Genomic DNA, 72,089 nt, shown 5'->3' with positions numbered 1-72,089 from the left:
CATGATCACAATGCCATTGATGCGAGTGTCAGAGCAAGACAGCTTGAGCAGGGGTGGGGTGTCACAGTAGAAATGGTTGATCCTATTAGAGCCACAAAAGGACAATCTGAAAGTCATTCCTGTGTGTATGGCTGCATTCCCAAAGCCTGCTAGGAAAGACGTAGCTACTAGCAAGAAACATATTCTCCCAGACATGAGAACTGAGTACAGCAGAGGGTTCCAAATGGCTGCATAGCGATCATATGCCATCATAGCCAACAGAAAGCATTCAGTCCCCAAAAAGGAGCCAAAGAAGTAGAACTGGGCAGCGCATCCATTAAAAGATATGGCTTTGTTCTCAGCCACAAGGTTCACCAGCATCTTAGGAGTGACAGAAGAAGAGTAAGAGGCATCAACAAAAGAGAGGCTGCTGAGAAAGAGGTACATTGGAGTGTGGAGACAAGGATCCATCTTAATTAACACCATCATCCCTAAATTACCCACCATGGTTGCCATATAGATTAACAGAAACAATCCAAAGAGGACACCCTGTAGATCTGAATTGTCTGAGAGTCCTAAGAGGATAAATTCTGTCACTTCTGTTTGATTTCGTCCTTGGACCTCTTTCATATATCTTCTCATTTCAGCTGCAAGAAGATGAAGCATGGTATTTGGTCAGATATAAACATGAAAGAGCCATAAACATCTTTTTATTGACATGTATATACAGAAATTCCAAAAATGTGTTGGGCTTGATGTCAAGTCAAAAGACATCAAAAGACTCTGCTAAGTTCTACGTGTACTGCCTACTAACTAATGACCTTGAGATGAGTGACTTAATATATACGTTAACCTAGCTCACATCTAGCATTAACTGTTTATTGGATAATTATACGAACTTAACCTTAAGATGTATCTCTCTTCATTATTTATGACAAATAAATTAATTGATATATTAACACATAGTCTCTGGACACAACTTCTGGAGAAAGATGGCAAAATGAACTCAGACCACTTCCTACTTCTCAGTATTAATGGAATGAATTAAAAACAGTGAAAGCTAGTAAAATTAGTTAAAAGTACCAAATAAAAAGAAAAGAGTTGAATCTCCTGGGGATGGGAGGAACTTTAAAAATTGATAGCTAAGGGAGAAAAAAGAGGAAATCCCCATGCAACTAGCATGTTTGCAAACCTACTGGAATTTTCCAGTATCAGTCTCTACAGAGGGGAAAAAAAAGTATTTTCTAAGTACTGAGAACTTTGAATAATTCCCTCCAATATTTAGAGAATCAGATTGTAAGAATTAATAGACATCCCAGATGAAAGTAATAGAGCAAGCCACAGCAGTGAGACCCTCTACCTCACATTCAGATTCCCAGGATCACACCAGAACTGGAAAGCAGGAAAAGCAGCAACAAATGGAATGTTCCAGCTACAGTGTTGTATTGAGGGAATCATACACTGCCAAATAATTTAACTGGAAATAAAATTTGCTCCTGGAAAAGTGTAAAAAAAGCCAAATACAGGGCAAAAGAAATAAAGAAGGTAAGAAGGAAGGAAAAAGGAAGGGAAGGAGGGAAGGAAGGAAGAAAAAAAGGAAGGGAGGAAGGAGGGGAGAAAAAAAGGAGGAAAGAGAAAGAAAGAAAGAAAGAAAGAAAGAAAGAAAGAAAGAAAGAGAGGGAGGGAGGGAAGGAGGGGAGAAAGAAAGGAGGAAAGAGAAGAAAGAAAGAAGAAAGAAAGAAAGAAAGAAAGAAAAAAGAAAGAAAGAAGGAAGGAAGGAAGAAGGAAAGGAAGGAAGGAAAGAAGGAAGGGAGGAAGGAAGGGAGAAAGAAAGGAGGAAAGAGAAAGAAAGAAAGAAAGAAAGAAAGAAAGAAAGAAAGAAAGAAAGAAAGAGAGGGAAGGAGATGGGAAGGAAGGAAGAAAGAAAGAAAGGGAGAAAGGGAAAAGAGAAGGAAAAAGAAAACCCAGCCTGGAGATTCCAAGTAAAAGTTTAGGTAACAAACAGCTCCAGTGGAATTCTTCCCCACTCCCAGTCCAATCCCCTACCCCTTCCATGACCTCAGAGTATTAATAGATAAAACTGTGCTGGGTTGGCTGTAAAATCATAGTTCAAAGTGTTAAATCATTTCTCACTCACAGCAGGAAGTTATTTGATACTGTCTAAAATTAAAACATGGGACGAAAGTAACCCAGTATCTCTGCTAACACTGGAGATAATGGATCTCTTGAGCACAGCTGGGGAGAAGAGAGCACAGGAGCTGGTCCCATTCTCACAGACAGTGCGATACTCAGAAGTGCCTATCCATGCTCTGCTCCAGCTAGTTTCCATTGGAATAGGAATAGGGGTTCAATGATAAACCTGGCATTGTCTGTCAGACAGTATTGTAATGGTTTCTAACTGTGATAGTACCCATTATCTTATCCTTGCATCACTACAAATCAGTGGAGATAAGCAGATATTACCCTAAGAGTGTTAATAAGATTATCTTTTGTTGGATGAGGTAATGAACTCAGCTAACTGGTGGTGAATTTGGAGCTTAGAATGACCCTGGGTTGATGCCAAATTACTTGCTGTTTCTCAACACTGCGTTGCCCCCTCCCTATTTCATGGTACAGATGTCTAGCCCTGGTCCTCTTCCTTGAAATAATCTTACTATTTAAACTTCAAAGAATAGCATCTCCAGAAGGAATTAAAAAGGAGGAATGGGGGGCGCCTGGGCGGCTCAGTCGGTTGAGCGTCCGACTTTGGCTCAGGTCGTGATCTCGAGGTCCGTGAGTTTGGGCCCGCATCAGGCTCTGTGCTGACAGCTCAGAGCCTGGAGCCTGTTTCAGATTCTGTGTCTTCCTCTCTCTCTGACCCTCCCCCGTTCATGCTCTGTCTCTCTCTGTCTCAAAAATAAATAATCGTTAAAAAAATTTTTTTAAAAAAAGGAGGAATGGATCTTTTTCTCTTATCGCAATCAAAAAATTTCCCTGAGAGGATTATTATATCAGAAACAGTGAAAAATAAATAAATAAAATGTTATAGACATTGTGTGTGCATGCACATGGCAGAGACACAAAGAAAGGTAATGACAAGCAAAGTACTAAAATACTAAAATGTGTTGAGCATTCCCTATGCTTTACAGGCACTGTGTTAAGTATTTTTCCTGAAATATTTTATTTAAATCCTATGAGTAAGGCAGTATTATAATCTTCAGTTTACATGAGAAATGGGAGGTGCAAACGATCTGTGACTCTCCCAGATTCACAGATTTAAACCAATGGAGTCTAATTTATACCCAGCTAATGTGACTCTCATTCTCCTAACATTTGAGATCATTGAGAATGACCTCCTCAATAACAGATGTGAGCATTAATACACAGAGTAATTGATATTGTAATTATCAGAGCTTCAGTAATATGCTAGAATATGTTTAGTTACATATAGAAAAAAAGTCTGTGTATCTCCTGAAGAGAAAATATAATTGCCAAAAATATAGTTGCTAAAAATTGTCTTTCTTAAAATTTACATTCATTAATTTGCTTTATTGATTAGCAAAATACCATTTGAACAGAGAATTTATTTAACATACCTTCTTAGCTTCTCAGTGCTCCTGGAGATTTGGGTATATGGTTAATTGGAGAAATGTACAAAGTTGTGGATTTTTCTTCAGGTCAGTAAGTTAAGCAGGCAGAACCCTTGTATCTTTTCCTGACCTTTGTGGACTGCTTGACTTCTATTTGGTCCTTTTACTTGTTTCTAATGATTAAATTCTCCAAAAACAAAACAAAACAAAAACAAAAACAGAAACAAAAAAAGTAACATACATCAAACCTTCTCAGAGAAGACATTCATCAATGCTCCCAGGTTAAGCAGTAGGCACAGTTAGAATAGACTTTCGGCATCATTCATTACAGAGATAAGAAAAAAACCCTTTATAACCTTCCCTGTCAAAAGAGAGTTACTTTGCATTCTTTCCTACTTTCTCTTAGCAATAAGTACTGCAATTTGTTATATCAAGGTAAAATACATTTTAAAATATAAAATATATTGCTGCACTGAAGCTGTAATATTGTTTGCAATTATTTCCAATTGTAGAGTCTCTGGATAAGACTAGAGTAAGCATTCTGAATTATTTTCAATAGGATATATTTCTTGTTCTTCAGTCTCTGGGGACTGCATCCCTTGTGTCGTGTCATCTCATGTTAATCTACTTGTTTTTCCCTCTGAAGCTAAGGAAATCATATGTTCTCTTCACAGTTCTTTCCTTTGCCCTAGGGATACCTAAGCCTAGTGGAGAATGAATTTCCAGTTCTGCATTTCTAACCCCCACTAAACATTCTTCTTCTGTCTCCCCCTACAGCTGGTGGTCTGATTCCCTTAGGAGCATTGAAAGAATCCACAAAATAGTAGGTTAGCTCTACCTCTGTCTTCTGGAAGGATTTTGTGTACTTACAAGAATTTATGCTACCTGGATCATGGTGAGGGGCTGATTGGAGGAAACACACAGAGGTAACTATGGAGCAGGAAATCTCAAAAAGCTTCAGAATAAGAACAGAACTCATTTCTAATCCTCACTTGACTGTCATTCAAGGAGGTACCAGATGATGCTCTATCTCTCTTCCACCATGATGGGGACCATCAGAAATTAGGCTGCAAAGTGATCTCCATGGAGCACTCAGATTATTCTAACACTGGATACCAGAATGTGAAGTTGGTGCCATAAAAGATAACCCATTGATAAGGTTGCAATGAACTTTTTATGAAGAACCATGGGACTCTAAAGCCTAGTAAGCAGGCAACAAACATTTATTGATCAACTAACAGAGACCATACTAACCTGTAAAGATGTGACCTCCCCTTTAAAGGAGCTTACATATTAATATGGATTATGAACCAGCTGGTCATCTCCTGGGTCGTAATCAGAAGACAGTAGAGCCAAGCAATAATAGCAACTAATATTAACTGAGTGTGTATTATTTGCCAAGGGTCCTGCTAAACACGTGCATTTTTTTTTTATTTCTATTAAGCACCTCCATCACAGATAAGTAAACTGGGGCCTTGAGAAGTGACTTGTCCAAATAGTTAATACACACCAGAACTGGGACTCAAACATGTTTTTTTATTACTCCAGAATGAGCATTGCTAACCATTTTGTGTCATCGCAGCCCAAAAGTAGCAAAGAGTTGGTGAAAAATATCCTTCTGTGATAAATGTAAATAACATATAAACTACAATAATGATGACTGACTTATTTGATGTCCTCTGGACAAGATCGACTAATCGGGAATAATGCATACAATACTTCTGATGGCTAATTTGACGAGCCAACTTGACGGAGCTAAGGGATGCCCAAAGCTGATAAAACATTATTTCTGGATGTGTCCGTGGGGGGGTCTTGGGAAGAGATTAGCATGGGAATCAGTAGAGTGAGTAAGGAAGATCACTCTCGCCATTGTGGGTGGGCATCATCTGATCCTTTGAGGGCCTGAACAGAACAAAAAGGCAGAGGAAGAGGGAGTTTGTTCTCTCTGCTTGAGCTGAGACATCCATCTTCTCCTGCTGGAACATCAGCACTCCTGAATCTCAGGCTTTCAAGCTCAGACCAGAACCTTCAGCTTACCCCACACCCCCATACCATTTTCAAGCCTTGGGCCTCAGACTGAATTACACCACTGGCTTTCCTAGTTCTTCAGCTTGCAGACAACAGATCGTGGGACTTCTCAGCCTTCATATCCACATGAGCCTATTCCTACACTAAATCTCCTTTTATCTAGATTTACATATCCATCTCCTATTGGGTCTGCTTCTCTGGGGAACTCTGACCAGCACAGTAGTCTTGGCGATGTTGTTTGCCAAGAGAAAGAATGCATCAGTTATTAGGGGAAAAGTGGAAAGCTAGATGTCTAATGTAGTAAACTATATCACCCCTTAATTGAGAATTATTATTTAATATCAGATGCTTGGAATCAAGAAGGTCTCAATGGAGGTGGTGTTTTTCCTCTGGGGACTTTATGGGAATTTATGGTTGTCACATGAAGGGGATAGAATCTAGTAGGTAAGGGGCAAAAATGCTAAAAGCCTGCAAAGTGCAAAACAGTCCCTAACAACAAAGAACTCTCCATGTCCCAAGGTATTCAAGTTTATTTCAGGTATAAGATACTCAATACATAAATAAATACATGGCGAAAAAAATGCTAAATTATTTATTGTAAATTGCAAATTCTCTTCTTTTTATTTCTCCTCTTTAAATTATGAGTGTAGGTAAATTATTCATGAATGTCATTTCAGAAACATAGAGGGGGCAACATAAGCTACTTGCTATAAAAATATGTCATTGGGGTCTGAGAAAATATATATATCCATTGTTCCAGGGGATACCTACATACTACTCACAAGCCACCAAAAGTTTCATCTAAATAGATCTTATATCATCTGGCAAAACCAAGAATTCTCTTGTTAAGCTTTGGAGGCTCATTTCATTTTAACTAAATCTTTATTAGGACAGTGTTAGATGTAGCCACATTCTACCACACCATACACAAAAACTACTATTTCTACTCCTACTATCATATTATCAATTAAAAAAAAAACAGAGAGAGATAAAATTTAGTAAATTAGTAAAAGGTAAAATTAACCTAATAAGCTCATATAAACAAACAAACCTCCAGTTAGAAAGTTTATATGTAAGATAAGATACTCATTTTTTGATTGCTGAACCAAAGATCTAAGCATAAACCAAGTACAAAATCTTCATAGCAGGGTAATGGAAAGGTGCAGAGGTAGACTTGAACAAGTTATGAAGACATACACGCTATTTGATAATAAGACTTAATGGAATAAATGTGGCAATTCTCCCTAAGTTAATTTATTAATTTAATGTAGTCTCAAAAATATCCTCAGATTTTTCCCTAAGTAAGTTGACTATAAAGTTTATGTAGAAAATTTTTTAAAAATTCTATTATAGTCATGACCACCCTGGAAAAAAAAAACAAAAGAAAACAAGTGGAGGTGGGACTAGATCTGCTGTTGTAAAATATATAAGGGAGTGTATAATTTAAAAAGGAATTATTGAAGAATTAATTGTATAGAATGGTGAAGAAACAAGGGAATAGAACAGAAAAACACAAGTATAGACTCTATGAAATGAAAATTCAATTCACAAAATTGGGAAAAGATAATTTTTAAAATAAATGTTGGGGCACCTGGGTGGCTCTGTCAGTTGAGTGACAGGGTTCTGATTCCAGCTTAGGTCATGATCTCACAACTGTGAGATCTAACCCCACATCAGCCTCCACGCTGATCATGGGGTCTGCTTGGGATTCTCTCTATGTCTCTCTCTCTCTCCCTCTGGCCCTCTTCCCTGCTTGTGCTCTTTCACTTTCAAAATAAATAAATAAACATTTCAAAAATAAAATAAAATAAAATAAAACAAAATGAAATGAAGCAAAAGAAAAGAAAAGAAAAGAAAAGAAAAGAAAAGAAAAGAAAAGAAAAGAAAAGAAAAAAAAAAGAAATGTTATTGAGACAACTGGATATGCCCAAGGATATTGATTGCTGCATTTTTTTTCTTCTAATAGTAAAAGATCAGAACCAATGCAAATATCCTTCAACAGGATACTTTAAATAAGCAATGTTACATCCATATAATGGGTTATTATGCAGTTGGAGAAATGAGAGAATATTTATTTCAAATCAAGGTTTGACTTATCAACAAATCTTATAAAAAATGAACATGTCAATGTTATTAGGAATTAAATTTTAATCATAAAATGAGATTTAAGAATACAGGTACAAATCTGGATAAAACAACAATAACAATAACAACAACAAAAACAACAAAAACAAACCACACACACACACACACACACACACACACACACACACACACACAACATCCACTATCTCCTGACTATAAGAGCTCACTTCAGGTTTAAGGACATATATGGGCTGAAAGTCAAAAAATGGAAAAAGATATTACAAAGGGGTTTTTTTTTAATTCTTTTAAAAATTTTATTCTTGAATCTCTTCTTTTAGGATGAAACTTTATCTCAAGTCAAATAGCATTTCCAAATAAAAAGCAGATTTTTTGAAAATATCAGGTAGGCAGTGAGAATCTTCTAACTGTTCATTTTCTTTTTCTTTATATAAATGGAAAACTGAAACAATTTGTGTGTGAACTCTCATATGCATCTTATGTACTTGTATGCCACCCTTATGCCAGACTGGCTTCATGTCCAGTTTAAAGATGGCCCATCCATATCACATGGAAGCTATCATCCTCCGTGAAAAGACTTTTAGGCATCAACAAACAGACCTAAGTTAGCATCAAAATCATACCCAGTAGGCAGCTTTGGGCTGGAAAAATAGTGCATGCATTTCTGCTTGAATCAGTCACCACACTGGAGCGGCAGAAAAGAAGTCCCTTGTGTTTCCTTCTTTTTATCATTACGATGGAGAAGGAGTGAAATTCCTTAGGGGTGACGTTCATCAGACCTTCCAGTCTCCTGTGACTGCAGAAATCATGTCAGCTCTTTTCCTCTGAGGATAGTATGTGACTCTGAAACTTGATAAAACCTCCTGCACACAGGAGCAAAGGTGGCTGAGCTAGGAGTTCAGGGACCGCTGCCAGCGTGAGTCACCACCTTTGGATTCTTTTCAGAATATTTGCTCATCGTACCCATCAAATGAAGAGGAGACATTATCCCCAACTGGTAGAAAACAAATCAGGGCACAGGTCAGTATGGGGACAGATGGCGAAAGACATGACCATTAGGGATGTGGCATGACCCTGCCCGTGCTCCTCTGAGCATGGTTTTACTTGGCATTGGGGCCATGCCATTTTAAATGTTCAAAAGTAGACATAAACTATGGGTTTGGCTTTTAGATACTTCACAATAAGTACGCACTCAGAAAATACTAGAGTAGAAAAGTCATGTGGAGTTTGGATTCTTCACCCTATTCCTTTCACAGATAAGGAAGCTGCATCTAATGCAACAATTCATCAAGTTTGAACACCTAATTAGCGGAAAAAACAGGATAACAACCAGGATCCCAGACTCTTATTCTAGAATTCTTTTCATTTGAACATGCAAAAGGAGATGATACATAGAAATCTAAAATATATTTGACCTGTATTAGCTTGCATAAGACAATACTTTTGCTGGTCTTTTTTGTTAATAGAGTTTAACTATGGAATATTCTTATTTATTCAATATTCCACCATTTCTTCAAGGGTCAGATCAGTTGAAGTTTAGCTACATGAGACTATGTGAGACTATATATATACCAGTCTCACGTAGGCTATATATATATATATATATATATATATATATATATATAGACTGGTATATATATATATATATATATATATATATATATATACACACTGGTATATATATAGTCTCATGTAGTCTCATGAGAGTATACATATATACTTGTGTGTGTGTGTGTGTGTGTGTGTGTGTGTGTGTGTATAATGGTTTTCTTTGATCTTTACTCTGATTTTGAATTTATAGCCTCATCTGTCTCTGCTTGGTTTAGCACTTAATGGAAGAGCTGTGGAAAAATCACTCCTTCCCTAGAAGTTAAAGCAGTCCATGGTTCATCACCTGTATGGATAAGGATTGGAACTCTTTTTCTGGGAGTTGTGAGCACAAAATTATCTACTGAATTAAATCCTCTTACACAATTAACTTAATTAACACTGACATAATTGCCAAATGCATTAAGCATGTAGCATATGACAGATACTGATCTTAGCACTAGATAGGTGATAGATAGGTAAGTAGGTAGATACGTAGGTAGATGGATGATAGATGATAGATAGATAGATGATATAGACAGATGATAGAGAGAGAGAGAGATAGATGATAGATGATGGATAGATAATAGAATATACATACACTCTAACTGATGTGTTTTTCTTGCAGAAAGTTAGCATTAATAAGATATTAATATAGCATTAATCTCATCAAAAAATGAAAAAGTGAGACTCTAAAAAAGATAAGTAATGTGCTAGAAATTAAAAAAAAAAAAATGCAGGTAGCAAAGCCTGGACTTGTCTGTCCACTATAAGCAAGAACAGGCAGAGCACTTTATGATTGGTGAAACCCCTTCCCATACACTTCTCTTTTAACTGGAACCTTGACTCCGTAAGGGAGCAAAGAATGATTTTCTAATCCCATTCTTCAAGTGAGTGAAACGAATTGGTCTCCACATGCCCAGCTGAAGACCAGCCAGCCCTGCCCTACGTGCTGTGTTCTGAGCGGGCATCCCTCACCCCTGTAACTCCTGGTAACATCCTGCACTTTCAAGCTTGATTTGCGTCTGTTTCCTCTATAAAATTATGAGGTTAGACTGAATGAGTCATCCCAGTATCAATAATAGGAATATTTTCCCTTTTGCCAAAGTAAAAGACTACACTGAGAAATGGGAGCACTCAGAGACCTCTTATATTCTTTTCCTGATGGGTTATTTTCACCTTCCAGTGTGAAGCAGAGGGAAAAAATGAACATGGCAGTGTGTATGAAATTGGCAGTCCTAGACTCAATTGCCAGTTCTGCACCTAACTCACTGTGTGACTGCAGGTCCCTTCTGCCTGTTTTTGCTTCCTCATTAACAGAACCTGAAAAGTGACATACACATCCACAGGTAACGAGAATGAGTATAATTGAGGTAAGGACAAGTATTTTTTAACAGCTTTATTGAGTGATAGCTGGCATACAATGAATTGAATATATTTAAAGCCGAAATTTTAATGTTTTAGTATATGTATATAAGCCATGAAACATCATCATAATCAACATAGTCAACTAATCTGTCACCCCAAAACGTTTCTTTATGCCCCTTGGTAATCCTTCCCTCCTGTCTCTCCCCACGCACACCTGTACCCAGTTAACCATTGATTGGCTGTCATTATCGATTAGCTGGCAGTCTTTAGACTTTTAGAAGTGGAATCATATAAGGTATATTCTTTTATCAAGTATGTTCTCTCACCCTAGTTCTTTTGAGATTCATCCATCATGTTTAATGTATCAATAGTTTGTTTCTTTAATTGTTGAGTAGTATTCTGTTATGAACATACTAAAATGTGCTTATCCTTATTTCTTATTACTTATGGATGGGGCTTTGGGTTGCTCCCACGTGTTTTTTGGTTTTGTTTTGTTTTGTTTTGCAGGGGGAGGATGGCTGGATCATACAATAGATATGTGTATATTTAATTTTGTACTGCCATAGTGTTTTCCAAAGTGGTTGTACTATTTTTTGTTGTTGTTGTTCTATTTTACCTTCCTACTAACAGTAATGAAATTTCCAGTTCCTCTACTTTCTTGTTTACACTTCATATGGTTCATCTTCTTAAATTATAACCATTCTAATAGAGGTGTAGAAATATCTTATTGTGATTTTAATTTGTATATCCTTAATACAAGTGATTTGAGCATGTTCCATGCATTTATTTGCCCACCATGTATCTTGCTTGGTGAAGTGTCTATTCAAGTGTTTGGCCCATTACTTTGGGGTTGTTTTCTCATTAGTGAATTTTAAGTTTCCTTTTATATTATGGGAACAAGTTCGTTTTTAAGTTTATTTATTTATTTTGAGAGAAAGAGAGAGAGCACATGCATGAGTTGCGGGGGGAGTGCAGAGAGAGAGATAGAGAGAAAAAGAGAGAGAGAATCTCAAGCAGGTTCCGGGCTGTCAACATAGAGTCTAACGTGGGGCTCCATCTCAGGAACCATAAGATGCTGACCTGAGCCAAAATCAAGATTTGGGTGCTTAACTGACTGAGCCACCCAGGTGCCTTCTTAGGAAAAAGAAATTCTTTGTGAAAATATATTTTTCAAATAATTTCTCCAAGATTTATCTTTTCATTTTGTTTCCTAATTGGCTTAATGTATGAAACAATGCACACATTCAACGACATATTAAGAATGAATCAAAAAGTAATTTATAAACTATACACTTTTAGGAAAATATATGGTATTGATTATTCATTATTAGACCCCTTCTTTATTGTGACTGATTATATTCTATGCAGAAACTGAAAGGTGAAGGCACTACTTCCGACCACCGTAGGATTTAAGATAACCTGTTCTGAATTTCCATGTTCCAAAGAAAGACATTATACTATTCTGCTCTTGCCTTTCTTAAGCAGTAAACCAACTAAAGGAGATACACTCTGACTTCTCTCTCACATTTAGTAGAGAATCCTACTCATTTCTAAATTACCTCATGTTTTGGCTTGATTTGGTTTGGATTGGTATGGTTTTGCTCACTTCCTTCTCAGAATTCTTCAATGGGCCAGATATAAATCCAACTACATACATACACAGAAAGTTCATACATGCAGCTTTCTGACCACAGAGTTGGATAATGTTTTCTCCATTCCCCCTTAGTGAAGGATCCTTGAATCTTAACTCTGAACTGAGCTATGCAACAACCCGTTCATTAGTCAATAGAATTGTCCAAAGACACAGCTGTGTTTTCATCCTGATTACTCCCATGCCAAATCTCTGGATGCTTCTAAATATTAGGGAGACTAAAGGGCTAATTCTGTGTCTGTGCATGGTATGCAAGACAGGAAAAATAAATGCAGGTGCAAAAATAAAGAGATGTAACTTCATTATATCACATTATATCACATGTTCACAATAAAGTGAAGTGAACCCCAGAGTCAGACAGACCCAGCTCTGCTACTTATTGGCTGCTGACTTTGCTGAAGTTCCTTAATATACAGCCTTATTCTTTTCAGGTATAAGATAGAGATGACAGAGGTACTTACTTCACAGAGCTGTTGTGAGAATGAAATTTTGTAATGTGTGGAAACACTCAACGTTCTGGCATAGAGTTAACACTCAGTAACCCCTGGCTTTTTAAAAAATATTATCCACTGCTTTTTTTTAATATTGCTAACCTTCTGCTCCAAGTATTTTACTCTCTCTCTCTTTCTGTGTGTGTGTGTGTGTGTGTGTGTGTCTGTGTGTCTGTGTGTGTGATATGTTATACTTTGAGATCCCTCAGTTGTTCAGTTTCTTTTTGTGCCTATTTGTAATGAGTGTTAATGTTTATTCATTATCTGTGTCCATATTTGCTTTGTTTTAGGAAGAAGGAAGGGACATTCAAGACTTTTCTTCTTTATTAATTAAGAACGCAGATAACTGAACAGATTAGGTCAAACATTTGGTAGCATGTGATAAATGACCTCGGAACACCAAGGTCTTTGGAGAAGCAGAATTTTCCATCTTCTTTTTTCACTGGGTACCTGGAGAGAGCACATATCCATCAAGTTCATTAAAGTCATTTGGGTTACCCTATGGGTCATAGAACCTGATTACTGGGAAGATTTCTAAAAATCACTTCAAACAGTAAAGCAAATCCAGGCACACATAAAACATAAAAGATGGATAAAGAAAACCACTCAATGGTGACCGAGTTTATCTTTATGGGCATCACTCAAGACCCTCAGCTGCAGACCATCTTTTTTGTGGTCTTCCTCTTGATCTACCTGGTCAATGTTGTGGGGAACATTGGTATGATTATCTTGATCATAACGGACACTCAGCTTCACACCCCCATGTACTTTTTCCTGTGTAACCTCTCTTTCGTTGACCTGGGATACTCTTCAGCCATTGCCCCCAGGATGCTGGCTGACTTCTTAACAAAGCACAAAGTTATCTCCTTCTCCAGCTGTGCCACCCAGTTTGCTTTCTTCGTAGGTTTTGTGGATGCCGAGTGCTATGTCCTGGCCGCCATGGCCTACGACCGTTTCGTGGCCATCTGTCGACCCCTCCACTATAGCACTCTCATGTCCAAGAGAGTTTGTGTGGCTCTCATGCTGGGCTCTTACCTGGCTGGCTTGGTGAGTTTAGTAGCCCACACTTCCCTCACCTTCAGTTTGAGTTACTGTGGTTCCAATATTATCAACCACTTCTTCTGTGAAATCCCACCTCTCTTAGCCCTCTCTTGCTCAGACACTTACATCAGCGAGATCTTGCTCTTTAGTCTGTGTGGCTTCATTGAATTCAGCACCGTCCTCATCATCTTCATCTCTTATGCCTTCATCCTCGTAGCAATCATCAGAATGCACTCAGCTGAAGGCCGCCATAAGGCTTTCTCCACCTGTGGGTCTCACCTCACTGGCGTCACCCTTTTTTATGGCACGGTCATGTTTATGTACCTGAGGCCAACATCCAGCTACTCCCTGGACCAAGACAAGTGGGCCTCTGTGTTCTACACTATTATCATCCCCATGCTGAACCCCTTGATCTACAGTTTACGGAACAAGGACGTGAAAGCTGCTTTCAAAAAACTAACTGGAAGAAAACCTCAGTAGCGACAAAACATGGAAAGTTGTTATTACCACAGGTAAATGGCAGTAGTAAAAGGGTGGCGACAGTAGACAGAAAATGCAAATGCCATTCCAACAGACTCCACTCAAGCTTTCATCCACTCGCTGCATCAATCTTAAATTCTGTAGGGTTATCTGTAACCTTTAACACTCTGATATGAAGGAAATATAAATTAATATTTTTTAAAAGCGTGCTGAGCAAGATGTCTTTGTTTTTTTATTTAAAATTGTTTCACATGTTGCTTGGAAAGGGAGACGAAACTTGAAAGGGGAAATAAAGAGCCAATTGCACCAAAGCGTATTTTTTTCAAGGTCATGAGGAATGACAGGTCCAAATGTTGCAAGCTTCTCTACTCTGAAGACAAGTCAGAGAAAATGTAGTTAAATATATAGGGAATGGGACTGGTATAAGGGATGACTTAACTCAGCCCGGGATCCATCCCTTCATATATTCAGCAAAAACTTGTAAGTGCTAAATGTATGCCAGACTCTGGAGGACACAAATATAAGACAGGCATCTGCCAATGAGGAGTGCATCATACATCCAGTTACTATATTATCTCTCTGAAACTGCCGCCACCAATAACCAAATCAAGAGCTATGCAAAGCCCGAGAATAAGAGCTGTAGACCTAGGCTCTGCTGCTAACAGGGTATGTGAGTTTTGACAAGACCCCTCTCTTCAGTGTCTTCAGTTTGAAGACAATTTCCCCCCTTGTATACTTTCACTAAAACCAGTCCCATGCTTCCAAGGCCAGTAACCCACCTAGAAAACACTGTTTTATGTCACAAATCAATCATCACTTCTGTAGGTTTTTCCTGGACTCACTTTTTCCTCATCTGCAAAATGGTGCCAATTTTGTATCGGGTTGCAGTGAGAATTAAGAAAGATAGTGTTATGGGTGATGGGCATTAGGAGGGCACTTGTTGGGATGAGCACTGGCTGTTAATATGTAAGAGCTGAATCACTAAATTCTTCCCAGAAGTCATTATTACACTATATGTTAACCGACTCAGATTTAAATTTAAAAATATTTCAAAAAACAAACGAACGAACAAAAGGATAGCGTTCCTGTGGCCAGTTGTCCCTCTGGCACAAGGCAGTTTTGTTTTTATCTTGGAGTAAGTATCAGTACGGTTACTTCTCACTCTTAAAAATGCCCTTGTTCAGATATTAAAATATAAGAAAAATCTAAGTAGGGTATTTAAGCACTTTGGGGCTTAATAAATGATAGCTTTCCTCCGTGTTAGTGTGGTACTGTGTACGTAGTCCTTTAATATAAAGGCTTCCTAGGGAGCCTGTGAAACTTTAAGGTAGTCTCATTTTTTGTCCTCAAACGCTGGAATGTAATAAGTAAGTAACACATGCTCATTGAACAAATGAATGACCACGCCCTCCCGGACTAGAGAACTGCCAAAACTGAGCCCCAACTCTGGGTCTCAGGAAACCTACTGAAACTATCTATAAGATCTTGAAATTCACAGGACAACTTTACTGACCCCATATTTTAAGATAATGAAACTGGAGTTATAAACGTTTAAATGGCGTGCCGATGTGCTCCTAGCGTGGAAGTCGTGGCTTTGATTGGAATTTTTTGTTTTTTGTTTTTTTTTTATTCTTAGTCCAGGGTTTTATAAAATGGAGAAGTGTACAGCCCTGTAGAAAGTGACAGGCATAATTAGAACTGGAGAACCGGTATAAAGATCTGGTTTTTGGTTACATGCAGTCTGATGAGTTGGTGAGATTGATTAGTGGGAATTTAGACAAGATCGTGTTATGAGGCATTTGTTGAAAGACTCACATTCGCCTACGACCCCAGTGAGCTGAATCTTCACGAGGTCAGATGGGCCGGAGGAGTCGCTGTATCACAAATAAGCAAGGGAAAGAGGCGAAATAGGAAATGGTGTCAAAGAAATAGTTTAGCTTTCGGATGACACTGAGAGAATGGTATTAAGGAGGAAAAATCAGTTTCACTGTGACTTTCTTCCCTTCCAGTGTTTCCCTTCCAGACCTTTACCAACCAGAACACTAAATTAATGTTTTTCACTTTAAAAGAAAAGATACTCATTAAGAAAGCTGGTAACATGACGTAGGACAACAGGGTTTATTATATCCTCTGCTTTACCATGATGACCTTAAGTCTTCAAACATTACATTATTATCCTTAAAACAAATCAACCAAATCCAAAAAATGCAAATATAATGTCATCACAGTAGAGATTCTGATAGGTTTATTATACATAAATTTGATGATAAAGTTAGAATACATCTATTCCAGAGAGAAAGAGGTAGCTAGCTATAAGACGTGATTGATCGATACTTAAAGATGATCCAATCCCACAACAATCTCTTTTGGTAAATGAAGGAAATGAGGCTCACAGCCATGGAATAGCTTGTTCCTATTAACGTATCTAAATTAAAACTGTGCGATTGTAATTTCATTATTCTCGTTCCAAGTGTAGTCCCTTATAATACACAATAATACCTTAAGCACTGATTAATCAAGTACTGAGAGACTGTAGCTCATGATAACAGTACATTCTCTGATTATTTTGTTTACTCTAGGCTTTAATTTTATTTACATATGAACAAAGTGCTAGTTAGTATTTTTCTTAGCTATGCTGTCATCATGTTACCATCATGCCAAACAAATGTAGGGAGGAAGTAATTCAATGGGACATTTGATGTTGTGAAGGACCAATAATTGGGTTCATCATTATTTGTGTTACTCTTTTTTTTTAATTTTTTAAATGTTTATTTATTTTTGAGAGAGAGCCAGCACAAGCAGGGGAGGGGCAGAGAGAGATGAGACAGAATCAGAAGCAGGATCCAGACTCTGAGCTGTCAGCACAGAGCCCCACACGGGGCTCGAACTCTTGAGCCTTGAGATCATGACCTGAGCCCAAGTCAGGAGCCATCCAGGCGCGCCTATTTGTGTTAATCTTAAAATAAATTGTTGTTTGTTCTAGCAATGAGGTAACCTATTGTACATAGAATTATCAGTTAAATGTCTTTAAGGGTTACATTTTCCTTTTCTGTCAAAAGAAGCAAACATAGGAAAGGAAGAAAGTTGGCTTGAAAAGGTCTGGATGGGAACTAAGATAGGCGTGGGCTGTGTGAACTGTTTACCACCCTTTGTCCACCCAACTCCAAGCTACTGATCAAAACAAACTAATCAGAACACATTGATTAGATCTAAACAATTGGTCTAAATAAAACAATTTTAGGAAAACTACACAAAAATACTCACTTCCATTTGTTTACATGTTTCAGCTATGTGTTCCTTTGTGAGAATGATTTTGCAAATGTTTTCTGCGTTTTTAACTTTGCCACTCATTTATGGAGCCGAAGAGTAAAATGGATGGGTCATTTTTGTGAAGCAAAAAATAAGCTTTCCATTTGATGTACCTTTGGGCATTTCGCGTTCCTTTATCAAAACGAATTTAATATTGTTTCTAACTCATAAATAGCCAACCAAGTATGTTGTTATATTTCTTATTTGGTAATATTTGAGAGAATTTCAAATGTTACTTTTGTTCAGAAGAAAGTTGATTAGAAGTAGATGTTTCTAATCCTTATTCATGTCTCAAGCAAACATATAAAGTTATATATATTAAGGCACATATAACACAAAAAAAGCACCCTGCTTGTAATGAATTTGACTAGTTGGTTACTGATTTTGCCTTTTACTTTTTGAATCAATGTTAAACCAGTCCATCAAGAATGCTTCATTTACTGATTTTATATGACCTTCATATTTAGGTAAACGAAATGGTTGCATTTTAGTTGTTGAATATCTGAGAGTGGAATTGCACTTTTATTTTCTTCTAAATTGTAAAACAAATAAGTGAGGAAATTTTTGAAATAGAGTAGCTAATTTAACGGCATGTTAATCAAAGGCCATATATATGGGTATTAAGCATAATAATGCTAAATTATATTCTATTCTCTGAATTCAAAGAATAATTATTTTAAAAAACAATTCTTTTTAGAGCTTCAAAATACAGGAAACATTTATTTCCACAAATGTGTGTGTGTGTGTGTGTGTGTGTCACATTTTACTAAGAATAAATCATTACTCCTTACTAGTCATCTCAGCCCTGCATGGTCTGGCTGCCTCATGAACTTTAAATGAAGCAATATTTTGATATATTTGTTACAAAGCAAGCTTGTATGTATGTAAAGGGGTCAAAATTGGTCTAAACCAAAAAGTAGATGCATAGTCTTATTTCCTTGTTCACTACCAAATTAACACAGATGTGAAATGTTATGTCCAAAATCCCTTATCTGAATTTCTCCACCTGAGTTAAAAATTCAGGATGTTTCTCTATATGAAGATGCTTTAGGTCCTCCAGCAGTAATAAGATGTTTCATCTTACTGTTATAATGTCAAGCAATTAATTTCAGATAGTCTATGATTTTAGAGAACTAAAATTTCATAGTGAGTAAGCAAATAGTCACCCAATGAAAGAAGTTATTTTGGCACATTAAAGCTGCAATTTGCCCTTGGAGAATATGTGTTCCTGCTGAGTTTGCAGCTGGCTTTATGTGTTCTTTATGAATGGCAGGACAAACATTGATGGTTCAAGGTCTTATTTATTGTCTTACTTCATATCCAGAAGTCAGCCATCTTAGATTAACAGTTAACTTTATGTCCCATTAAGACCCCTCTTGTCTTCTGTTTTGCAATAGCTCTCCTTAAAGCTCCTTTCACATCTTGGTTCCTTAGGCTATAGATCAAGGGGTTGAGCATAGGTGTGATCACAGTGTAGAACACTGCAATGATCTTGCCCCCAGCCCTGGAGGACTTCGACTGGGGTCTCATGTACATGAAGATGGCAGTTCCATAGAACAAGGCCACCACTGTCAGATGGGAGGCACAGGTGGACAGTGCCTTGTGCCTTCCAGAAGCTGACCGTATCCTGAGGACTGATAGAAGGATTCGGGCATAGGAAACAACAATCAGGAGAAAAGGAATGAAGACGATGATAATACTGAAGATGAAAACAACCAGCTCAGTAAATGAGGTGTCAGTGCAAGCCAACCTCAGGACAGAAGGGACCTCACAGAAAAAGTGATTCAGGACATTGGGCCCACAGTAGGGCAAACTCAAGGTGAGGACATTGATAACCATGGAGCTCAGGAAGCTACTGGACCAAGAAATGGCTGCCAATTGGACACAGATACTTTGGTTCATAATGACAGTATAATGAAGAGGGTGACAAATGGCTACATATCTGTCATAAGCCATGACCCCAAGAAGAACACATTCAATCATTCCAAAGGAGAGGGAGAAGTACATCTGAGTAGCACAGCTAGAGAATGGAATGGTCTTTTTCCCCACCATGTTGGACAGCATTTGTGGGACATTGGTGGATATATAGCAGATATCTAGAAAGGATAAATTAATGAGGAAGAAGTACATGGGGGTTTGGAGACGAGGTTCTATCTGAATAACAGTGATAATTATAATATTCCCCACTACTGTTAACAAATAGAAAAACAAGAACATAATAAAAAGAATGAGCTGCATCTTTGGCTGAGATGAGAGGCCCAGGAACACAAATTCAGTCACAGTGAAGTTTGTTTTTATCATATCCATTATTCAAACCACCCCCTTTTTACAGAAGCATCCGCTTGAAGACAAACATCAAATGTCCTATATCTCAGTGTTGGAAATTTAAGACATAAATAGGAAAGCAAAGAAAAGTCTTGATCTGGAATCATGCCTTGAGTATCTGAGTTGTACTACAAATGGAAAGCTTTTCTTCTACTTTTGGAGGCCATAGTCTCTTGATGAGGTTAAGATTTCCAAACTCAACGACTCTTTTTAAGTTAAGCAGATATACTTGAATTTTCTCCAAGAATATGCTCTTTGGTTGGTTTATAATCTGTTCAAAACCTACTCATTCTTCAAAGCCTTCCTCATGCCCTACGTTTTTAAAAAGATCTAATTATGTCCTTGCTCCACACCCAACAACAGAGCAGCATGACGTAGAACTTAAGTAAAAATCAAGGAAGGGCATAGCTTCCTGTGCTAACCTAAAAGTAATGGCAGGAACGGATTGGCAGATACATTCTTCTGTATCACTCTGAGACAACCTTCTCCTGCTTAGACACCCGGACACCCGAAGAACGAAGACTGCACACACCAACAAAACCAGTCATGGATCACACAAATGGCCAATTCTACCAGCCTCACCACCTCCATATTGTGGGGTCTTCGATAGTTTCATTAGATAAAAAAAATGGGAGAAGTGATTTTTTGCAGATTAAATTAAATGATGTGTATAAAGAATTTAAGACAATATCTACATGTGAGAGCCAATCCGCAAATAACATCCAGTATTAATTGTTCTGCTAATGTACAGTGATGCTACATTTATCTAGAATTCACTTCTGTAATAAAAACTGTTTCAGAGAAGTCAAATGAATGAAAAAGATCCAGACAAGTTAAAGTTACCAGGTCTACTCATTGAGAGCTCCTCATCTCCCTCCCTGTGCCTACTTACTCTAAATTTATTTATGCACTAAGTTAGCGTGTTTGGCTAACTGACTTGCAGCCATGAGCAGATCAAAAGCAGTGACTTAAGGCAGATACATAGGGTAAGGAAGTGTCCCAGAGGCAGGCGCAGTTACAACAGCCAGAAGAACTGCCAATCATTCATTCACTCATTTGTTCATTCATTTTTGTCTTTCTTTCTTTTTTTTTCGTTCTTTTTTTTTTCCAAAAATGCCTTTATAATAATCTAGTATGTACCAGATGCTGGGCATACACTGATAAACCCAACAGACATTTTCGACAGTCTCAGAGCTCAGAGTCGAGTGGCAAGTTGTGATGAAGAAAACAGCCCCATCCCCGAGAGCATGGGGAATCTTACCAGGAAGACCTTTAAGAACCAAGTAGTTGTGGGTCATGAAAAAGACCACTTTATCCAATACAACCTTTCTCAAATAGTATCGAGTCACATGTAATGTCTTTTAAAGGGCTTTCTTATATTTTGATTTGAATCAGGGCTTTTCAAATCAAATAATTCAGTGAACTGATACACTAAATTATCTAAAATCTGAAGTCTAGGGATACAGGAGGGGCGGACCTGGAAAGAGGAGGAAGAAGTCAGGTCACAGTCCTGTGTTCACCTGAAGCAGCAGGAAATGGAGTGAGCGGGAGTTTCAGAGCTTCCTCCCAGTCCCTTCAAACAGCACTAAGAAAGTTCTGTTGCAAGGAAGAAACGTTTTGGTGATTCTAGAAGTGACTATGACAGTAAATGACATCCACAGTGAGTTTCTCTGTTGACAAAGTGACACACACTCAGGAGATCGCACCGTTAGTAGTGAGGTGGATGGGGTGTGCCAATGGAGAGCAGGATGACGCGTGTGGGTCCGCCACGTGCCCGTGCACAATTCATGACACCAACCTGTGCCCAACTGTCCTCATCCGTGGGACTGGGGCAGAGCAGGCTCCTCAAAATTGACGGATGAGATAAATGAGATAATGCAAGTAAAACACCTAAAACAGAGTTAGACATATATAGTAAGAACTCAATATATGTTAACTATTATCATTATGATTCGTGTGATTCTCACTAAAGAATCTTGTCAAGTGCACAGATCATGAATTATTGGCATTCTTCACCTACTCCCCTAAATGGCAGAGAGACTAAGTCTTTAAGATGCTAAACAACTTGTCCTAAATCACTGAATTACTGAATATATATACAACACACATGTGTCTAATATAGCTGTGTCTACAGTGAGAAAACCATGGCAAATGTAACAGTCCTGGTTCCCTAGGCATGTATGCATATGTAGAATTGTTCACATAAAGGAACGTAAGTATACTGGCTCCACATTTAGTGCCTTTACGTGCACAAACAGCATTTTTAGTTACTTGATGGCTACAGCTGCTGAAAGAGAGTTAGAATCCATTCAATTGTCACTTTCCAGGATACAAATCTGTTTCTATTCCTATCAGAACACAGAGTTGCAAGTCCATTACAAGGAAAAGAGGAATAAAGACACTTTTGCAGAGGAATGTACCTCCTATAATAGGAAGCAAGCTCACCCAATTAGATATAGGTTGAAAAGCCCTGGATAGTTGGTAATTACCTGTAGATTCTATACAGCCATCTCAAGCAAGCAACCAACCCTCTAGCTGACTGCGCACGTCCGTCTTACCTCTCAAGGCAAAAAGCTACGGTTGCTAAATGCCTCCTTCCAACTTTTCTGCCTGGAAAACTCAGTTCTATTCAGCCCTTTAAATACTAGGCATGTATGACATTCTCTTGGAAACTCTCCCTAATCTAATTCATCTGAACAAAGTTAACGGGAGCACCCTCTGCTGAACCATTTTCATCCTTTGAACATACTTGATTGTTGTCCTTATGTGAGTGAATACAAAGTTGTGAGTCTATCTCTCCAATTGACTTTGGGTTTCTAGGGATCCTGTTAGGTTGATTTATGTTTTGCCATTCCCTGGCACATAATAAGCACTCTCAAATGTTGATAAAACTCAAATAAACTCTTCTTAGTTCTTATTTTTCTTAAGTCTGGAGCTCAGATGAAGAATAAATCTGAGCCGTAATTTTAGTGGAAGAATAGAGTCCGGCAAAATCATTTACTACCAAATCACTTATTTTTCTAAACAATACTGCCTAAGGCTCAAAAAGCCACCTAATTCAGTTTGGAGAAAAGGGAGAGGGAGAGAGAGAGAGAGAGAGAGAGAGAGAGAGAGAGAGAGAGATAGTTAATGCGACTTGTTACCAAGAAGGTACAACGTGTGCTAACTTATACTTTACTTAAGCTCAGGTTATTTTGTCTTCATATAGACACAGCATATCAGGCACGTTACGTATTTCACAGAAAAATGGCTGCTCTTTCTGTTCTGTAAGTCACAGCAAGAAATCTACAATATATTTTACATCATGCTAGAGAAATCTACTGTTCCTTCATAAATTCAGGATTTTTAAAAGCTACATCTTCAATCTTTGCCATATAAATCATGTGTGCAATGGAAAACATTTTTTGCTACAAATTGTTTATTAAGTTTGAAGGATAGATTTTGATGTGTAGCAATGATATTATCGGTCTTTCATAATCCATACCTCCTTTTCCAGGGATAATGTTGCAAGGCACCGTAGTGTTGGGGTAAAAATCAACTCTGGAAAAAGACCATCTGAATATGAATTCTGACTCTACCGGCTCTCTGGTGGGTCATTCAGGTAAGTTTCAAAACTTTTCTAAGCCTTTTTTTTTTCTCCTAGCTCAAGTGGGAACTATATTAGTATCTAATTCATAGGATTATCTTTATGATTACATTAGAAAGTCCATCTAGCAATTTTAGCATAGTATCTGACACATAGAACCTAAGAAATCATAGCTCACAATATAAACTCCAGGCTTGTAACCAATTTGCTATAAATAGCAAAATCTGCTTCAGATTCTGTGTCTCCCTCTCTCTCTCTGCCCCTCCCCCACTCCCACTGTGTGTGTCTCTCTCTCCAAAATAAATAAACATTAAAAATTTTTAACCAAAAGAGTAAAGATAGCATCAAAATCCTGTTTCCCACCTAGTTAGGGAAAAACTTTAGGAAAAGCTAACCAGGAAGACCTTAAATATTTTTGCCAGTGAATCCATTGGTGAGTTTTGAAAATTATACTAGAAAAAGAATTAATCATACTTTTGCAAAAGCATTACTAAGATTGTTTACGAACTGCACTGTAGATGATAATTTACCACTTAGTGTAAATTAGCTACACAAAGTATTTTTTTAAGTTTATTTATTCATTTATTTTGAGAGAGAGAAAGAACACAAGCAAGAGAGGGGCAGAAAGAGAGGGAGAGAGAGAGTCCCAAATGTGTTCCATGCTGTCAACACAGAGCCGACATGGGTCTCAATCTCACGAACCCAGAGATAATGACCGGAGCCGAAACCAAGAGTCGGACACTTAACTGACTGAACCACTCAGGCATCCATTTCAAAAAGTCTTTTAAACAAATAATGGGGGTTTGGGTTTGATGCAACATGGAGGAGAAGGAGGCAAATATGAAAATGTGAAAGCAAGGGGTCCAAGGAGGCCATGCTCTGAGAGGGAGCCAACCCCACACTCCAGCAAGAATACCATGTTAGTAAACATCAATAACACAAGCTAACAAATTGTGATATTCAGAACAGGCACCCCCACCACCCCCACCTGCAAAACAAAACAAAACAAACAAACAAAAACTTCTTTATGGAAAAGGAAAAAATCACCCAAGAAGAAAATGATATTAATTCTGTGCATTATAATTCTCTATTTGCGTGACAAATATTTTTGTAGGTACTTTGCTGGTATTAAATCGTATCTTTACAATAACTCCAAATGTACTTAGATCCATTCTGAAGAGGAGACAATTGAAGATGAGAGAAACTATGCCGTTTTCTCAGTCAGAGCATTTAGCTGAGCCATCATTTGTACTTTAGTCTGCCTAACTCCAAAATCTTCTAGTTAAATAACTGATAGCTTCATTTCACTCTTCCTTTTTTCTTTTACATCTAATAGACAATAGGCACAACATATAAAACCTACCCGAAGGCCATAACCAATGCAAAGCAATAACCTGCTTCATACCTCTCCGCACCACATACTCATGTACACAAAAACCGATGAGAGATGGTGCTATAATCCCATTCAGCCCTTTTGGAAAGATGATGAATGCATACAGAGTGCAGCCCCGAAGTCGTCTGAGTATCCTTGCTTCGGGACCTTTGGCTGAATTTGAGATTCTTAAGGGATAATGTCCCAGATCAGTAATTAAAACTTAATTATGTGTTCCGAGGTATTCCTGGTTGATGCATTTGTTGGTTGCTCCTCCTCCCCTCCCTGCTCTGCAGATGAACCTGTATCAAGGTTAAAGTGACCCTTCCGAGTGATCAGGGTGTCCTCATCCTTCAGTACTGCCTAATACCAGCCATCATAAATATGAGTGAGTGCATTCACTGCAAGAAGAGCAAAACGCAAAATCCAGGGTTCGGAGACCAAACACAGAGTCATTTCCTGGAACCTACTGGAATTTCGGGATGCCAATGATGCTAGTGTAGTCTCAACTATCCACATAGCAAATGTGAACCCTACACTCCCCTTTCCATGATCATAGCAAACTCTGGAACCATGTACTATTGCATAGAGATGAAATACAGACTGTTTTTAGGGAACCAATAGGGCCAGCGTGGGGACTTCCTACATGTGACCTCAAACACATCACTTCACTTTCATGAGCCTCAGCTTATGCGTCTTTAAAATGGACACAAAAAGTCTAGACCACTATATTGCTCCCTTGTTATGGAACCAAAGGGAGGAAGTGAAAAAAAAAAGGGGGGGGGGAAGAAAATAGGGAAGGAAGAGAGAAAGGGAGGGAAGTAAAAAGTTAACATTAGTTAAGTCCTTCCAATGTACAAAGAGCCAGCTGAGTCAAATCATGCCTTCACATAATGATATCACTTAATCTGGTAATTCTCAAATCCTGAATGGCTGTTGTAGTTTCTTTGGCTTTATTTATCAATTTATTCATCAATGCCCAGACCTACGCTGAATCAATTAAATCATAATCCTTGCAGATAGGACTCTGATATAGGTACTTTTAAAAGCTCTCCAGGTGAGCCCTTAACACCTGATTTTCCGACATTTTTAGTGGGAAAAAAAAAGATACATTTGTGGATTTACACAAAACTGCCCAAAATATTGAACCTCTTAGGGAGTTTCATACTGTTGCTTCCACTTTTTTCCCTACTGTATTCCAACTTTTAAGAACTACTGTTGAAAACAATCTAAAAAGTACTCCATCCAAGACTTTTTGGAATGTCCAATTCTACCTTGAGAAAGCTGGAGACTCCCAGAGTAGATCCCTACCAGGTGTCAACCCCTCAGAGTGCATTGGCTTTGGAATTGCAGTTGAAGCTGCTCAGTATACAAAGGAAAATCAGTACATGGAACATATCTGTTATCGTATATTTGAGCCTCACAACTCTGAGAAACAGAGAGGACTCCACTAGACTGAAATCCAGAAGGAGCAATTACTTTCATAGGTTTGTGTAGTTTACAAGTGATATGAAAAGCGCTGAAGGTTTTCTCACATTAATATGTACATTGTCTGGGTCCATGGTCAGCACAAAGACCTATTATAAATTCCGGAGGTCTTTTTTCATATTTTTTTTTACATTTATTTATTTTTGAGAAACAGAGTGAGACAAAGCATGAACAGAGGAGGGCAGAGAGAGAAGGAGGCACAGAATCTGAAGCGGTCTCCAGGATCTGAGCAAGCGGTCAGCACAGAGCCTGTTGCAGGGCTCGAACCCACAAACTGTGAGATCATGACCTAAGCCAAAGTCATACGCTCAACTGACCAAGCCACCCAGGCGCCGCTAAATTCCGGAGGTTTTTTGAAGCAATATGGTATCCTATTGATGATAAGATGACATGATCTTATATAGAGAAAACCCAAAAGACTCCATCAGAAACATGTTGGAACTATTACAAAAGAAATCAAAATGCAAACATTAGTTGCATTTATATACCTTAACAACAAACTATCTGAAAGGAAAATTAAGGCAAAAATCCCACTTACCCTAGCATCAAAACAAATAAAATATTTAGGAATAAATTTAACCAAGGAGGTAAAAGATCTGTACACTAAAAACTAAAAGACATTGATGAAAGAAATTGAAAAAAAACATAAGTAAATGAAAAAGAAAGCCACTCTTTATGGGTCAGAAAGAAAAAGATTGTTAAAATTTCCATACTACTTTAAAATGTCCATACTGCCCCAAAACAATCTACAGATTCAATCTATCAAAACCTGTATGGCATTTTCCCCAGATATATATAAAAAAAATTTAATGCATTTGGAACCACAAAAGGCCATGAACAGCCAAAACAGTCTTGAATAAGAACAAAGCTGGTGGCATCATATTTTCTGATTACAAAATTCTGTAATTAAAGAGTATGGTGCTTGACTAAAAACAGACATGTACACCAATGGAATTGAATACAGAGCCCAGAAAAGGCTGATCATTGAAGGTCAACCTATCTTCAACAAAGGTGCAAAGGAACCCACAATGGGGAAAGACGGTCTCTTCAGTAAACATAGAGAAAACTGGATATACACATGCAAAAGAGTGGAACTGGACTCTTAATTACTCACTGTATACAAAACTCAATTCGAAATGGATTAAAAACTTACATGTAAGACTTAAAACTGTAAAGCTATGAGGAGAAAACATAGGGAAACAGGCTTCCAACATTCTCAGTGCAGATTTCCTTTTCTGCAATCAGTGCCCTGCAGTTCACATCTGTGATGGAGCACGAGAACTTTCACACTGTCCTTTCCAAGAGCTCCATCCATATACTCTCTCAGACCTCCTTGTCACTAACTTTCCAGTCTTATTCCCAGTCCCTGCTCAATTAGTCCATCCACTAGTTACTGTTAATAAAACAGTATAGAGATACACCTCAGACTGCCACTCTTTCTATGCTCAGAGAAGACAATCCATTGTACCGCTTGATATTTTGCATGACTTTCACACACTTAAGATCTAAATTTGTATCCTTACTACTACTGCCCACTTAAGGATCAGTAATTCTTAGAGGACAGTCTATGTTTTAGAGAAAATAAATAACTTGTGCCTGAAATACTCTGTTGTGTCTAGAAAACATAGATGCTTCTAAAACAATAAGGACAGGAACAAAAGGAACCGACTTAAAGGGTCCCATATGGTTGAAGTTGTGGCATTCTGAGTATCAAAGAAAAATCATGATAATAACCAGAATAGTATACTTTTTATTGCAATATATTGAACAAATGAAATCCAAGGAGTCCAGGATACTCATAAAAAGAGAAGTATATAGAGAGAGTGTAAGAATGTAGTGATATCGGGGCACCTGGGTGTCTCAGTCGGTTAAGTGTCCAACTTCAGCTCAGGTCATGATCTCGTGGTTTGTGAGTTTGAGCCCCATGGTAGGTTCTGTGCTGACAGCTCAGAGCCTGGAGGTTGCTTCGAGTTCTGTGTCTCCCTCTCTCTGGCCCTCCCCGGCTTTCTCTCTCTCTCCCTCTCTCTCTCTTTCTCAAAAACGAGTGAATGTTAAAAAAATTAAAAATAAAAAAGAAGGTAGCAATAAAACAAAAGAAAGGGAAATATTCATTTTGATTGGGTTTTAAAAAATGGCAATATGATTAAATATAGAGAGAGAAATACATATAAATATATAGAAATTCAAATAAATATCAATATGTCCATGTTTTATTGGTATAAGCAGCAAATAATAACTATAAAGATCTATGTTTTCCAAATAGTGCCAGTAAAACTGGGAGTTGTACAAAGATCAGAAAGAAATAGTCAGCACTGAGGAATACTACTACTAATAATAATCAGTAGCAGCTATAACACCAGAGAATAACCAATTGAAAAAGGGTAGTTCTGATATTCTGAATTAGATAATAATTCTTAAATGAAAAGCTAACTATGCAGATTCAATCTTTGATTTAACAGATGAAGATTAAATACACTTACTAACTAGAATAAAGTTATTATAAGATTAAATTTTTCTTGAATTATTCTCATGTATTAAATTAATGCATAATAATAACATAAAACGGGTTATTTAATGTTGGCTGAGAATTGAAAAAATAATTTTAGAAGGAGTATCATTTTTCAAAAAAAAAGACAAAAAAACACTTCTGTTTGAAAAGTCATATTGACATTAAAAGTTTAATAATAAAAGAGGAGAATTAATCATTTGACATGTTTCTCCTGTTTTATTTACTTTAGGAAAACTATTCTATTTTCCAAATAAGAAATGACTGCTGGCCTGAGAAGATATTTTTATTCATTTTTGTTGTGTAAATTTACCTTGAGGAGATTTCCAAATAAGTTTATTACAACATGAAAAGATTACAATAAGCATATAAGTAATCTTAGGAAGTTAGCACACTACATATAAACATTATGAAGAAATTAACTAAACCTATGGTATTGATGTTAACCACATATTTTGTCATCACTGCATTGGGAATGTCTTATCTTCAGTAAGTAATCAGTGGGAAAAAAATCAATTCTATTGAGTATTTAATTATACCATAAATTGCTAGGGTTCTTGAGGAAACACAATGAATTCCTGAATCCTTCATGGGTCCACTTGTGATAAGTTTGCCTTGATTAATCCTTACGTTTCAGTCTCCTTGGTTTATCACTTTTAGAGCCCAATCTCCTACATGCTTCCTGAATTTGTGCCAATACAGATAGGGAGGATCTTATAAATTTCTTAGTGTAAATTTCCTCTAAGAGAAAGTCTTTGATTTCTTCATCTGGGCTAATGATATTTAATTTCATTGCAGAGTCAATGTGGTATGGTGAATTTGGGTGTTGAGAATTACATAAGTCCATAAGGAAACTTTTTAAAATTTTTTTATTAATTAATTAATTCATTTATTTATTTTTGAGGGAAAATGAGAGTGAACATGCAAGTGGGGGAGGGGCAGAGAGAGAGACAGAGAGAGAGAGAGGGAGAGACTCTGTAAGCACAGAGCCTGGCATGGGGCTCAAACCATGAGATCATGACTTCAGCCAAAGTCCAATGCTTAACCAATTGAGCCGCTCAGCTGCCCCCATGAGGCAACTTCTTAAGCATAGTCACTGGAAAACTTGTCCAGAGAAAAGCTATTTCCCTCAAGTGGGCAAATTTAGGGACTGTCTTTTCAAGCAAGGATTTTTGTTTTTGGATCTGTCCTTGTCTACCCAATATCACTATCCCATTGCTTAATGGTCGTAATTCTTCCCTCCATCAATTATTTTAGCTTACCATAAAATCTCTGGCTGTGCTTAGTATTTAGAGTTGACCCTTGAACCACACAGGGGTTAGTGGCACTGACCCACACATATTCAAAAATAAGTATATAAATTCTGACTCCCCAAAAACTTACCGACTAATGGCCTACCATTGACCGGAAGCCTTAGTGATAACATAAACACATATTTTGTATGTTCTATGTATTTGATACTGTATTTTTACAATAAAGTTAGAGAAAAAAATGTTATGAGGAAAATCACAAGGAAGGGAAAATATATTCACAACACTTCCTGTATTCATTGAAAAAAATCTGCATGTTAAGTGGATCCACACAGTTCAAACATGTGTTGTTCAAAGGTCAATGTCATTGGTATTGCTTCTCTGCAGTCCTCACAATCAGTCCCTGGCTTGGACCTCAGCCATATCTTTCCTAAAGGATTAATGGAAATGGGAAGCTCCCTCAAACCCACAGTGGAAGCTTTCCAAATGCACTTTCATGTTTACCATCAGGTAATCACAGTTTGGGGTTCAAAAGACCCTATGATTTTTCCAATCAATGCTATTGTGGTTGTGATCAATCCTAACGCCAGTTGATTTTTCAGTGCTTTGCTCTTTTACTGCCCTTCAAGCTGTGACGTTGCTGGTAATGATTAACACAAGAAATTACAGGTGCTGGTGAGGATGTGAAGAAAGGGGAACACTCTTGCACTGTTGGTGGGAGTGCAAACTGGCACAGCCACTCTGGATAATGATATGAAGGTTCTCAAAAAAACTAAAAATAGAACTAACTACCTTATAATTCAGCAATTGCACTACTAGGTATTTATCCAAAGGATACACAAATACTGATTCAAAGGGACGCATGCACCCTGATTGTGGGGAATAAGCTTAGAAATCCCTGGGCTTATACCAATGGGTTAACAAGGCATTAAGAAGTACAAAGTCATAGGATGATCACACCCAAGTTTGGGTAAACTCAAACCCAGAGTTTGACCCCAGAATAGGGAGGTGCAGAGCCCCCAGAATAGAGAGGGAGGGGTAAAGGTCCCAGAATAGAGAGGGGCACAAAGGCACCCAATACAAAGGTATATGAGGTAAGCAAGATTAGGCGTTCAGGGCAGAAGCGCCCCACCCCCCCACCCCAATTTAGCACCATAGCAGAAAGTTGCTTTCACAGGAGGGAAGGATTAAGTTAGGTAAACAGGTACATTGAGTTATAGACCGCTGTGTTGAAGGTAAAGCAGCCCAGAGTGGAGATGGTTAACAACAGAAAAGGTGCCTTGTTAACCCTGAAGTTATTTCCCCTATCTGTCTTATCCCCTAGGCTAGCTAAGGTAACAGACATGGCGCCTCCTGTATGCCATTAAGAACCATCTGCCCATCTTCCCAGCGCCAGGATTTTGTTTTATATTGACCCAAACCCCAAACACCATATATATTCAAAACCCCAACTTAATGTTCCCAGCTTCTTTGTCTCTTTGTGCATGCCCATTATGTTTGTAAGCCTTCTGATCTTAATAAATATGGGGCAAGACCCTTGTTCGGGGTTCTTATATTTTCCGGGACATTAGCCATCTCTCACTTTTCATCCTGCATCCCGCTCTTTTGCTACACAAAAGAGAGCTTGAGACTTAGAGCCTGCAACACCTGATGTTTATAGCAGCATTATCAACAATAGCCAAACTATGGAGAGAGCCCAAATGTCCATCGACTGTTGAATGGATAAACAAGATGTGGTGTCTGTATATATACATATATATACACACATATACAATGGAATATTACTCAGCTCTAAGAAAGAATGAAATAAGCCAGTCAGAGTAAGACAAATAGCACATTATTTCACTCATTACGCGGAATTTAAGAAACAAAACAGATGAGCATATGGGACGAGGAAAGGTAAAGAGGGAAACAAACCACAAAAGACTCTTAATGATAGAGAACAAACTGAGGGTTGTTGGAGGGAGGTGGGTGGGAGATGGGCTAGATGGGTGATGGGTGCTAAAGAGGGTGCTTGTTGTGATGAGCACTGGGTGTTGAATGTAAGTGATGAACCACTGAGTTCTACTCCTGAAACCAACATTGTTTATGGTAAATAACTAAAATTTAAATTAAAAATAACATAAAAAATTATCATGATGCCACTACATGCCATGGCTTACCAGTGTCTCATTTCCCTATTAAATGATGTATCTGCACATTCTTTAAATATGTAATCAAACTAATCTCAGCAACCAGTTTAAGGGTATCATTTTAGGCTACTCCTCATATTAATTACCATATCAGTCAGAGTCGTATCAGGAATCAGATGGCCCAAATTGAAGAGGACTTAATAGAGGGACTATTATAAAGACGTGAATGGAGTATGGAAAAGCCACAAAGGACAGACTAGTCCTTTGACACAGAATTTTACTACATGTGAGCCTGAAGGAGAAGGGGAAAGAGCCGTTATCAGAACACAGAAAGAGAGGGAGAGAAAGATTTTTTCGTGAGGAAGATGGGATAAAAACTGTGGCATTGATCTAGGGATTAATGTGGCCTCGATTGGCTGTGCAGGGACAGAGTCTGGGAATACATGTTCTAAACCATCTCTTTTCTTCTGTTAGCTCTTCCCCCAGTGGCCAAATTGACTGATACAGTTCATACAGGTTGGTCTCCTGGAGCAGAAGATAGAGTGGCAAAGGATGGCAGTCCATGTAGAAGGGAAAATGGAAAATATACTTAGTATACTGCCTATGGAAATATTGTTACCCGAAACTGGGTCAGCCTCTTGGTGGATGTGAAGCCAAAAAACACAGCAAAGCCAAAGAGTAGCAAAAGGAAGGGTTTTACTTGTAACAAGTAAAGGAGAACACCAGGTGTCTTTCCCAAAGCAGTGCCTCCTGGACTTATAAAAACGGAGACGTTCTAAGCTAAGGGTGCCTACACATTCACCAAGGGGCTTATGCAATGGGGAATCCAACGTGGAATTGGGGCAGGTGGCAATCATAAGATTGCCAAAGTCACAAGAGCCAGCAAAAGGTCTGCATCATCGATATACTGGCTCCAGTTGCTTGGGTATCTGAGGTATCTGAGGGCTCACAGGGGTTCAAATCTGGAAAAGATAATTCAAGAGTCTATATCAGGGCAGTCTTCACTTTTGAATCAGCACTGGGAGTTTTACCACTGATTTGTTGTCCCTGGCATGATTAGATTATTTCCAGGCCTGATAATGACTGTTTAGCAGAACACAATGACTTATAGATTCTTTCACAAGATGACCAGAGGCCTAAAATGACTTTTCTTATGTCCAGAAAGCTATGTGTCTTTCATCTTCTTGGGACCTAACTGCTGCTGCTTACAAAATCGGTACCTGTGTGTTTATCAGTAGTCGATCCATATATATATATATATATATATATATATATATATATATATATATATATTTATATTTTTATATATGTATATATTTATATATATTTTATAAATAATATAAATATTATATTTTATAATATAAAATTTATAAAAATATTTTATAAATATAATATAAAATATTATTTTATATTATATGTATATTATCTATTATAATATAATATAAAATATAATATTAATAATTAATTGATAATTAATTATTAATAATTAATACTGATAATATTAATACAATAATATAATATATGTAAAATATATAAATATTTATATTATATATTATAATATATTTATATTATATTATTTTATATATTATAAAATATTATAAATATTTATATTTATAATATAAATATTATATTTATAAAAATATTTTATAAATAATAATAAATAAATAAATAATAAATAATATAAAATATAAATATAATATAAATATAAAATATAATACATAAATATAAAAAATATAAAATAAATAATAAATAAATAATATTAATATAAATATATATATTATATTTATATATATGGATCATATCTGTTTTACATATATGGATGGATTCAGCAAAACTCAATATAGAATGTGAAGAAAAACTATGGTCAAATAAATCTATCACTGGGGAATTACAGTCTCTAAACAAAATATTTTTGAGTCTTTATTAAATAAGGTTGACCTGACTTTGCCCATGCATAGTTTTAATTGCTTTGTTTGCCATTCCCCCAAGCTTTAAAACCATGAGGAATTCCATGGATATAAACCCCTTGAGATTGTGAAACAACAAAAATTCAGCTGAGTAATTTGAAAGATCAAAGATCAGCTTTTTTAAATGATTCATGAATTAGCATATCACTTTGCAAATAGAAAGGAGCTCTGTCAAGCTGTAGGAAAAGAAGTGTTTAAAAGTAGGAAGGAAGTAGAAAAGGGAAACTATTAGCAAAGAATATATTGTTTTAGGCAAGGTCACCTTCCTACAGGGAATGGAAAGAAGGAGTCTATCCGGAGGAGTATCTCACTAATGCTGACCAGGTAATTTCATGCTGACTAGTTGAAGGTTACCTTCTGATGCAGGGGGAGTAGAGTTGAAACTGTAGTTAGGTTCGGCATCGAATCTTGGTTGCTGACATGGGGCCTTAACATAAGTGACTCCATTTGGGGCCTATGGTTTTCTTTTAACAGGATCTACCAACTATTGTAGAAAATTCGAGAACTAGCTGACTGACTTGAATATTAGAATGTTGGAATAGGGTCTTGCTATGCATTTTGATAAGTTGTGCGGTTCAGTGATTACTGCTGTCATAGAAATTTATTTTTTTCCCACAACAGTTCAATAGCTGTTTACATCCTGTTATATATGGTAGGAAGTCCAAAGCCACATTTTCATGCCCTATCTTCATTTTATAGCAATTTCTGAAACAGCTAGAGGAAAAAAATAAATAAATAAGACAGCTTTTTCTCTTATTTGTGGTGATAAAGGGAAATTTGCAATAAAGGAAGAAATGGAAAAATAAAACTATATAATTGACACAAAAGTGGAAAAAAAAAATAACTTTGAGACTGTTTCCCAAAGAAGTAAGTTTTTGTGAGGCCCTCAAGAGCCCTAGAGGCAGAATAAGAGAACCCCCTAGACTCAGGTTCAAAGCAAATCATGAGAAGTGTAATTTCTTCTAAAATTTATGTTTTTCCCAAGGGATGGAAAGACAGAAGATCCATTTAAAAAGAATGTTAGATAACAGCTTATGCTTACTGGCAGCTTGCCGTAGCCTCTGCATAAGACTGGCCAGCAGAGAAGTCCTTTCTTAAAGTAAAACTTGAACCTGTGACCTACAGTCCATGTTTAGTCTCCAGGGAAACACAATGGAAATATGTTCAGTCTTTTGTTGTACATGTGTGTGTTGTAGGTTTGAGTACTTTCAAGACCCACAGAGTTCAGGTTCCCAAAGATACCAATGACCCAACACATCCATAATTATTGTTAAAGCAATGGTGTGTAAGACAGAGAAATAAAGAAGTCAGCAGAACAGGGAGGACAGCCAGAGTCACCAAGAGAGGCTCGTGCCCGAGGAGAGTAGGCTTGACTAGCAGAGGAAAACAGCAAAGGTAATGAGGGGCTATATTGCCACCAATTGTATTCTCTTTACTCTTTTGCATAATATTGACAATTCTGCTACTTCATAATCATATGACATCAATAACCAATGTAATATTTAATGCTCAACCCCTAATAGCCATTATCGGATGTCAAATACCTTCTAATTTCCTTAAAAATACATTGTGTTTCAGAAATAGCTGCATAATCTTATAGAAATGCATTATTTCAGATAAAAAGTGTGTTACACTACACATGAGGAAATTGATTCTCAGGAGGATTAACTAAGGGTTCAAAGGTGACCAGGTTATAAAGGATTGGAATTAGAACTCAGCTCAAGTCTGTGTGACCCTGTATTTCACGTTCAAGAGCCCATATTGCTTCCCCAAATATGCTCTCCTGCAAAATGCCTCTGCACAAATATATATTAGTTCATTTCATCTTCACAGCTCTGTAAAGGAGGACTGCTGGCCTAATAACAGTTCTAGTAAGTTCTAATAATGGCATTCTAATAAGAGCTGACTTGCTAAAATTTGTCTAAGAGAAACTACAGCCAAGCCCTATAGCAGTTGATAGTTAAGTTCTCTGAATTGGAGGGCCACTGACATCATAAGCATCTTTCATGTGCCCGGCCTTCCAATACCAGCTTAAAAATATTATATTCTTCAGTCTTTACAACAGCCCTATCTAAAAGTCTTGTTTTACAAGGTTTGGCATAATCCAGTAACTTGTGCAAGGTCTTCCAACAACTGTAAGCAGTAAGATCAAACTTGAATCCCTGTCATCAGCCCAAAGGCCCAGTGCTGTCTCTGCTTGGACTACCGTCCAAATTGTGGCCACCTTTCATTTCAAAGACATGCCTCCTTGTAGCTCTTCAACATGAAAGAATTTGCTGCTTAAATGGAAACAACCCTCCCTCTCACGAATACACTCTATTTTGAAGTGCCATTAATGTGTGTATTTCGGTGGTCAGACTGTGTAGTCTTTGACTATTTGTCCTTGATTTTTCTTTGCATGCCTGTGACTAGCACAGAATGCTCAGAGATTTCTGTGATTACAGGTCATATGGAATGACAAAGAAGTCCTCGAAGGCTTAAATGCCATCATTAAGGCAAACCAGAATGTGGATTTAATTGACATGCTTCTGAGAATTAGAGGAGTCTGTCTACTCATCCATTCAGCTAATATTATTCATGCCTTCTCTGTGGTAGATGTTGTTTTAAGCAGTGGCATCCAGCAGTGAAAAAAAACAAGCAACAGAACAAGCCCTTCTTGTATTCACATCCTAGTGGAAAGAGACAGACAGGAAATAACATAGTCGATTATATGGTAACCCAGATGGTAATCGCTCTGAAGAATAAAGCAGGGTAAGGGATAGAAAGTGCTGGGGCGGGGCGGGGGGGGGGGGAGGGGGAAGCGGTGTGCACAGGGCACAAGTTTGAAGAAGGTGATCAAGAAAGACCTTTCTAAGAAGATGATATATTTTGCACAACTAAAGGAGGCAAAGAATGTTCTAAGCAGAATGAACAGCAAGTGTAAATATCTCACGATTGAACATCCTTTGAACTGCAAATGAAGAAATGAAGAGTATGCATATATGTGAGTGTGCAGAGTTTGTGGGGAGAAACATAGACATCCCTAGCCAAAATGTGTCCCTTGGGGTACCGATGTCCCACTGCACTATGAAACTGTCTCCATTCCACCCACGCCCCATCTCACTAGGTTACCAATCATCTTTATCGGAGGACTGGGTGGGTTAGGGCATGAAGTTTGGGAAGTCAAGAGTTATTTGCCCCTTCTCTTCATGATATGACTAACAGAAAAAATGCCTAAAAGGAGGACGGATTTTGTCACGGTGGGGGAATGTTTAGCAGGAATTTACTGTAGTAGAAAGAACACAGAACATGGAGTCAGAGGCACTGACTGTTGACTCAGCCATGCCCACTGATTTGCTTTATAATCTCCAGTCATCACTTTCATTTTTTAAAATTTTTTAAATGTTTATTTATTTTTCAGAGAGAGTGTGTGTGTGCAAGTGAGTGGAAGAGGGGCAGAGAGAGAGGGAGAGAGAGAGAGAGAGAGAGAGAGAGAGAGAGAGAGAGAGAGAATCTGAAGCAGGCTCCAGGCTCTGAGCTGTCAGCACAGAGCCCGACGCAGGGTTAAACTCACAAACCAGGAGATCAAGACCTGAGCCAAAATCAGACACTTAACCGACTGAGCCACCCAGGTGCCCCTCATCACTTTCATTTTTAGGAGGGCCACCCTCTCTTCATTTTTCTGATCTTGAATTTTGGGTGGAGTGGAGTATCTCTGCATTCATTATTTGTACTTGCTGGGCACGTTTTGATTCAGGCAGTGCTAGTTGCCTCCTGAACACCACCAAGTTTTTCCATAGCCTCTAACATTTTAAGCATTTTAACGTTGGTCCAGGTTAAGCCATTGTCTTCAAGAATGTTCTGAATGTGGCATTAGCCTTGTGCAATCTCATCTAACATCATTCCAACAAAAAGACACTCTATACTCTGGACAGGTTTGACAAACTTTGGACAACTTTCCACTCTCCATTCCACGTCCTGCCTCTATACCTTGATGATTGTAGTTTCTTTTTCTTTACCAGAAATCCCTCCCTCACACATGGTAAGTCTCCATGCATCTTCAGCCAAGAAATATGTTCCTCCCTCATGTGTAAAACCTGCCACAGCACATACACATAACACTTCCCTCATTGCCCCTCGCCAGCTCTCCAGTCTGGCCTGCCTCCCACTATCAGTGATGATAGATCATCCAATTAGAACCTATGGCGATTCTTTGTTTTCAAAGACTGGGTTTCTCCCAATAAACTACACCTTTCTTGAAATCAGGTCCATCCCTTAGTTCTCTCTCTTGTCCATAGTGCCTGACAGAGCATCTAGAACATAGTAAATGCTGTATAGCTATGTAGATTTGGGGACGGATGATATGCAGTGAGAGAACTTGAATCTTGCCTCTCTAAGCCTCAAATTTTGTAACCTTGAACAAAGTATGTACAATCATTCCTCTATCTCAAATAGCTCATCAGTAAAATGGGAATAGTAATCACTCCTACTTCACAAGATCATCATGAAGGTTAAACTGACATGACTTTTAAAACACTCAGTGGAGAGGCACCTGGGAAGCTCTGTTGGTAAAGCATCAGACTCTTGGTTTTAGCTCAGGTCATGATCTCATCCTTCATGAGTGTGAGCTGCCCATAGGGCTCTGCACTGACAGTGCAATGCCTGCTTAGAATTCTCTCTCTCCCTCTCTCTCTTCCCCTCCCTGACTTTCTCTCTCTCTCTCTCTCTCTCTCTCTCTCTCTCTCTCTCTCAAAATAAATAGATAAGCTAAAACAAATTTAAAAAATACAATAAAACACTCAGTGGAGTGCCTGGGCCATCCTAAATATTCAGCAAATATTGTTAGGATGATAATGGAAAAACTTGACATGTTGCCTTTAGGGACAATACAAGATGACACCTTTCTTGTCATTTAAAAATTGAGTAACAAGTTGATGAAAAATGAGACTGGAGATATTTTGTTGCAAAATCCATCTGTATAAACACTCAGGATAATAAAGTCCTCTTCTAAAGCTTTATGGTCATAGCTGAATAGACACTCAAAGATTATGTTTCTCCAAAGTACGCATTGGTTTAGGGGAAAGCCTATGAATTTTATAATCATGCTGCCTTGAGTTAAATCCTGACTGCACTGACTTCCAAGTTTGCCTTGGGGAAGTTGGTTAAGTATTCTGGATCTATTTTCTTGTCTGTAATAGGAACTGTAATACCTACCTCATAAAGTTGTTTGGCAATCAAATAAAGTTCCCGTGAAGGTGTTTTACAAAGAGTAGTTTCTCAAAATATCACAATAATTATGATTACTTTTAAAACCATTCCCTTTTTTCTTTTCACTAAATAAAAATTTACTACATGAAGGGGCGCCTGGGTGGCTCAGTTAAGCGTCCAACTTCGGCCCAGGTCACGAACTCACAGTTCCCGAGTTCAAGCTCCACAACAGGCTCTGTGCTGACAGCTCAAAGGCTGAAGCATGCTTCAGATTCTGTGTCTCCCAGTCTCTCTGCCCCTCCCCTTCTTGTGCTCTGTCTCTCTCTCTCTCAAAAATAAATGAACCTTAAAAAATTAAAAAAAAAAAGAATCTACTACCAAAGTTAATACACTTTTTGGTTAATTGCCTTTTAGTCACTTTCAAAGCCTACACCCCTGAGGTGTTTGAGGAATCAAATACACTGGGGATCCTGAGCAAATATAAGATACTTGGATCTACAACATGGTCCTTTGTTGGCTGTGACTGAGTTTCAGGCCTGTGAGTTTAAGTGTCTTCATTCTGGACAAGGTAAGTAGATCGTTTCTATGCTCATAATCAGGATTGCCTGTAAATATGAGATAAAGGACTCTGCCAGGTGATTTGGGTATTACTTAGAAGCATTTACCTGACCCGACATGTCCAAGGTCCTTAACCTGTGACAGCATCTGAATCTGTCAGCATTGTCCTATTGGTTTGGAGTTAAGGTGTTATAACCAAAAAAAGAGAGACCCATGGATCCCACAAGCAACTGTTAACTAATATCAAATATGAAAGGAGATGGCTTAGCAGTCTCTGGAGTAGGACAACACCACTTACTAATTGTATACTTACTAGCTATTTATTTACACCGAACTTGGTCGTCTGTAAATTACTGCTATTAATCTGTCAATATACCTCTGATGGATGTTATGAGAATGTGTAAAGTAATGTACTTGCAGCACTAACAACAGTGCTTGACTCCAAATAAAATATTGAATATTGTTCACCATTAGGTTTAGAAACAATCAGATTTTGAAATAATGATGACAACCAGAGAACGATCAAACTAGAAGATACTAAGCTGAGGGGCACCCCGGTGGCTCAGTCACTTAGGCATCTGACCCCAGCCTAGGTCGTGATCTCACAGTTCTTGAGTTTCATCCCCGCATCAGTCTCTGTGCTAACAGTGCTGAGCCTGCATGGGATTTTTCTCTCTCCCTCTCTCTCTCTGTCTCTCAAAATAAATAAATAAACTTGAAAGAAAGAAAGAAAGAAAGAAAGAAAGAAAGAAAGAAAGAAAGAAAGAAAGAAAATAAGTTGAAAGTTGAAGATTGAGTCCGGGAGTTTTCAAGCATTTCCCACATGAAACTCTCTTCTAGGTCTCATGGATCTGTATTTTCAAAGATTTTGCCCAGCTGTACAACTGTTCTCCATTTGCATTAAGTGTCACGTTTAAAACAGCCCATAAAATTTCATAATAACCTACACGTGAATATGAGATAAACATTGAATTGGTATATTTTTTTTCCATCAACAACAGGCAAGAAAGGGTATATTGTTGAGAAACAAAATTCAGTTGAGTAAAGTTGAAGGTCTAATTGGCTTTATCAAGTGATTCACGAATCAAGTAGCAGCCCAGCCAGCAAGTACATGGAGGCTCCCAGGAGCCGCCCAGAAAGGAACATTTTTTTGTAGGAAGGAGGGTGGGGCAAGGAAGTTATTAGCAAAAGAAAGAAAGGATTGTGTTAGGCCAGAACACCTTTTTTGGGGAAAAGGGAAAAACAGGGCTTTTATCATGCAGATGATTTCACTAGTGCTGATCTGGGGAATTTCAGAATGACTATTAAAAGAAAAGATCACATTCCTGGGCACTTGAATGGCTCAGTTGGGTAAGCCTCTGATTTCTGCTCAGGTCATGATCTCATGGTTCATGAGTTTGAGCCCTATGTCAGGCTCTGTGGGGACAGTTTGGAGCCTGCTTCACATTCTAAGTATCCCTCTCTCTGTCTCTGCCCTGACCCCCCTCTCATGCTCTGTCTCTCCCTCTGTCTCTGTCTCTCTCTTTCTCTCTCAAGAATGTATATATTTTTTAAATTTAAAGGTCACATCCCTAGGGTATGTTGAAATGGTAATTAAATCTTGATTTGCTTCCCAGGGGGCCAACGACCCTTTCTTTGGCTCCTTGTTTCTTTTTTTAAAACATTATAGAGAAGAGAAAAGACGTACATAACATTAGATAATGAGCAGTGCTAGGGAGAATAATAAAGCACAAAAGGGATACAAGAAATGCCAGGGGAGTAGCTTGGAATATGGTGATCAGGAACATCTGAACGGTGGTAATTTCAGTGGTGATTAACACTTGAAAACTGTTTGCTATAAAGACAGACTGAGGAAGAGCATCCTAGCCATGCGGAGAAGCAGTTCCAAAGCCTCAGAGTATCCCTGTTTATTCTAAGAATTAAAAGGAGGTGGCAAGGTTGGAGCCGACAGTAGGAGTCAGAAGCAGAGAGGCAATAAGCCAGTCCACCTTTGTAAGGATTTTGGCTTTACTCTGAATAAGCTGAGAAATCACCAGAGTGTTTGAAGCAGAAGAGTAACATGGTCTCACTGGTGTTTTAGCAGGATCACTCTGCCTGCCTCTTTCAAAGAGCCAAGTGGGGTAAGGATGGAAGGAGGGAGGAAGCAGGGCAACCATTAGAAGCTCTGTGGTAACACCCACGAGAGGTCAGAGTGGTTTTAGCCTAGCAACCACTGGAGCTTGGAAACACTCTTCAGGTTCTAGATACATTGTGAAGGTAGAATCAAGATGTTGCTGATTAGTTGGTTACAGTGTAAAAGGAAAAGAAGAGTCGAGAGTAGTAATTGATTTTCCCTAAAAAGGGATAACGCCATTTACATTACGTCTCCACAGCAGTGGAGAAGTCTGAGAGCAAAACAGGCTGAGGAAGGACTGCTGGAATTCAGTATTTTTTTGAAACTTCCAGTATAACTCCTGTAAAAGATGTTAAGTAGGGATTTGGATCTGTGAGTCTGGAGTCCAGGGAAGAGAAATGGTCAGGAGATTTAAAAAAAAAATGAAAATTAAAAATTAAACTCTAGTATATATAATTTATTTATTCGGTATAGTTTCCATTTATTCAGCACAATAATGCAAGCTGAAATCTATTTTTCTCTCCTCTTAGGTGAGCCATGGAGAGAAGCAATCACACAGCGACGGAGTTCATCCTGGTGGGTTTCACCACAGACCCAACGATGCAGCTGGTCCTGTTTGCGGTATTCCTTGGTGTGTACTCTCTGACTGTGGTAGGAAATACCTCCCTCATGGTGTTGATCTGTAAAGACTCCCGGCTGCACACACCCATGTATTTTTTCATTGGGAATCTATCTTTTCTGGATCTTTGGTATTCCACTGTCTACACCCCAAAGATCCTCATGACCTGCATCTCTGAAGACAAAAGCATCTCCTTTGCTGGCTGTGTATGTCAGTTCTTCTTCTCTGCTGGGCTGGCATACAGTGAGTGTTACCTGTTGGCTGCCATGGCTTATGACCGCTACATGGCCATCTCAAAGCCATTGCTTTATTCTCAGGCTATGTCCGTAAAGCTATGTGCATCTTTGGTAGTATCTTCATACCTTGGTGGCTTTACTAACTCTTCTATTATCACCAAAAGAACTTTTGCCTTGAACTTCTGTAGTGGCAATGTCATTGATGACTTTTTTTGTGATTTGCTTCCCCTGGTGAAGTTGGCTTGTGGCAAAAAAGATGGCTACCAGACTGTGCTCTACTTCCTTCTGGCCTCCAATGTCATCACCCCCACAGTGCTCATCCTCGCTTCCTACCTGTTCATCATTGCCACCATCTTGAGGATCCGTTCCACCCAGGGCCGCCTCAAAGCTTTCTCCACCTGTTCCTCCCACCTGATCTCTGTCACCTTGTACTATGGCTCCATTCTCTACATCTATTCTCGTCCCCAGTCTAGCTATTCTTTGGACAGGGACAAAATAGTTTCTACATTTTACACTGTGGTATTCCCCATGTTGAACCCCATGATCTATAGCCTGAGAAATAAGGATGTGAAAGAGGCTCTGGATAAACTCATTAAATAAATCAAGACTCTCTCTTTCGGAGGAGATGCAAGGACAATTGTTGATCAGGTATTATATTTCAAGAAGAGCTGCCATTGTGTTCCATCATGATGAAGAATTCTCACAATGCAAGTTAAAGAATTTGCACCTTGATACATGACAATTCAAGAGACCTAAGAGAAAATTAGGGGAATTTAGGAGACAGAATTTAAACATAAAATATAAGAACTTGTATTGAATTTCATGTTACTCTAGATTAAAAACAAATAAAAATCTTAAAAACAAAAACTCTCCTCTATTTTCATAATGTGAGAAAACAGCTCGCTCCGTTAGCATGAGACTATTTATGGCTGATTGATATATATAGAATAGTATCTAAATATTTATTTTCTAAAAACAGGAACAAATGTGCTAAGTTAATTTTTAGTATCTTTCTATGACAATGAATTAGTTAAAATTATCACTTTCTATTCCCTTAACAGAATTTCTTAAGCATTTATATATGTACTTTTTGCCCCCAAGCATTAGTGCAACGATCTAGAGTCACCCATGAAATAACTTGGCACAACAAAATTCAGCAAGCAAGGCCTCCCCAATCTATGTTTCTTACATGTGTCCCTCAGTTAAGGAAAAACCAGTCAAGTTTCCATAGATACGATTTTTGTAAATTTCTGTATACCTACCAGAGTTCCTCTTTTATTTTACAAGGGTGAAGTTGCAAGGACTTCTACACCCAAATTGTGACATCCTGAGCATCAAGACACAATTATTATGAAAAAGAATAATAACTACAGTAAGATGAACCGATTTGAGAAATAAAAGTCTATGACTACCCACTACTTAAAGACTTGTACGGGTGATACACACAGGTAGTGATAAAGCAAAAGGGTAAATATGATGAGTTGCATCTAATTTTGATTTTTTAAAAGTGAGGTGGTGTAAATATAACTCATGTCACTGAAACACGAATATATTCTCGTTTCTACTGGGATAAGCAGTGGTAAAGATAAAAATGCAAGAAAGTGAAATTCTGGCAAGTAGTCCCCCAAAATGTAAGAGCTCCATGCAGAGTAGAAAAGACTGATCCAACATGTTTGACTTTGACAGTGTTCTAAAATGGAAAGCTATGTATGCCAACTCAGACTCTCATTGTCTAAAAGATCTCTATTTCTCATGAAAAATAGTAAAATTCCTATAAACCATATTATTTTGGAGTAATCTTAACAGATCTGATCGGTGTATTACAGTGACAGAAAGTCAGTTGTTTCATGTTGATCAAAGGAAGCTAGAAAATACATCATTCCAGAGAACATTAGTTCAAAAAAGTAAAACTGAAGTAATCAGCCTTCTTAAAACATCCTAATGTTGGGGCACCTGGGTGGCTCAGTCAGTTCAAATTCTGACTCGTGATTTTGGCTCAGGTCATGATCTTAGGATCATGATCTCAGGAAGTGGGCCCGGTGTCGGGCTCCGTGCTGAGCGTGGAGTCTGCTTAAGATTCCTTCTCTCCCTCTTTCTCTGTCCCTGCCCCACTTAGGTTCACATGCATGTGTGTGTTCTCTCTCTCTCTCTCTCTCAAAACAAAACAAAGACATCCTAATGTCACAAATCCCGATTTTTAACTACGATAAAAATGCTCAAACTCCTTATCAAGAACTCCTATTTTAATCCTTTCAGGAGAAGCAATCAAGTCCTCTTCTCCAAATAATTACCAATGTAATTGGTATACCCAGATACCGTTAATTTTCATTGGCCTAATTGTAGAGTCATAATGTGTACGGAAAAGTATCTCAACTCCAGAATCAAGCCTAAATGACACCAGTAAGGCCCTAGTAAGAAGGTAAAGCATAGCTAGGAATAATCTTAGAAAGACATACAAATACACATGTAATTATACACATAATACACATGTAATTAAATATGAGGCATTGGTGTTTCAGGAAACGTTTTCGAATATTTTTAAGTTTGGCAGGAAGGTTTTTAATCACAGAAGGAATGATTCATCTGCAGTTCATGACTGTGAAACATTCAAAATCTCCCATAGTAACTTATAATTACACTATGTATTCCTAAGGGAGTCTCATTACTCAAATCACAAGTGAAGTTTGAAGTTTAAAAGAAAGTGCTTTCTAAGATGTATTATTTAGATAAACACATTTTAATAAATCCAATATTTTATAAGAGTCAACTTTCTACCTCACTTCTTGCATTACTCTGGTTCATTCACTCTCAACACCTCAGCTGGATGAGAGCAGATAAGCTGTCTGTATTTTCTTCCTATTAGGTCTGAGCCTTTGGTCATCTTCTTTTAATTTGGTTGCAGTACTTTTCCTTTGAAAGATAAGGCCCAGGGGATACTATGAAATATAACACTAAATCCTCTGGGGCATTTCGGTGTTCCTTTGGGGTATTCCACCCTTGTGGACGCTGATTCCAAATATACTGCGTATAAGGTTATGAGTAGGGAAATTAAATTCTTGTGTGCTATTTTATGCCACAGTAAAAGAAGTAGTGGTAGTCAGGGCCCTCCGAGAAGCAAACACTGAGATAGAATTAAGAGTCCCAGGATTTTATTAGGGGAAATAGGTGTGCTTGTGTAAGGGAAAATGGCAAGGAGACAGAAGCGAGAAGTACCAGTAAATAACAAGGCAAATCTGAACACAAGTGAAGAAGAGAGGCAAGGAAAGAGAGGAAAAGGCATCCTAGACCTAGATCCATCTGTGATAAGCTCATTAAGGTTACTAGGAGGTACTTGAGCCAAAATTAGCCATCAAAGGCATCCAATGCCTAAGAAAGACAGTCTTACCTTGGTATCCCTGCTGTGTTCGGTCATCAGCAGGGAGCAGTCTGTGGGGAGCATGACCTTGATACAAATGAGGGAATGTATTTCAGCCAGGACCTTCTACTTGCTATACTTGGAGTTTGAAAGGCTCATTTTCCCGGCCACCACAGGCACCGTGCCAACCTCATCCCCTTGGTTTGTAGAGATGTACATTCTTGATAAGGGAAAAATGAAGCCATCTACTGGCCGCTGTTTTAAAACAGGCGAGGACACCTTACCAACCACGACTGAGCTTTCATCTAGCCTTTTAAAGATTTGATCAGGACAATTGCTTCCGAATGTTGGGGCTGAAAGTAAAGTCAACTATTTCTGTGGATTGGAGGAAATTGTTACTATTCCTTTGCCATTTAATGTTTTTTTCTTGGTAGAGGCAATGTTTGGTGACATATCATGTTCATGAAAAAGGCTACATCTACAGGTGCTGGCAAGAAAAAAAAACTGGCAGAAAATGGGTGGATAAAGCCAATAAATCTCCCAAAATGTGATTATTCCTGGAAAGAAAGCCATTAACTTTATACTTTTGGATTAGGAAGATGCAGTCTAACCGAATCACCCTGCTACCCAAGTGATTCACAATCCTCCCAGAAAATGACGTCATATATATCAGAGGCACAGTTGTGATCTCTGCTGTTGGCATTTGGGATACCTAACAGAGGAAGTAGCCAAATCAGTCTTGGTGAAGAAGCCATCTTGTTAAGCCGTTCCAGCTGCTCTGGCCATTTGTGCAAGGGCTTGTGTAGCAGAAACTGGAGTGTGTGGAGAAAGAAGTGGACTAACGTTCACAGAGCATGTCACGGCAGCCACCTGCTTCGTGGCAGCCTCCCAATCAATACATGCACGTGTGGGTAGAATCATGTACATATGTGTGAACGCAAGGGGTTTACGACGTCTTCCAACAAAATCTATCACCTGCAGGTACAATGAAACCAACCAGCCTCTCAGGCTCTCCCACAAACTCAGTGATGTCGAAACACACTGTTTATCCCTCAAAGGCGACATCTGCTTCGTGCCAGGGTGAGCCTGTTCAGTAGTACAGATTTGTGAGGATACAATTTTTTTCCTTAATGTTTATTTATTTTTGAGAGACAGAGCATGAGTGCAGGAGAGGCAGAGAAAGGAGACACGGCGTCTGAAGCAGGCTCCAGGCTCTGAGATGTCAGCACAGAGCTTGAGGCAGGGCTCGAACCCACAAATCTTGAGACCTGAGCTGCAGCCAGTCGGACGCTTAACCGACTGGGCCACTGAGGCGGCCAAGGATTCCAAATTGTTTTTAATGCAAACTGACTCCCTCCATTTTATTTCGCAAGGGCAATATTACTGTTTTCTGCATCTTATCTCCAAATGTCTATCTGTAACGTGCTCATTCATGATCTCCACCTTGCAGATTCTCAATCCCTTTCCCCCCAGACCAAAAAAAAAAAGAGAGAGAGAGAGAGAGATTTAAGAGTAATGAATTGGGATCCCCACCCCCATGTATCTTCCAAGTCTTTGATGGAAACACTAATCTCTGTACTTCCCCTCAGGTTGAAATTTTGTTTACTGACTTAGAGCAATTTCAGCTTCTACTTGACCCTTGAAGCTTGAATTTAATAACCTTCATTCCAAGAGCCAGCGAATGTAACTAAAATGAGGATTCTGTTTCACTTTGTATATCTGTAACAGTATTATTTCTGGGTCTGGGTAAATAACGATCAGCTGTATACCGAGTTCCCCTGGACCTACTGACAGATGCATTCAGGCCAAAGTTATCTTTGACGTCGTCTGAATTACCGTCCCTGGCAAGTATGTACCTCAGGTGTTTTCCATCTCTGCAGATTAGTGTCAGTTCAGAGCCATATCTAACATCCCACACAAGATCTGGGTGCTTCTGTTTTCCTAATGTGGGATTACCATCGTAAATGGCTGCAAGCCATTCACAAGAAGCCTTGGAGGAAGATGTATGGTGTAAACCTTGGCTCAGTTTCAGGGGCTTTCCTCAGAGTAACCGTGCCTCACCATTAGTCAATGTTTTCAGTGGCTGTAAACCAGCTTAGGTCAGAGAATTATGTAAGTTGTATTTCCCCATTAGAACATCCCGAAATAGTTTTTATCCGAGTAAAAACAAAATACTTTTATTGGCAAGACAAATTTCACCTTGGTTGGTTTCCCATATGCTTCACATCTGAAGAACCACCTAATCCATGAGACATTGCCACGAATGTCTGAGCAAAATACTTGGTTACCGCCTAGAGTTTGTGCTATATTTGGAAATTCCTGCCATCTTGTCTCTGAGAGTTATTCACTGCAATATGGCTGTTTGTGTTTTAGTTAGATAGTCTAGGTTTAAATTGCAGCAGAAGCCAAATCACCACGTGATATTTATAATGTCTATTTGCATGCCTCTGTGCCACAGAAAAAATGCCTTGCCCTCTGCCTGTCCTTTTTTCCATGATGCCACTGGTGATCACTGAAGTAAGTTTGATGCTACTAAATGCAATAGATTACCACTGTCCCGTTTCCCACCACGATGGGTTTATCTGTCCCACCTTCAAATACATGAACAACCCAATCCCAATTGTATTATCTCCCGGTACCACTTTTAGGACCAGTGTCTGGCAAGTAACAGATGGACACATAAACTGATTAATTTGGGGAGGGTTTACAAAGGGATTATTACAAAGAAATGCACATGGTATAAGGAACTCCCAAAGAATAGTGTACTAACTCTAAAACCAGTAACTTCTGAGAGTCATCTATCACCTTTTTTATTTTTGCATGAAGTCAGAAAAGTCTTGAGTAATGGAGGGAGGGCTTTGAAACGGGTCACCTGGCAGGAGTTATGATCCAGGTCTAGGGATGCAGCCCACTGTGACATCTTTGCAAGAACGAAGACTGGAGAAAACCACTCGGACCTCACTCTGTTCCCCACCAATGATAACCGCTGGCTAAATCCATGAAGTAGACAGACAACAAAGAAGCCCACCGATACAGTTAATATGGCTGAGTATCCTAGAGCAAAAGAGGAGTTTAAAAAGATGGAGAATGGATTTGGAAGGAGAAAAGAAAGGTATTCAACACTTAACAAAAATATCAGTATTGTTGAGCATAGGTGCTTTAATATGCAGATGTATATATATTAATATATATTTTATATGTAATATATGTCCACATATAGGCTTAGTTTATCTTCTACTCAAGTCAAGAGAAAATGAGAATGCAAGTTATGACTGATTACATTTTCACCAGGGAATCCCAGTCTCAAAAAATGAATTCTCCAATATTAAATAATACCCAATTTGTCAACACACAATTTTGTTTAATTGTCTTGTTCGTTATTTCTCAAGCTTATGAAATCCTGAGAGGTTACAGGAGTCTACAACTCTGGGGATTCGGAAAGCGATATAAAAGTGCCTGAGGCCAGCCAATTTGAATCCCGTGGAAATGACGGTGTCGCTGATAATTTTAGGTAAGTTGTCTGATCCAGATGTTAGAGGTAGATGGAAATTTTCTCTTGTTCCTCACAACCAGGGCAATGGTCATGTGCATACTAAGATATCATAAATGCTAAAGAAAAAGCCTCTTTTGAAGTATCTTCACCACCTTCCTATCGTAGCTTCTGAAACTGCTGACTTCACAGGAAGAAAAAGCATATCTTAGTATGAGACCAAAAAAAAAAAAAAAAAAGGGTGATCAGCATTTATAGAAAGGACAAGGGAAAGAAAAACATTCTTAGTATCTACAGAGCTACTGGGGCAACAGAATGAAGTAGCAGAGATTATTAGAGATTCTTGAAGGCCAAGGGCATCCAAAAAAGTTCAAATTTCTTCCCGCTTGAAATGCTTTAACAAAGCATAGCATCAGATGGCATTTTTTGAGAAGAATTCAAGGAGATCTCTCTAAACACACACTTTATATTCGAGTAATTACAGGCGGAAATACGTGATTTACCGTATAATAGGAAAGCATAACTTTAGTTAGGAAGAATAACATGTTAGCTGGTTAGCAATTAATTAGCCAGATGACTGTGATCTGATCGGGAAAATAGAACTCAACTCTTCAGGCCGGTCTCTCTACCCAAGGAAACGTGTGCCCTACTTGTTTTTGCACTGGCATTAGCAGGCAGAGTAGATCTGTTTACAGCTCCTGTCCTTAAATGTGTAACATTTGGCAACACATTGCAACTCCTGGAGGATTCACAACATTGCAACGGCAGGCAGACTCCAGCGATAAAGAGTGAGAATAACATCACCGCTATTTCTTAGAAGCCACCCAGAAAAGCAATTCTTTTGGTTTGTTTCTTTTTCCAACTCAGGGCTGCTCATTCATTCATTCATTCATTCAATGTTTATTGTGTGTCTATTATATATCAGATATTATTCTAGTTATAAGCGTATAATAATGAATGAAACAGACAATAATCCCTGCTCTCATGAAATTTATATCTTAATGGGCTCTTATCTCTGTGTGGCCCCAGTAACCCTGTAGGCCCATGAAAAGTGGAAAGTTACCACTCAGATATTCTCCAGTTATTTTCCATTTCTTCACATTTTCCCAGAGGAATCCTACAAAAGTCACAAAGTGGGGCACCTGGGTGGCTCAGTCGGTTGAGCCTCCGACCTCGTCTCAGGTCATGATCTCACGGTTTGTTGAGTTCAAGCCCCACATCGGGCTCTGTGCTGACAACTCTGAGCCTGGAGCCTGCTTCAGATTCTGTGTCTCTCTCTCTCTCTCTGTCCTTCCCCTGGTTGCATTCTCTGTCTCTCAAAAATAAATAAATAAGCATTAAAAAAAAAAAAGGTACAAAAGTCTACAAAGTAAAATACAAAGCTGTGGAGTGGAGTTTCTTCCCAGAGTGATAACATCCTTTAAGGCACATTTTTGAAATGTGTGGTTGGATTCTTGACTGTCACAAAGATCACAGGCCCTATATAATAAGCGGCAGACAAGGATGAAAATATTTTGCATGTATGGGGAACTTCCAACCAAAACAACTGTTCCACTCTTTACATCTGGTGTCTTCATGGACATTTGTGCTTTGAAAAAAGATCTTTATAATTACGTCAGTTTGACATCTACCCCACTTTACAAGTATACACTATATTTTGCAAGGTTTTACTATAAGTCAACCCGCCTAAGAATTCAAAATTGAGGGAAGATTGCCATTAATTTTGTTTGGAACTTTATCAAGAATTATTCACCTTGTCAGAAAAATCTTACCACTAATGGAAATGTCACTCTTGATATCTGAATCACTAATACATATGTGATGATTCTATTTCACCAAGTGTTCCAGAATTTACATATTGAAATTCACATTATTTTGGAATAAATCCTATAACTATTATCAGAGTTACATTATGAGCTACTTTTCTTTTTTTATCGCTTTACCTTCGAATTGGCATATTTTATATACATACACACACATACGTTGTACATAGGTTATAGGTTATATTAATTATAAATTTCATTTTAAGACCATAAAAAGAAATTATTTTAAATGTTTGTTTTAAAATGGAAGTTTCTGAATGTGATAAAATTGAGAATTATTACTACAAACGATATCAAGCTGGGATGTGTCTTTTTAAACATTGTACATGGCTTGTTATAAAATCTAGAGAATAATGTTAAGTCCCAGGCTTTTAGACCTAAAAGACTTAGGATGACATCACATATTTTGCTACCTGACATAACCAGATGGGTTAATCTATTGATCTCCACTCTGAAATTTCTCTCTGATTCTCAATTTGTTTGTCTCACTGGGACTTATGATAAATGTGCCAAAGGCTCCTCTTTCTGTGATTGTGGAAGAAAACTGTGTAGGAGAGGCAAAATTTTACTTTAGGGTTTTGGGCTGGGCTTGAGAATTAAATTGGCATAAGACAGATTGACAGAACAAAAGCATACAATATATTTAATATAAATATTACAGGACGTGGCGCTCATAAGGAAATGAAGATCTCAAGAAGTGAGAAAACCTAATTTTTTTTATATGCAAGTTTGAACAAAGAGAAGCAACTGTGGAAGAGAACTAAAGTATATGGGGCGGCCGAAGGAAGATAAAAATTATTTTATTTTATTTTTTTAAATGTTTATTTACTTACTTTGAGAGAGACAGCGTGCGTGGGGGAGGGGCACAGACAGAAGGAGAGAGAATCTTCAGCAAGCTCTGTGCTGACAGCACAGACCCAACCTGAGGCTCAGTCTCATAGACCATGAGATCATGAACTGAGCTGAAATCAAGAGTCAGATGCTTAACCGATTGAGCTACCCAGGGGCCCCAAGAATTACTTTAAAGAGAAAAGCTAAGAGCAATTTCAAAACTTACTGTAAGGTTACAGTAATTAGGACAGCGAGGTACCGGCAGAAAGATGGACATAAAGATCAGTAGAATAGAATGGAGAACCCAGAAATAAATCTTTACACTCTGGTTTTGGTAGGTAGGGGAAAGTCTCCCCAGAATGCCCATGGTCTAATCCCTGGAATTCATGAATATGTTAGATTACATGGAAGTGGAAATTAAAGTTGCAAATCACCTGACTTTAAAGTAGATTATCCTGATTATCTCACCACTGTTGTCTTGTCTGTTACCCATTGACCTTTTACATGACAGTTCTTCACAATTCCTATAATCATTAAAAAATTTTTTTTTACTGCTTATTGGCTGTGATGTGTATACAAGTTGTACATTAAACATACCTTCATTTTTTTTTAAGTACAGAATTTTTAGTTTCTTTTTCATTAGGGCCATATGTCCCCCCCTGCCCCCACACACACAAGAAAAAAATACAAAAACAAAAATAAAAACAAGAAAAGAGGGTAATGTACAAGTTTCTGTATGTATGAAGTCATGCTGTATTTCAAGAGAGCAGCTGACCACAACTTGCTTCATGAATCTCAAGATGTAGAAATGGTTGCATAGTGATTGATTTATAAAACAGTTACCAGGACAAGCAAAAAAGGAAAAAAAAATGCAACTAAAAGGAAAAAACACAGCTTCAAAGATTTTTCAGTGTTAAGAATCCACATCTGTATTTGAAGATAATGTAGTTAAAAAAAAAGTAGAGAAAAAAACTTCATGTAAATTCCTCCTTTTCCTCTGGCTTAATGAATATCATTTATTCAGTAAAAAATCTTTGTATGTTCTATATGTTAAGAATAAATGTACATTAAATATTGTTATAAACTAATTAATTGATTAAAAAAATAGATAGTCCTGGATAATCACCTAGGCTGAATGTGATCACAAGAGTCCTTAAAAGTACAAAGAGACAAGAGTTGAGAGCCAAAAGATGTAACTATGGAAAACTGGCCATACAGATACAATGGTGCTGACTTTGAAGATGGAGAAGGGAAACCATGAATCAAGGAATGTGGGCAACCTCTAGAAGCTGGAAGAGACAAGGAAATGGATCCTCCCTTACAGCCTCCAGAAAACAATACAGCCCTGCCTACCTCTTGATTTCAGCCCAGTTGGACCCATGTTGGATTTCTTTCTAACCTACAAAACTGCAAGATAATATATTTTTGTTGTTTAAACCCATTAAGTGTAAAGTAATTTGTTACAAGAACAGTAGGAAACATATAATGATGAACAGATTTTTGACAAGGGTACCAAGACAATTCAGTGGGGAAAAAATTGTCTTTTCAACAAATGCTGTTGGGACTAGATATGCATACTCAAAAGAATGAAGTTGGACCCCTATCTCACACCATATACAAAAATTAACTCAAAATCGATCATTGACCTAAATGTAAGAACTAAAACTAAAACACTTAGGATAAAACAGAGCAAACTGTTATGAACTTGGGTTAGGCAATGGTTTCTTAAATAAGACACCAAGAACAAAGAAGAAGAAAAAAGATAAATCGGACTTTATGAAATTTAAAAACTATTGTACATCAAAGGAGACCATGAAAAAAATAAAAAGATAACAGAGAATTAGAAAATATATTTGCATATCATATATCTGATCAAAGACTTGTATCCAGAATATAAGATGTATTACAATTCAAGAAATAAAAGACAAAAAAAAAACACAACTAATTAATAGATGAGCAAAGATTTGAATATTTTTCTCCAAAGAAGATAAACAGATAGCCAATAAGCACTTGACAAGATGCTTAACATCATTAGTCATTAAGAAAATGTAAATCAAGCATGCCTGGGTGGCTCAGTGGGTTGAGCATCCAACTTCAGCTCAGGTCATGACCTCGTGGTTCACGAGTTTGAGCCCCATGTCAGGATCTCTGCTGGAGCCTGCTTTAGGTTCTGTGTCTCCCTCTCTCTCTGACCCTCCCTGGCTCCTACTGTATGTCTGTGTGTCTCTCTCTCTCAAAAATAAATTAAGCATTAAAAAAAAATGTAAATCAAAACCACAATATTATACCACTTCACACCCGATAGGATTGCTAAAATCAAAAAAAACAATAATTTGTACTAGAATAAGGAAAAATTGGAATGCATGTACTTTGCCGATGTGATTGAAAAATGGCAGGGCTAATCTGAGATACAGTTTTGTAGTTTCTCAAAATGTTAAATATAGATACACCATGTGACTCAGCAATTATAAATGAACACATGTCTGTACAAAACTTCTACAGGAAGGTTCATAGCAGCATTATTCATAATTGGCAAAAATTACTGATAGTAAAATATACATCAATTGATGAATGGGTAAAATAATATGGTATATCTATATAAAGGAATATTATTTGTCAATAAAAACAAAGTAATGATACATGCTACAACATTAATGAAAAAGAAAAATATGTCAAAATGCCATATTTTGGGGTCGTATATTGTGCCGTTTTTCAAATGTTACCACCTTCCAAACCCCGGGGACTTTCCCATCTCTCATGGACTTTGAACAACTTGAAAGGAATGTTTCCTCTCACTGTCTAAGTTTAATCAGCTCCTCTCCCAATTCATTTTCACTCCACCATCCAGTTTTATATTCTTAATATTTCTAAAATTAACTGAAAATATTTCTACACTTATTTGTTTATTTATTACGTATGCCTCCCTTCTAAATAAAGTCTCCATAGAATAAGGGTCAGCCCTATTGTCCTCATTGCTATATCCCAATGCTCAGATGGAACCTGGGGCTCAAGAACTATTTTCTTAAAAAAAATGAATAAGGCCCCAAGATCACTCAAGCTTTCCTATTGTTAAATGCATCTCATTGAAATGAATATTTTGAGACTCAAAAATTCCCATCACCTGCCCTAGCCAGGCAAGGTTCCTGTTCTGATATCCCTTACCCTATCACAGAGAAGGATCTCCTGTAGTATCGCTGAGGGTGTTAAACTCTTCACTCTTTCATTTGTAGATGGTATCTCCTTAAGTCATGGAAAGAAGCAATCATTCGGTGACTGAGTTCATTCTGGTGGGTTTCACCACAGACCCAACGATGCAGCTGGTCCTGTTTGCGGTATTCCTTGGTGTGTACTCTCTGACTGTGGTAGGAAATACCACCCTCATAGTTTTGATCTGTAATGACTCCCGGCTGCACACACCCATGTATTTTTTCATTGGGAATCTGTCTTTTTTGGATCTCTGGTATTCCTCTGTCTACACCCCAAAGATCCTCATGACCTGTATCTCTGAAGACAAAAGCATCTCCTTTGCTGGCTGTGTATCTCAGTTCTTCTTCTCTGCTGGGCTGGCATACAGTGAGTGTTACCTGTTGGCTGCCATGGCTTATGACCGCTACGCGGCCATTTCTAACCCTCTGCTTTATGCTCAGTCCGTGTCAGGGACATTGTGCATCTGTTTGGTTACATATTCCTACACTGGAGGTTTTGTCAATGCAATAATACTCACCAGCAACACATTCACATTGGATTTTTGTGGTGACAATGTCATTGATGACTTTTTCTGTGATGTCCCACCTCTGGTGAAGTTGGCGTGTGATGTTAGAGAGAGCTACCAGGCTGTGCTCTACTTCCTCCTGGCCTCCAATGTCATCACCCCCACGATGCTCATCCTCGCCTCCTACCTGTTCATCATCGCTGCCATCTTAAGAATTCGCTCCGCCCGGGGCCGCCGCAAGGCCTTCTCCACCTGCTCCTCCCACCTGGTCTCTGTCACCTTGTACTATGGCTCCATTCTCTACATCTATTCTCGCCCAAGTTCCAGCTATTCCCTTGAGAGGGACAAAATGGTGTCCACATTTTATACTGTGCTCTTCCCTATGTTGAACCCCATGATCTATAGTCTGAGGAATAAGGATGTGAAAGAGGCACTGAAAAAACTCTTTCGGTTAACACATTCGGAAGTCTGAATTGACATATATTTCTCAATCAGTGCTCAGGGAAAATGCATTGCTTCAGGGGAAGCTTGAGAAACTGGCTTTAAAAAACAAAAACCAAGCCAAACTAAACCAAATCAAACAAGGGGCACCTGGGTGGCTCAGTCGATTAAGTGTCCCACTTTGGCTGAAGTTATGATCTCACCATTCGTGGGTTCCAGCCCCACAAGCCTAGAGCCTACTTGGGATTCTGCGTCCCCCCCTCTCTCTGTTCGTTCCTCGCTTGTGCTCTCTCTCTTTCTCTCAAAAATAAACATTAAAAAAAATTTAAAAACAAAACAAAACAAAACAAAAACAACCTTTTTTTTCTACTCAAAGAAATCCAGTGAAAAAGTTTTATTTATATTAGCTTGATTTACTCTAGTGATCAGACTATATATTATAAAATATTGGTTCAATCTAATATTAACATAGTGGTTTAAAAAGCAGCATTGGGTTTTAATGCAAAATAGAAATGCATATGTTGCTTATAATATCACAAAAGATGAAGCTTTACTTTGCTATCTCTCCTAAGATTACCTATTTTTTTCCCCTGCACACTGTGCTTTATGGGAATGTGAAGAAATTCTGGAGACTTATGCTATCCAGAGTTTCTGTAATAGAAGAATTAAAAAAATAGTAAGAATACTGTGATGAAAAGAGAAGGCAGTGAGGCATTATTTGATGAATGCAGAGGAAAAGAAAGATCAAAAGTGTCAGAGATAATACAAATGCTGAAGTGAATACACATATTTGTCCTAAAATTTTAATTTAAATGCATTTTATAAATGTGCCCATTACAATGTAAATGGGATCAATTCCCTCATTTCTCTTTCTGCTGCTTCATTATTGGTGTGTGGAAATGCAACTGATTTCTGTATTTTGATTTTATATCCCGTGACTTTGTTGAATTCATGTATGAGTTCTAATTGTTTTTTAGTGGAATCTTTTGGGTTTTCCACATGGAGTATCATGTCATCTGAGAAGAGTGAAAGTTTGACTTCTTCCTTGCCAATTTGTATGCCTTTTACTTCTTTTTGTAGTCTGATTTCTGAGGCTAGGATTGCCCGTACTATGATTAACACCAGTGGTGAGAGCGGACATCCCTGTCATGTTCCCGACCTTAGGGGAAAGCTCTCAGTTCTTTCCCCATTCAGGGCGATATTAGCTATGGGTCTTTCATATATGGCCTTATGATGTTGATATATGTTGCTTCTATACCTACTTTCATGAGAGTTTTTATAAAGAAAGGATGCTGTATTTTGTCAAATGCTTTTTCTGCATCTATTAAGATATGGTTCTTATCCTTTCTTTTATTAATGTGGTGTATCACATTGATTGATTTGTGAATATTGAACCAGCCCTGCAGCCAGGGAAGGGGCAGATCCCTTCCAGATTCAATCCCACTTGATCATGGTGAATAATTATTTTAATGTAGCATTGAATCTGATTTGCTAGTATCTTTTTGGGAATGTTTGCATCCATGTTCATCAGGGATATTGGCCTATAATTCTTCTTTTTAACGGGTCTTTGTCTGGATTTGGAATCAAGGTAATTAATGCTGGCTTCATAGAATGAGTTGGAAGTTTTCATTTCTATTTTTTGGAATATTTTGAGAAGAATAGGTATTAACCCTTCTTTAAATGTCTGGTAGAATTCCCCTGGGAAGCCACCTGGCCCAGGACTCTTTGTTAGATTTTTGATAACTGATTCAATTTCTTTACTAGTTATAGGTCTGTAGGTCTGTCCACATTTTCTATTTCTTTCTGTTTTTGGTAGTGCATGAGTTTCTAGGAATTTGTCCATTTCTTTCAGATTGTCCAGTTTGTTGGCATATATTTTTTCATAATATTCTCTTATAATTGTATTTCTGTGGTATTGGTTGTGATTCCTCTTCTTTAACTCATGATTTTATCTAGTTGGGTCTTTCTCTTTTCTTTTTGAAAAGTCTGGCTAAGAGTTTATCAATTTTGTTTATTCTATCAAAGAACCAGCATTTAGTTTCATTGATCTGTTCTGGGTTTTTTTGTTTGTTTGTTTGTTTGGTTGGTTGTTTCTACATCATTTATTTCAGCTCTAATCTTTATTATTTCACTTCTGATGACATTAGGCTTTATTTGCTTCTTCTTTTCTAGCTCCTTTAGGTGTAAGGTAATGTTGTTTATTTGGGACTTTTCTTGCTTCTTGAGATAGGCCTGAACTGCAATTTACTTTACTCTTAGGGCTTCCTTTGCTGCATCCCAAAGTATTTGGACTATCTTGGACCTTCATTGGCTTCTAAGTATTTTTTTTAACTTATTCTTTAATTTCTTAGTTAACCAATTCATTTTTTAATAGGATGTTCCTTAGCCTCCATGTATTTGAGGGTTTTCCAACTTCTTTCTTGTAATTGATTTCAGGTTTCATAGCATTGTGATCTGAAAATATGCATTGTATGATCTCAGTATTTTTGTACCTGTTGAGGGCTTATTTGTGACCCAGTATGTGATCTATTGTGGATAATGTTTCAGGTGCATTCAAGAAGAATGAGTACTCAGGATGAAATGTTCTGAATATCTGTTAAGTCCACCTGGTCCAGTGTGTCATGCAAAACCATTGTACCTTGTGATTTTCTGCTTAGAGGATATGTCCATTGTTGTAAGTGAGGTAAAAGGCCCCTACTGTTATTGTATTATTATCAACCAGTTTTTTGTGTTTGTTATTCATTGATTTATATATATGTATTCTTTCAAGTTAGGGGTATAAATATTTACAATTGTTAGATCTTCTAGATGGATAGAGACCTTAACTATGATATAATAGCCTCCTTCATCTCTTGTTACCATCTTTGTTTTAAAATCTAGTTCGTCTGATATAACTATCGCCACTACATCTTTCTTTTGACATCCATTAACAAGCGTGATAGATGGTCATCCATCCCCTTAATTTCAATCTGCAGGTGTCTTTAAGTCTAAAATTCGTCTCTTGTAAGCAGCTTATTGCTGGATCTTGTTTGTTTTGTTTTGTTTTTTTGTTTTGTTTTGTTTTTTAATCCATTCGGATACCCTTTGTCTTTTGGAGTATTTAGTACATTTACATTGGCACCAAAAAAAAAAAAAAAACCACATAACATACCTAGCAATAACCCTAATGAAAGAGGTAAAAGATCTGTATGCTGAAAACCATAGAAACTTATGAAAGAAATTGAAGAAGTTACAAAGAAATGGAAAAACATTCCATGCTCATGGATTGGAAGGGTAAATATTGTTAAAATGTCTACACTACCCGAACCAATCTACAAATCCAATGCAATCCCTATCAAAGTAACACCAGAATTCCTCCCAGAGCTAGAACAAACAATTCTGAAATTTGTATGGTACCAGAAAAGACCCCAAACAGCCAAAGTAATGTTGAAGAAGAAAATCAAAGATAGAGGCATCACAATTCTGGATTTCAAGTTATATTACAAAAGTGTAGTCACAAAGACAGTACGGCACTGGCACAAAACCAGACATATAGATCAATGGAACAGAAGAAAGAACCCAGAAATGGACACACATATATGTGGCCAACTAATCTTCAAGAAGCAGGAAAGAATATTCAATGGAAAAAGACAGTCTCTTCAGCAAATAGTGAAGTAAAACTGGAGAGTGACATGCAGAAGAATGAAACTGGACCACTTTCTTACATCATACACAGAAATAAATTAAATATGGATGAAAGACCTAAATATGAGACAAGAAACCAATCAAAATCCTAGAGGAGAAAACAGGAAGCACCTCTTTGAACTCGGCCACAGCAACTTCTTACAAGTTTTGTCTCTGGAGGTAAGTGAAACAAAAGCAAAAATGAACTATTGGGACCTCATCAAAGGAAACAATCAACAAAACTAAAGGGCAACAATGGAATGGGAGAAGATATTTGCACATGACACATCAGATAAGGGGTTAGTCTATAACCCAAAGTTATAGTCTATAGTCCAAATTCTATAAAGAACTTATCAAACTCAACACCCAAAAAACAAATAATCCAGTGAAGAAATGGGAAGAAGATATGAAGAGACAGTTTTCCAAAGAAGACATCCAGATGGTTAACAGACACATGAAAAGATGCTCGATATCACTTATCATCAGAGAAACACAAATCAAAACCACAATGAGATACCACCTCACACCTGTCAGAATGGCTAAAATGAACAACTCATGAAACAACAGATGTTGGTGAGGATGTGGAGAAAGGAGAACATTTTTACTGTTGATGGGAATGCAAACTGGTACAGCCACTCTTGAAAATAGTATGGAGGTTCTTTAATAATTAAAAATATAACTACCCTATAGCCCAGCAATTACACTATTAAATATTTATCCAAAGAATACAAAAATGCTGATTTGAAGGGGCACATGCACCCCAATGTTTATAGCAGTACTCTCAACAATAGCCAAAGTGTGGAAAGAGCCCAAATGTCCACCAACTGATGAATGGATAAAGAAGATGTGGTGTATATATGCCATGGAATATTACTCAGCTATCAAAAAGAATGAATTCTTGCTATTTGCAACAACTCGGATGGAGCTAGAATGTATTATGCTAAATGAAATAAGTCAGTAGACAAACATCGTATGATTTCATTCATATGTAGAATTTATAAACCAAATAGAGGAAGCTACGGGAAGAGAAGGAAAAAATAAGATAAAAATAGAGAGGGAGGCAAACCATAAGAGATTCTTAAATACATAGAATAAACTCAGTGTTGCTGGAGGGGAGATCAGTGACAGAATGGGCTAAATGGATGATGGGCACTAATGAGGACGCTTGTTGGGATGAGCACTGGGTGGTATATGTAAATGATGAATCACTGGGTTGTACTCTTGAAACCAAGACTACACTGTATGTGAACTAACTTGGATTTAAATAAATGCACTTAAAAACAAACAAATAAATAAATAAATAAATAAATATGCTCACTACAACAGTAGCTATAGTCTTTCAATAATAAAGTACTAACTTGTGAGTCACAGGCTATTCATTTGTCAAATGTAGTTAATAATCCTTAATTTTCACTGTGGTTGTAAAGAGTATTTTAAAAAATCAGCTAATTCTGCTATGTTCTGAATATTCAGCTGTAAGTTTCGTCGTGCTTAAAATCTTCTGGTGGGTGGGGGGGAGAAAAATTGTGTCTAGAAGACAGTGGGGCTTTTGTAGGTTTATTTATTTGTTTGGTTTGTTCCACTTGGTGTTCATCTTTTCCGTCATGGGGAGTGTGCAGTGGTAGAAATGAAGGAGTGGAAAGCAGAGTACTCATCCTATTCTCCATGGAGAGACCACTCTTTTGGGGCGATACACCACAATTCCAGAGACACATATCTCTCCAAACATGTAGAAAAAATATTTTGGCTGTTTGTTTGTTTGCTTGTCCTAAGCAACTTTTAAACATACTGCCCAATATTAAATTGATGTAGAAGACACAAGGTTTAGAAGGATATTTTCTGTCTACTCACTTAGAGCTTTATGAAGAAATAGTGAGAGAATGCCTTACTAAAAATAAATATTTGTAAAATCTTCAGTAAATTTCCAGAGGTTTAACCATTCTAGATCTTTTCAATTTGCTTGCACATCTGACTTTGGGTCAGGTCATGATCTCACAGTTCATGCGTTCGAGCTCCGCGTTGGGCTCTGTGCTGACAGCTCAGAGCCTGGAGCCTGCTTCAGATTCTGTGTCTCTCACTCTCTGCACCTACTCTGCTCATGTTCTATCTCATTCTCAATCTCTCTCTCTCTCTCTCTCTCTCTCTCTCTCAACAATAAGTAAGCATTAAAAAAATTAAAAAAGAAAAGCGATTTGCTTGCCGAAGTTCAAAGTCAAACTGCATGCACAAAAACTATTTCAATTTCTCTTGTCTTTCCAAGGTTCTCCCAAAGATAATCAAGAGGAGAAGTTTTATGTAAATCTAGAATTAAGAAGAAGCAAAAACACAATATTGTGAAACATCAATCGACCCAATCTTAATAGATGTGAAATAGTTTAATCACACAAAATAATAGCAAACACTTAAAGAGTAGTTTCCTCAGTGTGACATTGCTTTAAGTATAATTTGTTGTATTTACATAAAATTGCAATGCTTAGAAACATATATATAAATATAAGTCAGTGAGTTGGAAAATTATGCAACAAGAACAATCTGCAAAAAGATAACCTTCATCTCTGTGGCCTTATGGTTTGTGCTGCCTTCCAGAAGGCCTCTTTGACATCTTTGTTTCTCAGGCTGTAGATGAGAGGGTTGAGCAATGGGTTGACCACAGTGTAGAACAGAGCAGCTACTTTGTCTCTTTCCAGGGAGTAGGTAGAACTTGGCCTTGAATACATGAAGAGCAAGGATCCGTAGAAGAACATGACTGAGATGAGATGTGAGGCACAGGTGGAGAAGGCCTTGCGCCTTCCTGAGGCTGAGTGGATCCTCAGGATCGCCAGGAGGATGTTGAAATAGGAAACCAAGATGGCAAGGATGCTGGAGAGGACTGTGAAGCCCACCACACCCAAGAGGACTTTTTCATAGACGTGGGTATCTGTACAAGACATTTTTACCAATGGTGGTGCATCACAGAAGAAGTGGTCTATGATGTTTTTACCACAGAAGCTCAGGCGGAAAGTGTTGGCGGTATGGGCTATGGCGTTTAAAAGTCCTCCTAAGTAGGAGCCAGCAACGAGTCCAGTACAGAGAGAATTGGACATAGTACTTGAATAAAGTAGTGGGTTGCAGATTGCAGCATGCCGGTCATAGGCCATGGCTGCTAGGAGATAACACTCAGTGTAGGCTACAACACAGGAGAAAAACAACTGGGCGCCACATCCAGCCAAGGAAATGCGTTTATCTTCTGAGACACAATTAGCCAAGATTTTGGGAGTGTACACAGAAGTGTACCAAAAATCCAAGAAGGACAGATTGCCGATGAAAAAGTACATGGGCGTGTGCAGGCGGGAATCAACCCGGATTAGGATGACCAGGGTCATATTCCCCGACAAAGTCATCAAATAGAGTATCAGAAAAATTCCAAATAGAATCAGCTGCCACCGTGGGTCTGCTGAGAAACCCACCAAGATGAATTCAGTCAGAAAGGTGCGATTTCCTACTTCCATGTCCACAGAGGAGAAAGCCTGGTAAAGATTTTGAGGAGGAAAAAAATCACTTTGTGGTTTTTCTATTGAAATAAATAAACAAAGGTATAAGTTAAGTCAGTAATTACTAGGACATCTATGGACTTTTATTTGTGATTGCCTAGAATGATAGAACTTCAGTCTGTCACTTGGGAAGATCCCGGGAACTGGTGTTAGAATCTGATTGTGAAATTAGGGCTTTCACTTAGTAATTGTGGAATGCAGGGCAAGTCCCTTAGTCTTACCAAACAGACAAGAAAAATAAAGCCCCCAACAGGTTATTGGATTGATTGAAGGAAACATGCGTGAAAATACCCAACCCAATGTTAAGTACATAGTGCGTACATAGTGCGTGCTCAAAAAATTTCAGTATCCTTCAAATATTATTGAGAATTTACGTGTCAGTCATTGTGCTGATGGTTATACAAATACCAACGTACTGTATATATACATATATGTATATGTACGTATATATATGTATACGTACATATTACTCAGTGTCAGTTAATATTTTAAATCCTAATCTCAATCCACATAATCCTTTCCACAACTTTCGAAAGTAGGTACTGTTGTGATTCTCATGGAGTTTAAGAAATAATTCCAAAGTTATAGAACTGGTCAATAGCAGAGCTGGTATTTGAACCCAGAATTTTCTTTATCAAGAGTATGTGCCCTCAGCTGTTAAGCCATTTATGTCTGTTGCAAGTATTTTTTTTTTTTTTTTGCTTTCCTAGCCAAGGCAACGTTATAATCCTCTGGCAAACTGAATTTCTTGATTTAATAAAAATATCTTTAAGAGTCCTTTTTTTCAGAATGTTTTCCCCCACTTTGTTTTATTGATTTGAGATTTATATAAATACCTGAGGTATTTTTGGATATAAGTGAATGCTGAACATTAGGACAAAAACAATTTTTGGTGTGAAAGATTTATTGAGAAGCCATGAATTCTTCCAAGTTATTTTGAAGCTCTGAGGGAGAAGTTAAAAAGGAGGAGTCTGGGGCCCCTGGGTGGCTCAGGTGGTTGAGCTTCCAACTTCAGCTCAGATCATGATCTCACAGTTTGTGGGTTCAAGCCCCATGTTGGGATCTGCACTGACAGCTCAGAGCCTCGAACCTGCTTCGGATGCTGTGTCTTCCTCTCTCTCTCTCTCTATCCCTCCCCAGCTCATGCTCTGACTCTCTCTCTCTCTCAAAAATAAATAAAAAGTTTTTAAAGAAGGAGTACTCTAATTTAAAACATGCTATAGACAGCAAACTGGGGGTTGCTAGAGGTGGGGGGGGGGTGGGCTAGATGGGTGATGGGCATTAAGGAGGGCACTTGTGATGAGCACTGGGTGTTATACGTAAGTGATGACTCACTATATTCTGCACCTGAAACAAATACTACACTATATGTTAGCTAAGGTGAATTTAAATAAAAATTTTGCAGAAAAAAAATACCATACAGAATTGGGGCTAATGCCCCAGTAGCCAGCTGACTGTCACTTAGATAACACGGTAGTAGGAGAAAACTAAAACTGAAAAACGATTGTGATTTACCTCCATGTTCAGAACGTTTTCCTTTGAGCTAAGCCCGAAGTGGTTTATAACTCTATAAACTGCAAATGCAAACTTTCTACCCCAAGATCTACTGTTCCTGCTTGTTAGAAAGGGAGGTATCTCACTCTTTAAATGTTAGGCGTTCTGATCTTTCAAACGTAGCTGACAATGTTCAGAGAGGACACGACTTAATCAGCGACACTGTGGTAGATAAAGCTTGGAATCCTGAAGATCATTCATTTCTCCATCTATTACTATATAATGGATCTTATCTCATTAGCACAGAGAAATATTTTAGTCCTATATTGCCTCCATCAGTGAGCTTAACTTACTCTTACAACCCTCTCTCATCACTTGTCTTCATTTATTTAGGACATCAACCAAACTAAATTACTCACATAATTGACTTATCTTTAATAATCTCACATCTCATATCCCAGAAGCTTCACGTTTATAGTGCTACGTTGGTGTTCATTGGTACGCTAATCTTTTTTCTGAATTGGCTCAAGCTTAATAGCTTTCTTGGCAGTGACCTATGGCTACTATATTGAAATGTAAAAACCTGTGGCTGATGGCCACAGTCTCAATAGTTACTCTGAACTTCATCTGCCATGTTATCATGTGTCTATGCAGTGAAAAATATCTGTGCCTTATTAAGCTCATTTTTAATACAATATAATTTGGGATACAAATGAAAATATCCGACAGCACCTGTTACTACCCTTCTACTAAAAAAAAATAATTTTTTTGGTCTACTGACCAAAGTCTTCACAGAAGCAGAGATATTGAAATTGAGACCTGAGAAGTGACCCTAGTGCCAGCCCCTTGTAGGGCTAAGGAGAGAGAGGAGAGCAGTTCCATATATCAGAGCCCTCACATGAGAGAGTGACTGGTGAGCCCAAAGAGCTGAGAGGTTAAGTAAAGACAGAGTGGAAAGTGGAACCAGTGGACGAGCCAGAAAAGTTATCAGCTCACAAAGCCTAGTGGAAGCCATATTAAGGATTTTGGCCTTTACACCAACACAAATCGTCTTGGGGAAAATAGAGCAGAGTCTGAGCAAAACGAGACAATGGACGTTGCTGGTTAGAGGGCGTGGGATTTAAAATAGAGGGATGAGGATGGGCCTTTGTCAGAAAATGACATTTGAATGGGACTTGAAGGAGATGAGGGTGTGAGCACAGACTCTGCTCTATTTTCCACAAGACCTAGTGTCATCTTCTAACTCCTGAATATTGTTTAGAGTCCAATTTTCCCCACCAGCATGCAAGACACAGGTCAGTAAGATGAGTTTTCTACTTTGTTTATTGCTGCATCCAGCTTATAGAACTGTCTCCAGCAACTAATTGAAAGTTAATAAATATTTCTAGAATGAATAAGTGACTAATTATATTTATATCTTGAAGCTGTTTTCCTCAAAATATTGTCTACTTCTAACCTAGTACAAACTACTCAGGACAAATTTACCCTCAACTGAACTTTTCTGACTCGGAGTACTGTATCACTCAGCAAGAAGATAATTAAAGACTCATAACCATCACACTCATACCCATCAAGATTCGCCAAAATCTATCTTGAATTTGAAATAAATTGCAATGAAAGTATGAATGTGAAATAAAAGACACAGAAGAAGTCCGAGCCAATCATGTCAAAGCAGCCTATAAGAATGATTTCTCAAGACGTGTATTCTCCTGTTCCCTCCTCCCTTCACTGGAACACTAAAAATTTGGGGGAAGAATGTGTCCCTCTAGCACCTGAAAATGAGGAACAAGAAGTGAAAATATTACACACTATTAGCTTGCACAGCATAGAGTGCCATGACCACTAGAGTCCAAAAGCATGTCAACAATCTTCTCCTCTGCCCACCTCACTGTGTAAGTGAATATGCAACGACTCGGCATAATTACCAGACTGACCTTCAAATTCTAGCTGAAGGTTAGGCATGCCATTAGTGGAATCTGAATGGTATTTAGGGGTGTGTGTGTGTGTGTGTGTGTGTGTGTGTGGTATTTGGCATAACCATAATCCTTTAAGAGCCATGCCAAACCCTGTATCCCCCTTCTAATCGAGCTGAGGCCAATGAGAGGCCAAACCACTTAACTGCCCCTGGTTCCAGTTGCTTACCCTTTGGTCAGGAAGGACAGATGCTGGAAGTTACAGGCTTTTCTCTGTCCTCTGATATTTTGGCACGCTTTGTTGGAGCCGATATATGTATTTTCTCAACAGCCCTTTGAGACCTCTGCCACAGAACAGCCTAGCAATATCTATCCCAGTCTCTAAAGAATCAATTAGAGTTTGCTTAGAATATGAGGATGATATAGTAATTAGGATATGACGAATGGGAATTAGGAATGACGAAAAATATTGTATTAAAATTTCACTCTTTTACCATGAAATCACAATATAATCATAAACATGTCTGATAATAGAAACTCCCCAAAATGTTCTAATTAAAAATGTTTAGAGTGTATCATTTGCACACACACACACACACACACACACACATATATATATATATACATATATATTTACTGCCAGAAGATCTACTATGCTTCCTTGTCTACACTAGGCTTCCAGGCTACATTTCCCTGTCTCATTCACCAGGAACCCCCTGTTAAGCCCTGATATTATGGGTCAAATGGCAACCCTCTCAAGTTCACATGTTGACTAATAGTAACTCAGAATGTGTATTTGGAGACAGAGCCTCTATAGAAGTGATTAAGTTAAAATGAGATGTTTAGGGTGACTCTTACTCCAAACTGATCCATGTTTTCACAAAAAGAAAACATGGACATTTGGACACGCAAAGAGGGCTTCTTGTACGCAGAAAAGACCGTGTGAGGAGAAAGCAAGAGGGTGGCCACCTGCAAGCAAAGGAAAGGGGTCTCAGAACAAATCAACCTCAATGGCACCTTGATCTTGGCCTTTTAGCATCCAGAACTGTGAGAAAATACATTTCTGTTGTTTTAGCTACCCATTCTGGCAACACTAGCAAATGAATATACTTGGTTAGCAACAGTAGGGCTTTTTTCTGTGGTACAAATTCACATTTTATATGTAAAGTTAAAATTAGGCTTAAAATTAGGAATGTGAGAAGTCATGTTTACATGTTCTCTAATTTCTCACTAATTCATTCATCACATTGAACCAGCAAATAAACAGAAACAATCGCAGAACCTTAATGGCTGTCGATTATTGTTTCCCCTAGTAGATTTTCACTATAAATCTTCTCGCGGATATAAACCTCTTTGAAATCTGTCTCTCTATCTCTTTATTTATCTATTTCCATCTAGATCTCCACTTTTGTCTCTGTACAACTGCTATTCTTTTGCCCTCAGTTCTTCTAATTGTTGAGGAAAATACTCTTTCACTGGAAGCTCACTGTGACTCTAAGATATTTGTCCTTTCCTGTGTATATCACCAAGAACATCTTTGTATCATGGCAAGAGGAAGGAAGGAAGGAAGGAAGGAAGGAAGGAAGGAAGGAAGGAAGGAAGGAAGGAAGGAAAGAAATGAGAGAAGAAAAGTTAAACTTATTTCTAAAGCTATTTTACAATATAATTTTTATTTACAACTTCCCAACTCTGTTCTCCCAACAAATGGGGCAAGAACCTTTGGAGTCAGAAGTTCTGGGTTTGCATTCCCGTTTCCTCCCCTATGAACTACATGATTTGAACTAAGTCATTCAATCCATCTAATCATCACGCTGATTCTATAACCAATTTTATTATTCCCACTTAGAGATTAAAATATACTTACAGGTAACTTATGAACTGCCAAGTGAAAATTTAAAAAACAAAACAAAACAAAACTCTTCTCCTTCAATCTTCTCAGAATCCCAGGAATTTTGGACTCTGTCCCCAGCTGGCAGGCATAGCAGTTTTTCCAAATGTCCCAGCCTCATCTATTGTAAGCACGTATCCACATACATTAGCACCAACATAAAAAGACAATTGCAGTCTAGTGTTTCTGCATTATCCAATAATTTTATTTTTGGCTTCTTTTCATCATTCCTGAGAGTCTAAGCTAGTAACAGTAACATGGGGATAACCTAGAAAAAAGATATAGCCGTGTTTCCCCAAGATTTTCATTTAAGAAAATGTTGCCCTATCTAACATTTTCTTCAAGGCATCTTTAACATCTTTATTTCTTAAGCTATAAATCAAGGGATTCAACATTGGTATGACCACAGTATAGAAGACTGAAACCACTTTATCCCTTTCTAGGGCATAGCTGGTACTTGGTCGGGAGTAAATGAAGAGAATAGAGCCATAGTACAAAGTGACAGCCGTCAGGTGAGAGCCACAAGTGGAGACGGCCTTGAGGCGGCCTTGGGTGGAGCGCATCTTTGAGATGGCAGCAGCAATGAAGAGGTAAGAGGCGAGGATGAGCACAGTGGGAGTAATGACATTGGAGGCCAGTATGAAATAGAGCACAGCCTGGTAGCTCTCCTTCACGTCACAGGCCAGCTTTACAAGGGGAGGTAGATCACAAAAGTAATCGTCAATGACATTGTTCCCACAGAAGCTCAGGGTAAATGTCTCACTGGTAATGAGGGTTGAGTTGAGAAAGCCACCAAAGTATGAAACTGCAACAAGACCAGTACATAACCTCGAAGACATCGCCTGGAAATAAAGCAGAGGATTGGAGATGGCCGTGTAGCGGTCATAAGCCATGGCGGCCAACAGGTAACACTCACTGTATGCCAGCCCAGCTGAGAAGAAGAACTGAGCAAGGCAGCCAGCAAAGGAGATGCTTTTGTCTTCCGCAGCGCAGGTCATGAGGATTTGGGGGGCATAGACAGAAGAGTACCAGAGATCCAGGAAGGAAAGATTTCCAATGAAGAAATACATGGGTGTGTGGAGTTGAGAATCAGCACCGATCAGAGAAATCAGGGTGATGTTCCCGGACAGACTGACGACATAGATGGTGAGGAAAATGACAAAGAGTACTCTCTGTAACCACAAGTCTGCTGTGAACCCTAGAAGTATAAACTCTTTCACTCTGGTGAAATTTTTCTCATCCATCGATGTGGGGTGTCTATGTTCCTTTTCTGTGGAAAGATGAATAACTATGTCAGCATTTCAGTATATCGACTTCTATCATTTGCCATTTGAGATCACGGAAAAACCCAACTGATGCATATACGTTGTTCACTGTGAGATATGTTCATGCTACAGTGGATATCACTCTTTTTAGGTAACAGAGAAATCAGTGCTATGCTGACTTGGGAGTTCGGTTACTATGCTCCTCACGTAGTGAGTGTCACCGTATTTTTTTCTTTGAGTAAAGTTGACACACAATGTTACCTTAATTTCAGGTGTGCAACATAGTGATTCAACAAATTGATAGCTTATGCTAGGCTTGCCACAAATGTAGCTACCATATGTCACTATAGAATGCTATTAAAATACCATTTACTATATTCACCACGCTGTGCCTTTTATTCCCTGTCACCATGGATTTTTCAATGACTTTCTCCTCCAACTCCAATTGAGCTGTTTCTTTTTTCTCTTTGCACTTGGGGTGATTGAGCACCCCGTGAAAGATATGAAAAAGGCAGCTCGAAGGAGTGATCTGGTTTCTCTTCTGGTCATTGCCTCCTTTTGTCTTTACTAGAGAATTACATGAAGAAGCATATGTTCATTAGTCTAAGCATATTTTGGAATATCCTTGGAAATGTATTTACTATAATTTCCTTGAAAGCAATAAATAGAAATCTCTTATGCTTGAGGGAAAAAATTAAAAAACTTAATTTTGCTCAGATGCTAGGTGACGGACTTACAACTGAGCTAGAAAAATAAAGAATTGTTCTCTTGGAATTGTATCTATTTGATGGTAAGAATCTACACTTTTTAACTTTAAAATACATAAATAAACACATGCATACATACATATGCTATAATTATTGTCAAAGTAGGAATTCTTCGTAATAAGCAAAAGAAGCTTGGAATAAGTGACACTTTAATTGCCTTAGAATTCAAGGCTGTCATTTTCACAAAGTATGTTCCTGAAAGCGGCTTAAGACCAAGAACCAAGAGACCTGAGTTCTGATCTTGCTGCTGACAATGTAAATAAACTGATAAGCTGCAAAACTCTATTGTCTCACCTACCCTCCTTAGTTCAGGGGGCCGTTAAGAGATCACAGATGTGCTTAAGCACTTTAAAAGCTGGACGTTAAAATCATGTGTTGCATTCTCTATGATTTCACGATTTCTTCACCTCAGTAATCTGTCCTTCAGAAAAATTTGCTTCATCTCCCAAGGACGTCTAATTGCACCTATGCTATGATGCCTTAGAGTTTCATTTGTTCTCATGAAGAAACCTCCCTTTCTTCAATATGTGGCTTTTATACAAGCTGGTAAATTGCTGGGCTCGACTGCAGTATTTTATTGGGAATGAAAATTGCAAGAGGCTTTTCTTTCCCAACTCTCCTGTTTGCCTCTCCAGTTATTAAAATGTAAAATAAACATATATATGAATATAAACATATGTGAATATGTACGTCCCCACTTTTACGAATTGAGAAAAAAAAAAAAGGTCGAAGGCGTTTAGGGTGATATATAAGACACAGGTAAATGAGATAATAAAATAAGAAAAGGCAAAGGAAAAACAAGACCAGGACATAACATAGAGGCAAGGATGGAACCTATTGCACAAAGTCCTACCCACTGTTCTGTAGGGACAACAAACTTGACTCGAAACTTTTTAGCAGCCCATCTATAAAATTAGTAGCATCCAAAAGACAGGTAAATCAACCAAGAGTTCGGGCAAAACATCACCATTC

At 38.1% G+C, this 72,089-nt stretch overlaps 7 protein-coding genes across 8 annotated transcripts in view; 3 read left to right on the top strand and 4 right to left on the bottom strand.

The window, feature by feature from the left end:
* The window catches only part of LOC109245317 (olfactory receptor 5AP2), a 954-nt gene extending 333 nt beyond the window's left edge, over positions 1-621 (bottom strand). Inside the window, exon 1 of the mRNA XM_019412622.2 lies at positions 1-621. This exon is cut by the window's left edge and continues 333 nt beyond it. Coding sequence (XP_019268167.2) covers positions 1-621 — 621 coding nt within the window.
* Positions 622-6,033: 5,412 nt separating this feature from the next.
* On the top strand, positions 6,034-14,297 carry LOC109245318 (olfactory receptor 1019). Of its 2 annotated transcripts, XM_053899200.1 has the most exons (2): positions 6,034-6,061; positions 13,375-14,297. In XM_053899200.1, the coding sequence occupies exons 1-2, from the start codon at positions 6,034-6,036 to the stop codon at positions 14,295-14,297; spliced, it is 951 nt and encodes a 316-aa protein (XP_053755175.1). The 2 variants fall into 2 exon arrangements, with proteins under 2 accessions (XP_053755175.1, XP_019268168.1); XM_019412623.1 differs by lacking the exon at positions 6,034-6,061 and having other exon boundaries at positions 13,365-14,297.
* A 4,650-nt stretch (positions 14,298-18,947) lies between these two features.
* Positions 18,948-19,913, bottom strand: LOC109245240 (olfactory receptor 2G3-like). The gene has a single exon (XM_019412550.2). The coding sequence runs from the start codon at positions 19,911-19,913 to the stop codon at positions 18,948-18,950; it is 966 nt and encodes a 321-aa protein (XP_019268095.2).
* Positions 19,914-42,627: 22,714 nt separating this feature from the next.
* Positions 42,628-43,545, top strand: LOC109245319 (olfactory receptor 9G1). Its single transcript, XM_019412624.1, has one exon. It carries the CDS (start codon positions 42,628-42,630, stop codon positions 43,543-43,545), a length of 918 nt encoding a protein of 305 aa, XP_019268169.1.
* Positions 43,546-55,692: 12,147 nt separating this feature from the next.
* LOC109245320 (olfactory receptor 1013-like) lies at positions 55,693-56,628 on the top strand. Its single transcript, XM_019412625.1, has one exon. It carries the CDS (start codon positions 55,693-55,695, stop codon positions 56,626-56,628), a length of 936 nt encoding a protein of 311 aa, XP_019268170.1.
* Positions 56,629-62,809: 6,181 nt separating this feature from the next.
* LOC109245241 (olfactory receptor 9G4) lies at positions 62,810-63,763 on the bottom strand. Its single transcript, XM_019412551.2, has one exon. It carries the CDS (start codon positions 63,746-63,748, stop codon positions 62,810-62,812), a length of 939 nt encoding a protein of 312 aa, XP_019268096.1. The 5' UTR covers positions 63,749-63,763.
* Positions 63,764-69,393: 5,630 nt separating this feature from the next.
* LOC109245242 (olfactory receptor 1013-like) lies at positions 69,394-70,329 on the bottom strand. The gene has a single exon (XM_019412552.2). It carries the CDS (start codon positions 70,327-70,329, stop codon positions 69,394-69,396), a length of 936 nt encoding a protein of 311 aa, XP_019268097.2.
* Between the last annotated feature and the right edge of the window lie 1,760 nt (positions 70,330-72,089).

Source organism: Panthera pardus, unplaced genomic scaffold (assembly GCF_024362965.1).
Source record: "Panthera pardus isolate Hobbes unplaced genomic scaffold, ASM2436296v1 HiC_scaffold_12, whole genome shotgun sequence".
Taxonomy (NCBI): domain Eukaryota; kingdom Metazoa; phylum Chordata; class Mammalia; order Carnivora; family Felidae; genus Panthera; species Panthera pardus.
The sequence above is the reverse complement of the archived record's forward strand: the minus strand, read 5'-3'. Positions and strand labels throughout refer to the sequence as shown.

Excerpts from the sequence above, each read along its gene's own strand:
- LOC109245318 (XM_053899200.1), top strand. The coding sequence starts at position 6,034 with ATGCTAAAAGCCTGCAAAGTGCAAAACA. Across the intron at positions 6,062-13,374 it reads AGCCTGCAAAGTGCAAAACA|AAAACCACTCAATGGTGACC; the intron begins GTCCCTAACAAC and ends AGATGGATAAAG.
- LOC109245240 (XM_019412550.2), bottom strand. The coding sequence starts at position 19,913 with ATGGATATGATAAAAACAAACTTCACTGTGACTGAATTTGTGTTCCTG.
- LOC109245319 (XM_019412624.1), top strand. The coding sequence starts at position 42,628 with ATGGAGAGAAGCAATCACACAGCGACGGAGTTCATCCTGGTGGGTTTC.
- LOC109245320 (XM_019412625.1), top strand. The coding sequence starts at position 55,693 with ATGGAAAGAAGCAATCATTCGGTGACTGAGTTCATTCTGGTGGGTTTC.
- LOC109245241 (XM_019412551.2), bottom strand. The coding sequence starts at position 63,748 with ATGGAAGTAGGAAATCGCACCTTTCTGACTGAATTCATCTTGGTGGGT.
- LOC109245242 (XM_019412552.2), bottom strand. The coding sequence starts at position 70,329 with ATGGATGAGAAAAATTTCACCAGAGTGAAAGAGTTTATACTTCTAGGG.